The 54,145-nt window shown below is 43.0% G+C and overlaps 3 protein-coding genes and 1 pseudogene across 3 annotated transcripts; 2 read left to right on the top strand and 2 right to left on the bottom strand.

The window, feature by feature from the left end:
• Positions 1–253: 253 nt before the first annotated feature.
• Positions 254–1,400, bottom strand: LOC119281061 (chitinase 10-like). Its single transcript, XM_037561702.1, has 2 exons — positions 921–1,400; positions 254–824 (listed from the first exon to the last, which is right to left on the bottom strand). The coding sequence occupies exons 1-2, from the start codon at positions 1,388–1,390 to the stop codon at positions 458–460; spliced, it is 837 nt and encodes a 278-aa protein (XP_037417599.1). The 5' UTR covers positions 1,391–1,400; the 3' UTR covers positions 254–457.
• A 17,169-nt stretch (positions 1,401–18,569) lies between these two features.
• LOC119279438 (agamous-like MADS-box protein AGL80) lies at positions 18,570–19,325 on the top strand. The gene has a single exon (XM_037560671.1). It carries the CDS (start codon positions 18,570–18,572, stop codon positions 19,323–19,325), a length of 756 nt encoding a protein of 251 aa, XP_037416568.1.
• A 5,623-nt stretch (positions 19,326–24,948) lies between these two features.
• On the top strand, positions 24,949–25,708 carry LOC119279437 (annotated as a pseudogene).
• An 11,311-nt stretch (positions 25,709–37,019) lies between these two features.
• LOC119281060 lies at positions 37,020–40,936 on the bottom strand. Its single transcript, XM_037561701.1, has 10 exons — positions 39,474–40,936; positions 39,169–39,360; positions 38,393–38,497; positions 38,261–38,302; positions 38,071–38,166; positions 37,888–37,983; positions 37,650–37,760; positions 37,517–37,549; positions 37,384–37,434; positions 37,020–37,299 (listed from the first exon to the last, which is right to left on the bottom strand). The coding sequence occupies exons 1-10, from the start codon at positions 40,083–40,085 to the stop codon at positions 37,201–37,203; spliced, it is 1,437 nt and encodes a 478-aa protein (XP_037417598.1). The 5' UTR covers positions 40,086–40,936; the 3' UTR covers positions 37,020–37,200.
• Positions 40,937–54,145: the final 13,209 nt, after the last annotated feature.

Genomic DNA, 54,145 nt, shown 5'->3' with positions numbered 1-54,145 from the left:
CTGCTTCGCTTTCATCAGTCTTATTATGGGTTTGCCTGAGGGCAGCCTTATATTCGATATACTCCCACCAGGGAGGCTACAAATTATCGGCTTGCCCCTGTCTCTGAAAAATAAAGGTCAGCTCCAAGTGGGTATCGCTCAAATGAGGAACTAGAATATGAAAGTGCAAAATATCGGAACACCAATCCTAAACTTACTTCCGAAGACACGACGACTTCAGAGAATCTTGGTGTAGCTTTCAATTTGGTCAGGATATTTGTCATCCGTGCTCGCTTCAATTTCACTTGTTGACCGTACGATCAATGTTGTTTAAGAAAGAAACCTTAATTTATTAGATTTCTTACTAACAAAATACAAGTGTTTTTCTGTGTAGGCTTAGCTAAACTACAAATTCAAGCAACTAGCACGTGAGGCTATGTTTTCTCCCGATCGAGAAACGTGAGGCTACTCCCTTAGGCTAGTACGGGAGCTGGTGCGCGCAGTCGAGGTTGGGCCCGACGTCGACGCCGAGGACCTGGCAGTACCTCCGGTAGAAGCCGATCCGGTTGTTGACCCGCGCGTCGTCGGCGATGTTGCACTCGAGGCCACCGTTGACGATGTTGGTGACCAACCCGAAGCCGGCCGTGCGGTTCGCGGCGGCGTCGGCCCTGCTGGGGCAGTACTCGCCGACCATCACCTGGTGGCACGACGGCTTGGTCTCCCTGGGCGTCATCCAGAACCACAGCGCCGTCTGGAACGCCGTGTCCGAGCAGTTGGCCACCAGCTCCGGGTTCCGCAGCCCGTCGAACCCCAGGGCCTGCCCCGCCGGGCCGTAGTTGAAGTTCCTGTTCATCAGCCGGCCAGAGGTCAGCACGTGTGCGTTCTACCGAGCCGGCGCCATGAGTGAAATTTGCAGGTAAGCTCTGTGGATTTGTCAGTACCATGATATTTGGATGGGGCCTCGGCCGTGGTAGGACTTGCCGGGGTAGCACGGCCACTGCTTGTCGGTGGCGTCGCAGTAGTTGCTCTGCGGGCTGATCTCCTCCTTGTAGCACAGCCCCCAGGAGTAGGGGCCGTCCGGCGCGGTGGCCCAGCCGCCCGTCGTCTCGTGGGAGATCTGCGCGAGGAAGGCGGCGACCTCGCGCTTCCGCGTCACGAGGTCGCCGGTGGCGCCGAACTTGGGGAACTTCCTGGTGGCGCGGATGAAGGACGCGTAGGTGTAGAACCCCTTGGCGGGGCAGACGGCGTCGTCCTTGTGCAGGAACAGGGACGAGTAGAGTTCCTCCGTGACGATCGCCCCCACCGGGCCGCACTGCCCGGCGGCGCCATGCCGCGCGCTCACCACGGCCGCGGCGGCCGAGAACACGGCGACGGCGATGAGGAAACGGAGGTCGCGCGCCTGAGGTGCCATTGCTGGAGTGCTTATTGGCGGCTTGCTCGACATGAGGACACGCGTGTGCGTTTTATATCCGCTCCACCGGCTGCCTTACCGGTGGAGTGGCGTGAGGACATGGGGAATGCGACAATGGCGGCCGGCAGTGGTGTGGTGGGTGGGGGCGACGCATGCAGCTAGTGGCGCGGCCGTCGACGCAGTTTCTGACCGCGCCACCATTGGTTGACTTGATCATGTCAGCGCAAGGCAAACGATCGTGCGAGCCGGTCTGGGTCTCGCTCTCGATCACCACCGGGACGTGTACCAGAAGCGGAGCACCCATGCCGCAGCTCTTGCCTACACAGGCCATGCATGCAGGCGGGCTGAATAAGAAAGGGAGCCAGAGGAAGAGGAAGAGGTCGTAACGGCGACGGCAAAGTGGTCCGTCTGACCAAGAAACGGCCATGGATGGGCGTCCAAGCAACAAACCTTATTACATGGGGGACGGATAGCGTCCTGTTTGTTCCTAGTTGAATTGGCAAGTGGAGTCATACAAAACCAGAAGATTCAGCTATAGATTATGAATCGTAAGTGGAGCCGTGGTGCGTCCAAGCATTACATGCCGGAAATTGGGAAATCATTGCAGCAATGGGAAGACCATTCAGCATGCGGCCGGGTGCGCAGGGTATCTAATCGAAACCAGGTCAGCAGCTTACATGGTGAGTGGAGTTCGTTGGCGCAATACGACCGGTTAGTGCTGCAATATAAGAATGCGTCTCTTCTTTTTCCGAAGGAGGTAACTGGTAAGCATGCGTGTCTATTCGAGCTAGCGTTGACTGCTCTAGAGTGGAAGATATGTGCACAGCCTGCAAATCACGGCCGGCCTCTGCAGCAATACAATATCAAAATCTAATCTCGGGGCGGCTCTACCTTGGGGTGGTGTCCCTCAAGTATTAAGAGTTGACTTTGAACCACACATTCTTAGTTTGAGACGTCCAATACCAATAGTGATGTTGAATAGTGGCATATTAGGACAGAATGAATAAAAAACATTAGTAAACGGGAACTAGTATGATTACCTCAATTAAGAACAAAATTATAATGACTCCATCAACAATAATGCTTCAATGCTTTTTGAAAAGAAGCCTTTTGGGGCATTTCTTGATGCAAAGCCATTAAGAACAATGTTGTGATCAATGTTTTCCATGATATCCTTCTCAATTCTTCACATAGCCAAGCCATTCAATTTTTCTTGCAACATAGTTAGCCTCCGACAATTTTTCTAGTAGCTTCAATTTAGAGAAACTTCTTTTAGTTGAGGGTACAACATGTACCGTTAAGAGCATTCGATAGACAACGTCTACATTCAAATTAGAAAGAAGTCCATTTTACTATCCTGAAAAAAGTCAGTGGTTCACATAACCCCCTGATCTTTTTTTCGGTTCCTTTACCCCCCTAAACAATCCCAAACCGGCCAAAAACTGTCCCTGGCTGGTTTTGCCCATACCTGATGCTGACGTGGACACGGTCAAAGGCGGTATTTGGCCTACAATTGGGTCCCTCTTAGCTAGAGACTCTCATTGATTGTTGGGCCCGGTCAACGCTGACTGAGCCAAGTCAAATATGACACATGGGGCCCATGATGTCTGCTAGAACTACGTCGGTATTTTTCCAAAGAGGAAGAGATGATGCAGCATAGCGACGGTAGGTATTTCCCTTAGTGATGAGACCAAGGTTATCGAACCAGTAGGAGAACCTCCTCACACCACGTAAACAGCACATGCACACAAATAACAAATACTCGCAACCCGACGTGTTAAAGGGGTTGTCAATCCCTTCCGGGTATGGCGCCTCAAGATAGGCAAATAACGTGAGGTAAAAGTGGTAGATAGGATAAATAGATCGTGGAAAAAATAAATTGCAGCAAGGTATTTTTGTATTTTTGGTTTAATATATCTGAAAATAAATGCAAGAGAAAATAGTTCGCAAATGCAAATATGATGAAAAGAGACCCGGGGGCGTAGGTTTCATTAGTGGCTTCTCTCGAGAAAAATAGCAAACCGTGGGAAAATAATTACTGTTAGGCAATTGATAGAACTTCAAATAATCATGACGATATCCGGGCAATGATCATTATATAGGAATCACGTCCAAGATTAGTAGACCGACTTGCCTGCATTTACTACTATTGCTCCACACATCGACTGCTATCCAGCATGCATCTAGTGTATTAAGTTCATGAGAAAACGGAGTAATGCAATAAGAACGATGACATGATGTAGACGAGATCCGTTTATCTATTGCGGAGATATAGATCTCATCTTGTTATCCTTAGTAGCAACGATACATACGTGTCGGTTCCCCTTCTGTCACTGGGATCAAGCACCGTAAGATCAAACCCACTAAAGCACCTCTTCCCATTGCAAGATAAATAGATCAAGATGGCCAAACAAAACCCAAATATCGGAGAAGAAATACAAGGCTATAAGCAATCATGCATATAAGAGATCAAAGAAGACTCAAATAACTTTCATGGATAAAAACATACTTCTGATCATAAACTCAAAGTTCATCGGATCCCAACAAACACACCGCCAAAAGATTTACATCATATGGATCTTCAAGAGACCATTGTATTGATAATCAAGAGAGAGAGAGAGAGAGAGAGAGAAGAAGCCATCTAGCTACTAATTACGGACCCGTAGGTCTACAAAGAACTACTCACGCATCATAGGAGAGGCACCAATGGAAGTGGTGAACCCCTCCACGACGGTGTCTAGATTGGATCTGGTGGTTCTAGACTCTGCGGTGGCTGGATCAATATTTCGTCGAATCCCCTAGGTTTTCTGGAATATTTGGGTATTTATAGAGCAAAGAGGCGGTTCGGGGGGCACCCGAGGTGGGCACAACCCACCAGGGCGCGCCTGGGCCTCCTGGCGCGCCCTGGTGGGTGCTGCTCCCCTCGAGCAGCCCCCCAGGTGTTTCCTTGGCCCACTGGCTTTCTTTTGGCCCAAAAAACAATCCTCCAGGAGTTTCGTTGCGTTCGGACTCCGTTTGATATTGATTTCATGCGATGTAAAAAACATGCAGAAAGCAACTGGCATTGGGCACTATGTCAATAGGTTAGTACCAAAAAATAATATAAAATGACTATAAAATGATAGTAAAATATCTAAGAATGATAATATAACAGCATGGAACAATAAAAATTTATAGATACGTTGGAGACATATCAGCCCACATCCCGGTTGCACAGAGATTAAAAGGGGACTAATTTAGCCCTAACTGCAAAGAAGATCAATGCAAAGTTCAAAAATCTGAGAAGAGCTCTTAAATTGTGGGCTAAACACTTGTCATGCCTTAAAAACAGATTGAAGACTTAAATGTCTGCATCTTTCTATGGGACTTGATTGAGGAACAGGGATTTAGCAGTTTTTGAAGGCAATTGTAGAACTATGCTAAAGGAGCTTCTACTGACAGTACTCAACAATCAGAAAATCTATTGGAAGAAGAGAGGTAAAATAAAAGGAGTTAAATTTGATGATGAAAACACAAAAAAAATCATACAAAAGTTTCTATCAATCACAGAAACAATAAAGTTGCAATGCTTTTGAATAAGGACCAAGCAGAAGTTACTGACCATGAAGGAAAGGTTGCCATTCTTTGGGAGGCATTTAAGAATAGATTGGGCCAATCTAATGGACATTCAATGCATTTTGATTTAAATGAACTGTATGAAAACACATTGGACCCTCAAGTGTTCATTGATTTGGAGAAGCCTTTTACACAAGAGGAAATTGATGATGTGGTGAAAATCTCCCAGCAGATAAATCTCCTGGCCCTGATGGTTGTAATAATGAGTTCATCAAAAGTTGCTGGGATATTATCAAATCAGATGTTACTGAACTTCATGGAAGGCAATGTAAATCTTGAAAGCATCAACACATCATTAATTACTTTGATCCCCAAGAAAGAAGTGCCACTTTCACCAAATGACTTCAGGCCAATTTCTTTGCTCAATGGAGTGCTTAAAATCATTACAAAACTGTTGACAAATAGACTGCAAAGAGTTATCCTACAAATGGTACACATTAATCAATATGGCTTCCTAAAAGACGGAGTGATTCAATATTGTCTTGGATGGGCATATGAGTACATCCACCAATGTCACAAGTCCAGGGAGGACATGCTAGTAATTAAATTGTACTTTGAAAAAGCTTTTGACACAATTGAGCACAATGCAATCATTGATATTTTTTGAGCAAAAGGCTTTGGAGAAAATGGATTTCTTGGATGCAATTAATATTCTCTTCTGCATCATCAGTTGTGATGTTAAATGGAGTATCCGAGAAAAAAATTCTACATCATAAGATGAGTGAGACAGGGGGATCCTTACTCTCCTTTAGTTTTTGTGTTGGCTACTGATTTGCTTCAATCTATTCTCAACAAAGCCATGAGATTAAATCTTATCACTCCACCACTCCAAGTAAATTCATGCCCTGATTTCCCAATAGTCCAGTATGCAGATGACACTCTGGTAATTATGAAAGCAAATGCTAGACAACTCATATGCCTCAAAGCACTTCTAAATACTTTTGCTTCAGCAACTGGGCTCAAGGTAAACTATGGGAAATCAATCATGGTCCCACTGAACATTGATGAAGAAACAATAGACTTTTTACAAATAGTTCAGTGTGCCAGAGGCCATTTCCCTTTTACTTATCTGGGGCTACCATTGGGAATATATAAACCAACTGTGGAGTAATGTTTACCTCTTGTCAACAGGATTGCTAAGAGATTGGCAGGCATTTCTATTTTCATGACTCATGCAGGAAAGTTACTTTTGGTAAAATCAGTGCTTGCATCACTATCAGTCTTCTTCATGTACTGTCTGGACATACCTATCACCACTAAGAAGCAGATAATAAAGTATTTATGGCATTGTCTTTGGAGAAGCCCTGATATGGAGGATCGCAGACCAACTCTGGTGGCTTGGCACACAGTATGTAGACCCAAAAGTCAAGGATGATTGGGGGTCCTGGATATCTACACACATAACAAAACCCTTCTTATGAAAAATCTGCACAAGTTCTTCAATGGAAATGACATCCCTTGGGTCAATTTGATTTGGGAGACTTACTACAGTGATGAGAAACTGCCAGGAGACAACATGATAGTCTCATTTTGGTGGAAAGCAAACCTAGCTCTCATTGACCAGTACAAAGCTATTGCTAGATGCAATGTGGGAGATGGTAAAAGTGCATTTTTTGGGATGATTTGTGGGACCAAACTATTCTTAAGCACAAATTCCATCATTTGTACTCATTTGTCAAAAATCCACAATCCAATGTCTAGCAAGTGGTCAATATTAAATATCTTCAGGACCTATTCTATTTACCTCTCACAACACAAGCATATGAGGAATTTTTGCAAATGGAGGATATGTGCATCTCTCTGAGACAATCTGAATTCTTGGACTCTTTAGACACATGGGGCTACATTTGGGGGAATGAATTCTATTCCTCCATTAAAGCATATAAGGTTCTAATTGGACGCAAGCAAACACCTCCCCACTTCAACTGGATTTGGAAGAGCTCATGTCAGCCCAAACATAAAGTTTTCTTCTGGAAGTTGCTACATGATAGAGTTAACACAAGAAACCTGCTTAGAAGAAAGAGTTTTGTGCTAGAGGCATATAATTGTGCAGTAAGTGGCTGTCAACAGGAAAAAACTTTGCACCACCTATTTTGGGGATGCCCCTTTGTGCAGCAATGCTGGAATTTTATCTATCCAACAAGAACACATAATCTTTCAGTGCTAGAAGCATTTCAAGATCTGAAGGATAAGCTCAATTACCCATTCTATATGAAGATCATCATTCTAGGGTCTTGGGCCATTTGGATAACCAGAAATAACAAGATTTTTGAAAATATTACACCATCATTCCAAGGATGGAAATTCATTTTCCCGGGGGAACTAAAGCTATTCAGATACAGAATGAAGAAGAAGCATGAGAGACAATTTTCTATTTGGTTGGGAACTCTATTGTAATTTTTATTTCAGTAATAGTTTTCTCCTTTCTTTTTAGTTTCTTTTTTTTTAGTTTTTTAGCTGTTCCTTAGTCTTTTTTCTGTTTTTGAAGGGCTTACCTCAAGCCTTACAGACTACTCTTGTTACTTTGCTCTATTTATTTATAAAAGTTGCAGTGGGGTTTTTACCCTACTATTTATAGTAAAAAAAAATTGCATCATTAACAGAAGGGGACCTACATGTCAATGTCCCAGACTAACCCTAGTCAACCTAAATGCTACATCGGCGCGCTCATGCTCAGAGATCGCCGGCGTGGAGGGCTTCAGCGGCGGCGCATTAGCGGGATCGTGCTCAGGCGCAGCTGTGCGCAGAGGAGGCTGGGATGGCGGTCAAGGCGGCTGCGGAGGTCGGGGCCTCCCGTCGACCAGAGACGGCCGATCATGGGTGTGGATGCGGTAGCAAGGGCCGGCCATGGACATGGAGGCGGCGGCACTGCAACGATGCAGATGGTGCGGGGAGGCGAGGGACGTCCAGATCCGAGGTTGGCGTCCCCATCTCATCTGGTTTTGGCCAGATTCGAAGTCCAGCGGCGGTGTGAAGACGGTACGGCAGCGAGCTTCTGGCGGCGGCGTGATCTCTACTTGAGAGAGATTCTACGGAAAAGAGAGGAAGAGGAAGGAGAAGTAGGGCGGCGGCTTGGAACTCCGATGGTAACCGGCGTTGGCCGGAGGCGGTGGGGTCGGGCGCGAGGGGGTGATGCTCGGGAGGGCAGGCGAGGACAAAGCCCGATCCGCATGAGAGAGTTTCACCCACAGGTCAAAACCACCATTGACTATCGCCATGTCAGCGCCCAGACGAGTCAAACCATCCAGGGACTGGTTTTGTCCGGTATGGTATTATTTAGGGGGTGAAGGGAGTAGAAATAAAGATCAGGGGCTTATGTGAACCACCAACTTTTTTCAGAGTAGTAAAATGGTCTTTTTTCTTCAAAATATTATAATTTTCCTGCCCTTGCCATTCGTCTTTATTGACATCAACATTGCTTGAAGATGAAAAATAAGTCACTTAAAGCACACCTTTGTGATTCAATAAAACAATTGCTATCGTGGAATTGTCACGGCAGATGCCCTAGCATGAGGACTTAGGTGTGGAGTCATCGCAACGTAGTTAGCTTGAAGGGGTTAAACCAGACAAGGGACATAGAGAGTTTATACTGGTTCGACCCCTCGCGGTGGAGGTAAAGGCCTACTCCAGTTTAGGGTTGTATTGCTTGGGCTCCGATTACCAGGGAGCGAATACGCTTGACCTAATTCTCGATCTCTTCTTTCTTGACCTAAACCGCCACCGGGTCACCCCTTTATATACACAGGCTGATGCCCGGCGGCTTATAGAGTCCCGGCCGGCTCATACACATCGTGTCCGGCTCGGTGACAGAATTAAACTTTCCTTAACATACAAGTTAAACATATGACGGTTTACGTCTGTGGGCCTCAAGTCTCCTCCGGGTCTTGGGCCTTCAGTAAGCTTGTTTCGTGAACCGTCATCTTCAACATCTTCATGGGCCTTCTTGTTATGAACCGCCAGTGGTATGACCCGGCCCTTCCTGAGCGGGTCATACCTAATAGTTATATCCTCAACAATTGTGGTGTTTTATTTTTTTGCCTTTTTCAGGATCCGACAAATGCTCCTTAGACAATATTGTAAGCCATATGAACTAAAATTATGATAAAGGTGAATACATATAGATTTGAAATTTATAAATTAGAAACCTAACAATCCAATATCATGTAGACTAAGGATAGAATTGGGGATGGATGGATCATATACATACTTGTGAAAGATCAAGAGGACGACGAACTTGCATAGTTGCGGTCTTGCGGACGTGAGCCGTCTCCGACCAAGACGCATGCGGGAGTTACACAAGATCAAGCTACAGGTGGCAGTCGACAGCAGGACCCGAGTCGCGAGGAGCGATCAAGTAAAACCCATTCGGCGCTTGACGCACTTTAATGTGTTAATCGTACATGGTGCACACATTGTCTATTTGCTACTCCTCATGTTTTAAATTACAAGATGATATCTTTTGATGAATTAGATGTATATAGACATGAGTGTGTTTATTTACTCATTTCAGCATGTATGTGGTCTATTTTGAAATATCGAAAACATCTTAACGGAGGTAGTACATTCTAGGGCTCGCTCATTTAGTATATATTTAGCCTCTCTCCTTCGACCGATTTTGGAACCTTCTAGAAGGTTGCCTTTGGTTCTTTTGTGTCGGGCTTCTCTCTCTCTCTCTCACTTTTTTCTGTGAAATTTTTTCTAAATTATGACTTTCTTTAAATTCATGAACATTTTGAAACTTAGTGAATATTTATCAAATTTGTGAACTTTTCACAATTTCGTTAAGATTTTTAAAATTTTCAATTTTAAAAAAAGCACGAGAAACGTTTAAATCTGCAAACTTTTAAAAATTCATGATATTCTCAAATAGGCGACCCTATATTGCCGAGACGATACTCGTATTCCCTGGAAACCACTCTCCCGAGACTCGTATTGGCCGGCTTATCTCGCCTATTGCAAGACGATACTTCGTCTTGCAGTAGGCGAGATATAGCTCCTGCAGAGATACTCCGTCTTGCAGTAGGAGATCTTGCTTTTAAAGTTTGCAGAGATACTCCGTCTTGCAGTAGGAGATCTTGCTTTCAGATACTGCAAGACGATAAGCCGGCCAATACGAGCCTCAGGAGAGTGGTTTCCAGGGAAGCTTTTATGACCGGTTTTCGTGTGTCTTTCCTTTTTTTTTTCTCTGTGCTAGTTTTCATTGTTTGTTTGTGGTTCTTGGTTTTCTTGCTTCTTTTTACCGTGTTTGGTTATTCTTCCTTTTTTGTACTTTTTCGTTTCTTTCTTTGGTTTTTCTATACAGTGGTATTATGTGTTTATTTACCGTCTTTTTATTATTTTTTCTTGTCAACACATGTCATACATTTTTCGTATACCCACATAACCTTTTTTGGTACACGTTCAACATCTTTCAAATATATTATTAATATTATTTTCAAATACATGTTGGAACATTTTCTTTGAATAAATGTTAAATATTTCCAAATGTTTGTTGAATATTTTTTATGTTAAGCATAAATTATTTTACAATATATTAACAGTTTTAAAAAATGTGATGAACATATCTTTGGAAATGCACGAATATTTTTTTCGAATTTCATGAACATTTTTTGAATGGTAGAAAACATTTTTTTTACATTACACAAACATGTTTTTACGTCTTATCAACATTTTTTAAATGTCCCAAACATATTTTTGAAACTTGTGAACATTTTGTAAATGTCACGTGCATTATTTTCAATGGTCTGGAACATTATTTTAAACTTACGAAAATATTTACACTTCAATTTTTTAAAAACAAATGTCACAAACACATGATATGCCTCAACAAACATATTTCTTAATGGTACACACAGTTTTTTAAAGTTGACGAACATTTTTTCTACATTGTATACACTCCGTGAAGATTTTTCTGAATGCGCAATGAAGTTTCTAAGGTTAAGTATAATGTTATTTTTCATTTCATAAATTTTAATAAAAATAACAGATCAGAAAAAGGCAGCGCTCCTCGGCGATGGGACAGCCCATTAATCGCTTGAGACGGTGGCGGGGGTGATGTGGACATAGCTATCTAAAAATGTCTACACATATTACCCGACAAATTAATAACCAAGTACTTTCAGTTCTTCATACACATAATTTAGCTGACATAAATATGATGCTATGCTCATTATTCGTTTTACTGTTACTCATCAGGAAAAAAGGGATCAAAGGATCAATTAAAGATGAAGATTATCGTACGTTAAATCCACGCGAAGTAGCACGCCTTGCATCCATATTGCATGCTACGTGCACTGTTCCTAGTACAAGACAAGAGAAGGAGATTAGGCTTCATGGACCATAGACATAGCCACGTTACACACCAGCCCATTTCATCAATTAAAGACATAATTAAGTCCAAGGCCATGCAATAGTCGGTCAATATTTGGGCCGGCTCCTAATGAAAATTCTTCGAAGCCGTCATTTTGGTTAGGTCAGCCCAATGGTCTTCCTTTCGTCCCTATAAACATTGCGATGATTGAATAAAAAGCTTCAAAGTTTGCCCAAAAAAGTTAGGGCGGCCGCCGTCCTTAATAAATAGCTAGCCGAATTAGGTTTTAGACTCGGGTTTTGTTTAAAGAAGTTTAGCTATTGCTATTTTATTTGTTTTCGCTCGTAGCGGCTAGTGCGACCGTCAAGACATTCTATCGGAACCCCGTCTTGTGAGATTTATTTCATCTAGCATATTCGCACTTTCAGATTGCTTGGCCATTATTTTCTTGCATGTTCTTTGATTTGCTTGCAGGAAAAATCCTTTATGGATAGGTCGATCGCGTCGTCGACTAGGTCGATAACAACGTGGAGTTGGTTTAGCGATTGTCATGGATATAAGTCATGTACGGTTTTCCCTGTATGATTGGTAGTCAGGTCGTGAGGGTCAAGACCCCAAAAATCGTAGTTATCACCTCTCATCGAAAGATCGGGTCCACATCAGGGGGGAGGGGTGCTTCTGTATCGCACGAAGCGAGACAAATCGCTGCCCGAAAGTCTCGGGCGATCGTCGACTCGGTCGTGGCTGGACAAGATGGCGACGTTTCACCGAAATCCTAAGTTAAAAGCTATCCATTGTAAAGGTCACTCCCCACCTTCTCAGATGTTGATAAGTAGCACACTGCATGTGCCGATGTGCGTCACTTGTCGTGACCTGGGAGTTATTCTTTTTTTTTCCTGTAGATTTGCTTATTCAAAATGTATCTCCTGAAACGTGTGTGCAAATACCGGATTGCTTTCACCGCTGGATTTATTGTGTCAAGATCTTCGAAACTCGATTCCGTGTTAATAGGTTTCGACGGAAAAATTTCAAGGGAAAACAGATACCAGATAAACAAGAGAAATACAAAAACAAAAAAATGCCAACCGAAAAAATGAATTCCAAAAGAGGAAGAAAAAAGGGAGCCCAAAAGCATGATTGCGTTTTTTTACTCTCTTTTTTGGAAACCACAGGCTATGTTTTTTCTTCTCTTTTTTTGAGATGCACAAAAGTTGCTTCTTGCAGAAGCAAAGTTGTGCTTCAGGTAGAAGCACATGCTATGCTTCTCCTTTTCTTAGGGAAGCACATGTTGTGCTCCTCATGGAAGCAAGGCTATAATTCTCGGGGAAGCACATGGTGTACTTTTTTTCATTTTTCGAGGAAGCATACATGTGCTTTCTCTTTTCGAGAAGCACAAATATGCTTCTAGCAGAAGAACAGGTTGTGCTTCTCGCGAAAATAAAACTTTTTTAGAAGCGCAACTATGATTTGCAAAAACGAACCCCACCAAAACCTAGGGAAACCCATGCAAAAGCCGAAAAGCCAAAAAACATGAAACACATGCAGAAAACAAGAAAAAACTTGCTCCTGCGTTGTGCGCCCAGCTCCGCCACGTGGCATGCTGGGAGGACTTCTGCGTGCGGGAGCTGCCTGTTGCAGAGGGTGCCCGCTGATTAGTTGCTCATGTTTCACGTTTCCGATGCATCAGCTGAATGGGCTAAGCCCCATCTTGTGTGGTCCCTTAATATTTTCTCTCCAATTGTATTACTAGTCTGAACAATCTCTCTTCCACTAATTCCATGCATCGCCTTTTTTGGCGCGCTATCGAGCACTCGCCTACAGGCGACTCGAAGCGGTCTGCAGCTAGTAAGCACATTTTTCTGTCAAGTTACATGCAACTTGACATATAAGACGGGTTTCCCCATGATTTTGAAAGCTTTTAGAACCCTCCATTAGGTTTTGGCAAGTTTGAGAAGGTTTTCTTCCTTTTATTCTGCCTTTTCTCACCGGTAGTCGGTTTTCTTTCTTCTTTTTTCTTAATTCTTGAGAATTTTTAAATTCATGAATATTTTTAAATTTGTGAGAAGTTTTCTGAATTCATGAACAATTCATATTTTTTTTTAAAAATCCATGATTATTTTCAAATTCTCAATTTTGTTGAATTCATCAATTATTTGCAAATCCGTGAATGTTTTTGAATTCATGAACTTTTGCCAAATTTGTGAACATTAGTAAAATTTGTAAATAATTTTTGAATTCATGGACATTTTGGAAATTCATAGAGTTTTTAAATTTAGATGTTTTTTAGAACTTGTGCTTTTTATTAAAATTTAGAAATAAATTTAAATTCATGAATATTTTTTAGATTCATGGACATTTTTCAAATTCATGAACAATTTTTATAGTTTGTGAGCATTTTTTAATTCATGAATTTTGTTCAAGATTTGTGAACATTTTTAAATTCAAGAAGGTTTTCAAATTCTGAAATTTAAAATTCTCAAACATTTTATAAATTTTGTAAATATTTTTAAATTTTGATTAAATTTTAAATTCACAAACATTTTCAAATTTGCAAACATTTTCAAGTTCATGAATATTTCTTAAATTCGTGAACAGTACTAAAGTTCTCAAATATTTCCTCAAATGTGGTTGATCGAGAAACGAAAGGTGGATTAAACAAGAAAAACACACTATATAATGCAACATACTGTAGTGGAGGGGAAAACAATTTTATCGTTAGCTAGAGCGACTCAAAAGCACTACACCTGATGAGCAAAAAAATGGTCGTAGATAACCCACAAGTGTATGAGATTAAGTGTAGATCTTTTTTGATAAGTAGAGTGTCGAAATCAACGAGAAGTAGAAGGAACTGTTTGATGGATAATAGTAGGGAATCGCTGTAAAAGCCGCTTAAACTATTTGGTTGTTCGTTTGATCAAGAGAGCAATTGCAAAAAATGTAATTTGTACCGTGTCATTCAAATAGCCTCATTGTTTCTAAGAAATAGCTTAGATGATGCCAAAAACACAATAGAGTTCAACATGTGACAAAAGCTCTAATAGTAGAACTCGAACCTGCCACTGCGTCATTAAAATAGTCTCGTTGTTTCACAAGCGAACTTAACAATGAAAGACTAAAATTAAGAAACCCTGGCTTAGTTAAATGTAAGGTCAAGATCATGTGAACGCTAGAAAACCAAGATGAAGACATATACATGTAAATTTTATGAATAGCATGGCGAGCTGCGTACAAAGTTGTGACATTTACATCTAAAAAACTTCAGCTTGGTCACATGAAGAAAGACAACATTGGACATTCAAGATCATGCAAATACTACAGGAGCAAGTTGAGCTTCATCACAAATATAGATGGCAAACTTGTATAAAATTATGATATATATGTCTTAGAAACCAGAGTGATGGTGTCCTAGATTAGGGAGTACTCACCATGTCGTCTCCCGGCCAAGAGGGCCGGGCCAAGGACCCTCGTGGAGATTAATTACTGGGCCTCTTCGGGCAACCCATGATATATACAAGGAAGATTCCACAATACTTGGTGCAAAAGAAAAGGATTCCTCTAAATCCTAGGCCTCCAGTACATTATATAAACGATGCTAGGCTAGCCGATAGATAATATTCAAAAGATATTAAGATTCATTCACAGATATGATCTCGAGGTAGATCAACAAGTACTTTCTACCCCATCCACAATCAGTATAATATAAGCAGGACATGGAGTTTTACCTCTGCGAGAGGGCCTAAACCTGGATATACACCGTGTTCCTGGTTTGTCTTGTTACCATCTAGCCAAGACCGCAAGCTCGGGACCCCCTACCCGAGATCTACCAGATTTAGCTTCGTCACCGAGCTTGATATTGCAGCATCGCATGATACTCGACAATTAAAGATTGCATAAACGCTCTAATAACAACATGAGCCCCATCATCACTATAGATGAAAATTTATATATATAGCACTGTTACTAAAAATATAAATATATTTCGCTAACCTGAAATTAGTCTTGTAGTATCGCACAATAAAAAAATACATAAAGTTCAGTAATGAACAATCAATTTAAATGAGCTCCAACTTGCATATATAGCATGCATAAATGGACAATCCAATTCATGGGAAAACATCAAGCAACCTTAAAATGTTATGCCTTCCCCACATGCCTTCGTTGATGCAACAAAAGCATGTGATAAAGGAATAAAATCTAACACTACATGTTGCATATCATTGGACTGAACTATGAATTAACTTGATGTGAAAAATTAGTCATATGTTTACACTAATCAATACTAGAAGGTAGTGCTTACGATTACTCATCGTTGGCAATAAACACGTTTTTGCTACCTTTTTGATTTAGCTGGGTTGCATGTTTCACACGCATGGTTGCATGTTGTGGTGGATCATTTCCATGCATGTAGCATGTTGAGGTGGGCTTTTTTACATCCATGGGTGTATGTTGAGATGGCATAGCTGCATGTTGAGATAAATAGAGATAGTGGGGATCACTCTCTTATGTATATAGGATGTAGGATATCGGATTTGTTTCTTATCAGTTTTGATTTTTAGGAGTGAAGAGCAAGAGTAGTATCTGCCCAAATCAGATGAGAAGAAATTATAAGAAGGGAAAAAAATATCTGCTCAGATGATGTGAAAGGGAATACACAGATAGTATTTGTTCTAGCAATGTGGTTTTGTTTCTTCAAACAAGCCTATTACATGTTATAATAAATTCTAATTAACAAATACATATAAGATCCAAATTAAATAATAACATACAAGCATAGTATCTGTTCTATCATGTAACATGATACGAATATAATTTTTGTGCGAGTTTTAACAAAGAAGCATATACTAGTAGGTAGAGTCTAGGACACATGACCATATATCAATTCTAACATATTTGACATGAATAATCTAATAATATAGCAACTATAACATATCTGACATGTAGCAATTATAACAAGCATAGTACATGACAAAGTTTAGGAGACATGAACACATAACCATTCAAATAAGCATACTAACATTTAGGAAAAATAAACATATAAACTTCTTAACATATTCGATCCAACAAATTCTAATTAATAGCAACAATATAGGACACCACAACATGGTCAGACGACCATGGCACACAAATTGCAAGGTTGAGAAAGTGACCTCACCACCGTGGTCAGGACCGCTGTCAAAGATAAGGGCCCAACACTGTCTTGGTTGTGGCGTGGTGAGCATGTCATTGTTGCACGGCGATGGGAGCACATGTGGCACCGCTAAGGCCGAAATGCAGAGACTCAGCAACAACAACACCAAGTCGTCACATGGGCGAATCATTACTAGGTGTATAAGCACACATAGTGGCACGAGAGACCTGGCAACATAACCCTAAGATGGTGGCACCGATTGGGAGGCCACATGATTTGGCGTGTGGCACGAAGAGATCACTATCTGAGATGGTGTCAGGGGAAGGTGACACGGTACGAAAACAGATGTGGGACCGACAGGGAGGTAGTGGGCGTCGAGGTGACACTAATAGGGGTGGGCAGAGGGGAATGGGATGCTGCCGGAGGCGACAAGCTATAGTTGTTTGGAGAAGACGATGCAAGTGAAGGCGGAGGGGGCGCTGGGAGTACACAACATGGGGAGGCGAAGGAAATTGGATGGACTTGGCAAGGATGTTATTAGAGTGCTACGTTTTAACACTTAATATTGGTAATCTTATTTTCATAAATCAAATCGCTCATGATTAAGGGCATGTTCGGATTAAAGCCACGTCTAGCCACACTACATTTTAGGCATAACCACACTCTCTTAGTCCAGTGCAAGATTCTTTGCCTCACTTGTGGTATGCCACAATTTCTTACCACCCTACCATCTTATACAGAAGATCTCGCTTGAGGCAAAGGATCTTCATTCACGATCGAGCGGGACTACACATGTCTTGTGGCGAGTGAACTCGGCCGGGGATGTGGTGGCATGGTTGGTTTGGGGGTCCGTGAGATGGCAGAAATTACAGAAAAAAATGTGTATCACACTGGCAAGTGGGCGCCACGCGTCAAGAACAATATGAAGGTTGTAGTTTTAGGGAGTTTGACTTTGCAAACTTGTTCTACATCCTTTAAGTTTTTAAGGTGCCACTTCAACCATTATAAAGGATCAACTTTTAGTTAAAGGGAGTGTGTAGCATTTTAGAATGGGCCCACTTGAATGTTTTTCTTGAACCAGTGAGTACAAGTACCGATTTATGGGATCATCGAGCAACTGTTGCCAACCCTAGATATATGGATCCACATTTAATTCACATATTGGAAAATTTGGTAGAAGTTTAGTCATGCAACACATGCATGATCAATTAGGTCAATGGAGTATGCATTTTTGTAAATTAGTAATTTTACTTTATCCCTGCATTTATGGGATAATTTACATACAACATTATTGATACTTTCTTAACATGGTTACAAATGAATGGATGGACAATGGAGCAACGTGCACGTTTGAATAAGCAGCCAAGTTTAGATCAAATTAAACTACAAAATTAATTTAGCAATAGCAACTAAAACAAGCATATCATGTTAATAAATATGCATTGCCTCTTGACTCTTGAGAGAATACTCCTATAGCTTATCCAGTTTATTACGACAACACAAAGTTACATGCCTTTTTGAACTTCTATGTATGGTTCTTATAATGGATCTTGAATCTTGTTGATCATGAGGTCAACATTTATATTGAAGTTCTTATAATGGAAAATGGGGTAGTCTTTTGTATCGAACATTTTCATGTTGATTTGTTCTGAGCATTTCTATGAAAAGAGGATTTGTAGTGTGATCATGCATCAACTTATGGACGTATATACTTAAAGTTGTAAATGTACGTAGGGAAGTCCCTCCCGAGCATTCTGTGGTAATCAAAGAAAATCTGTATGTATTCATCAAGCTATTAGCTAGCACCTCCTATGTTATGAATGTGTAAAGTTAAACGTTTTTAAGTCGACACCAAAGAACAGATGGGCACAATTAATGTCGGGGTTGAAGATGTGCTAGCTATTCGATCACGTTAACAAGCACTAAATCATGCAATCTCATCCATATCTGTAACAATAATCTCTTACCATATCACCATTTCACGGCATCTTGTAGCCTGCTCATCCTGGCCAATCCTCCACTATAAAACCACTCCTCTTCCATGTTTTCAACTCACCAACGCCAGCAATTTCCCTTTGCCGGTTTTATCCTTTGTTACCTGCTTGCTTGCTCGAGGCCGGCCGGCAATGGCTCGCAAGAAGGTAACCCTCCAGTACATCCCCAATGTCTCGACCCGACGTGGTACCTTCAAGAAGCGTCGTAGGGGCCTTATGAAGAAGGCCAGCGAGCTAGCCATCCTGTGTGACGTCAGGGCCTGCGTGCTGGTGTATGGCGAAGGCGAGACGACACCGGAGGTGTTCCCATCCCATGATGGGGCCGTGAAAATCTTGAACATCTTCAAGAAAATGCCAGAGCTGGAGCAGTGCAAGAAGATGATGAACCAGGAGGGCTTTCTCCGTCAGCGCATCGACAAGCTCCGGGACCAGGTACACAAGTTCGGTCATGAGTTTCGGGAGCAGGAGATCAGAACCCTCCTGCTCAAGGCCATGTGCGGCAACCTCCCCGACCTCGTCAGCCTCAACATTGAGGAGCTCACCAGCGTTGGCTGGAAGGTGGAAATGCTCCTCAACGGCATCGGCGATCGCATCACGAAACTCCACGGACAGCCTCCGGCTCCACACATGATCGACAGCATGGACATGGGGTCTCCGGCGATAAATCAGGCGCCGCCTACGCAGGAGGGCTGGCTTGACATGGTGAGGTCTGGAGGGGACCTCAGTGCTCTTGTCTGTAGTGGCTACTTTGGTAGCCATGAGGCTACAAGCACCAGCTCCAGCGTCGGCTACTCCGACGGTGATATGATGCAACCCTTTGATCTGGGGTTCGGTTGGCAGTGGGGCACCGATCTTGGAGCGTCTTCGAGTCTGTTCCTTCCCATGTAGGAGGGAGATGATCCACATAGTGCACGACCAGCTACGTGAGTCTCATCTCGTGTCGGTTGCTTATCGACACATGCATCTCTTATATGTTCGTTTACTTTGTCGCAAGGGGCCAATCCTGCCTTGGCCCTCTCTTGTTATGTCATGTCGTGTTCTGTTCACGCCTTCATCTGTTCCATGGGCAGAATCTTTTTTATGTATATGTAATATGAGGCTCTTTTTAATCAAATAATATGTTATCCACGTCATTAGAATTATCCTAACCATCCAATTTACATAACAACTCTATTTCAACCATCAACTTGTATGTACGACCATCCCCATCTTATAATGAGTCCAGCGACAACCCGTAAAAAAGAGTCCAGTGTTCTGCAAAACAAAAAAAGAATCCAATGACAAATAATAATAATAGTAATAACGATGATGATGATGATGATGATGATGATGATGATGATGATGATGATAAGCTCATATCATCTTCCCAAATGTTTGTTGGTTGCTTCCTTAAAAACCAAAAAAATCATAAAATCCCATCAAACTAAAACTTATGGTTTCCTATGGAAAATAAAAAACAAAAAACAATGCTCCATTAAATTCTTATTATCCGGTGTAGACTTAACGGCTTCGCCATAGGACAGAGACATCTTCGGTATGCAATAACGACAACCTCTCTGGAGCTAGGACAACACGACAATATGTGTTGGAGATGCAAAATGTGATGTCAGCGATGGTGGGCTCGACGGTAACATAGGCAGTAAGTACCATTGAAATGTAGCCGAAATCGACATGCATGACCACAACATGAAGCAAGCATTCTCCAACAACAAATAGTTTACCCACAAAGTATGATAGAAAAGCCAATATGGAATTTCAGTTCTCAAATAGGAGATTTGAAGTATGGCACGAGCCTATATGTTCTCTCTCCTGATTTCTTTTGTATTTTGATTTCTTCGTATGGGGCAATCACGCAAGTCTCTTCTTTCTTTATATAGGGCTAATGGGCTTTAGATTTATTTTTTAGAGCTCACACCCGATGATAGTTATATAAGGTTTACATTGTTACAAACGTCCAGAGACGGCTTTCCAAGTCACACATGGCGCCCAGGTGTGTCGTAGATCGTGGAGCGAGCAAAATATAGTGTGCATCCTTATTTCTCTCCCTTCTTTCAATGATTAAAGGTTTGTGGGCCCGAATCTAAGAAAAGGTATGTGAGCCCATCTTTGGGACGTTATGGATAGATAACCATGAAGGTGAAACAACGTGCTACACGCTACGAACTTCGCTCAGGTTGAATTCTGCTAAGGGACTTGTCCATAACAGAGCATCTAAGTCCCAGGTGTCCTAGCAATAGGATGCATCTTGAGATAGTGAATTCTATGAGAGCTCCTATCTGGCGCTTCAGGCACCGCGATCGAGCTGGTGCTCGCAATGCTTGCTCATAGGCCACAGCCCAAATAGTAGTCTCTCGGTCGCTGCTTGTTAGTTTTTTCATATATATTTTTCTCGGACGGTACTCTCCTCGCTCGTTCAGGAAAACCAGTTATCGTTTGTCAAAAATGTTCATCAATTTAAAAGAAGTCAAAAAACTTGAAAAATGTTTTTAACTTTGAAAAGTGTTCAAAAATTGGAAAAAAAATCAACAATTTCTAAAAGTTCACGAATTGAGAAAATGTTCCGGTGTTTGAAAAAGTTCGCAAATTTTACCTTTTTGGCGAATTAATAAAGTGCGGTGTGTTTGCCTAAACAAAAGAGCTCCTATCTGGCATACATGTTTTTCTTTAAAACTAGTTTTAGTTGGTCCTTTCTTTTACTTTATTTTCTTCTCTTTTCTTTTGTTTTTCATGTAATGCTTATTCGTTATTTTTCTTTATCCATTTTTCTGTTTCATTTTTTTACTTCTTTTTCTTGATTTATGTGTTTTTGACTTTTGTAGACAGGAACATTTTCCTTATGGTATATGAACGTATGTTTACACTTTATGAACAACTTCTTGAAGTCTATGAACTTTTAAAAAACACATAAAAATATAATACAGAAATACATTTTTTGTGAAATACATAAATACATTTTCTTGTACATATGAATATCGTTCAAATACACGATGAACATTTCTATATACATACCTGAACATATTTTTTTATCTTCTGATGTATACCTCCTATTTTTTGAACTTATTTTTCACAACATTTTATTAAACAATAATACTAGTATTGATTTGGAGGTTAAGGTGAGTAGGGCGTTTTGGAGCTCGGCCTCCATGGAGGCCGAAATGTCTGAAAAAAATCAAAAATTGAACTGTTTAGTATTAAAAGAAATCTGACAAAATTGTACAAGTAGACTAGGATGTGATGTGTATGTGTGCAAAAGTACATAATGAAATACGTTGAAATGCGGCATGTACAAAAAAGACAAATTCATGGACTTTGAGAATGAATAGTATCATGTGCTAAAAAGCCACGGATTTTTTTTCACAGCCCTCATTCCAACGTATTTCATCCTGAAAATTTGCATAGACGTGTGCTACGCCTCACTATATATCTGTATTTTTTCAGAGTTTTTTGAAACTTAAAAATATGAATCTTGATGAATTTTGAAAATTGCAAATGGAGGCCTCCAAAAGCATTTTTTTGGCTTAAGGTCCCCTAACAAAAAAAATGCAAAGCGGTAACAATTACTCCCCCTGTCCCAAAATAAGTGTCTCAGTTTTGTACTAACTTTAGTACAAAGTTGTACTAAGATTGAGACACTTATTTTGGGACGGAGAGACACACAATCTACTGAATGGATGGACGCACAAACCAGCACCGGTACGCATGATATCCGGTTCCCCGTGCTTGCTTGATGGTAGAAAAGCTCGATCAGAGGCCTCTAATGGCGATAATCAGGAAGGGAGTAAACGTGTGGTCGGTTCACACCTATGTGTCGGCTCTCTCTCACTGCGGTGCGCGCGCGGGTGCGATCGCACAATTGGAGAGTGGTGAATATGGCCAGGCAGGGTATTGACGCGGAATAAAGATGCGGTATTTATCATCTCCCTTGCCATGTGCCCCTGCCCCGCACCATTGCCTTCATCCCACTTCTGATGCCACCCTTCTATAAGTCCGCGTCTCATCCATCTTCAAGCGGTTGCAGCGTGCTTGAAACGCAGCTCGACCTCCAACTTTTAAGCGGGAGAAAGAGGAAGAGAGATGTTAGGGGTATTTAGAAGAATTTTTTGCGTCGGTCTCACGCCGGAGGGGGTGCCCAAAGGGCCAACAAGCTCGGGGGGCCTAGGCTTATGGATCCCTCAGCCACTTCCTGGCCTAGCTCCAGTGCTTCAGCGGTCTCTTTGATCCATAAAAAACACCGTAAATTTTCAGCCCATTCTGAGAACTTCTATTTCTGCACAAAAAACGACATCATGTTAAATCTGCTAAAAACAGCGTCAATCCGGGTTAGTTCTAATCAAATCATACCAAAAACATATAAAATTGTTTTAAACATGGCATGAATAATTCATAAATTATAGATATGTTAGAGACGTATCAGGAGACCCAACAGTATAACCCCGGGATGGCAGCACTAGTCGGGGAGGCCACATGAGTTGGCGTGTGCCACAAGGAGATCACCATCGGGGATGGTGTTAGAGGAAGGTGATGCGGTGCAGAAGAAGAGATGGGATCAACAGGGAGACGACGGGGGTTGGGGGGTTTGGGGCGGAGGGGAATGGGGATCTTGTTGGAGAGGATATAAACCGTAGATGTTTGGAGAACATGACACGAGGTGAAGACGGAGGGGGCGCTGGGAGTACACGCCATGGGGAGGTGAAGGAGATTGGATGGACTTAGCGAGGGTATTATTATGTACGTTGGAGCCCAATGTTTTAATAATTAATATTTATAATAATATTTTCATAAGTCAAACCATCCATGATTAAGGGCATATTCCGATGAAAATCACACCTTTCGACACCACTTGTTAGGCATAACCACACTCTCTTGGTCTAGTGTAGGCTTCTTTTCCTTACTTGTGGCCTGCCACAATTTTTTAGCACCCTACCGTCTTACAAAAGATCGCACTTGAGGCATAGGAGCTTCATACACGGTCTATTCGGGCGCGACGGGTCTTGTGGCAAGCTCGCTCAGCCGGAGGGATGAGAGAGTGTGGTGGCGTGATTGGGAGGGGGGCGCCAAGAAAAATATGAAAGTTGTAGTTTTACAGAGTCTGACTTTGCAAACTTGTTCTAGATTTTTTAAGTTTTTGAAATGTGCCTTTTTTGCAAGAAATTACGTATATTACTTACGTAGCCTCGCTACCATCACAAATACAAAGTTTGATGACCTCATCAGGGCCTGACCCTAACCGCACCACGGCACGGTCAATTCCTGCTAAGGAATTGCTCGCAAGTTTTAAGAAATTTGCTAGAGTTCCTCTTAGGAGCTTTGGCACTAATAAATTAATTTCCCTGTGGCATGCATGTATACCAGGGAGGGAGTGTGTAGCTACTGGCCATGGACTATGCAAGTCTAAGCATTTTAGTATGAACCTGCTTGCATATTTTGTTTGAACGTGTTGGTGAGTACAAGTACCGTTCTATGAGATCATCGAGCAACTGTTGCCAACCCTGGGTATATGGAACCACATTTAATTCACATATTGGAAAGTTTGGCAGAACTTTAGTCACACAACACATGCATGATCAATCGGTTTAATAGAGTGTATATTTTTGCAAATTAGTAATTTTACTTTATCCCTGCATTTATGGGATAATTCACATGCAATATTGTCAATATTTTCTTAACATGGTTACAAATAAATGGATTGACAATGGGGCGACATACACAGTTGAATAAGCAACCAACTTTGGATCAAATTAAACTACAAAATTAATTTGGTAATATCAGCTAAAACAAGCACATCTTATTAATAAAGATGCATCACCTTGACACTTGAGAGAGAATACTTCTATAGCTTATCTAGTTTATTACGATAACACAAGGTTACATGCCTTCTGAACTTCTATACATACTGACTATATATGGTTCTGATAATGGATCTTGAATCTTGATGATCATGGGGTCAACATTTATATTGAATTTCTTATAACGGAAAATGGTGTAGTATTTCCTTGTCGAACATTTTGATTAGCTCTGAGCAATTCTGTGAAAAAGAAGATTTGTAATGTGATCATGCATCAACTTATCGGCATATATACTTGAAGTTGTAAATGTACGTAGGGAAGTCCCTTACAAGCATCTCTGTGTTAATCAGAACAAAAATCCATGGTGTGATGATGTGTTCATCAAGCTATTAGCTAGCACCTCCTATGTTATGCGCGTGTAATTACAGTTAAAAGTTTTAAGTGGATGCGAAAGAACAGATTGGCACAATTAAGACCGGGGTTGAAGATGTGCTAGCTATTCGATCACGTTAACAAGCACTAAATCATGCGATCCCATCCATATCTGTAACAGTAATCTCTTACCATATCAACATTTCTTGGCACCCTGCAACCTCCTCATCCTGGCCGGTCCTCCACTATAAAACCACCTCTCCTCCCATGTTTTCAACTCACCAAAGCCAGCAACTTCCCTTTGCTGGTTTTATCTTTGTGTTGCATGCTTGCTTGCTGGAGGTCGGTCGGCAATGGCTCGCAAGAAGGTGACCCTCCAGTACATCCCCAATGACTCAACCCTGCGTGGTACCTTCAAGAAGCGCCGCAGAGGCATGATGAAGAAGGCCAGCGAGTTGGCCATCCCGTGTGACGGTAGGGCCTGCGTGCTGGTGTACGGCAAGGGCGAGATGGTGCCGGAGGGGTTCCCATCCCACGTCGGGGCGGTGAAAATCCTGAAAATTTTCAAGAACATGCCGGAGCTAGAGCAGTATAAGAAGATGATGAACCAGGATGGCTTTCTCCACCAGAGCATCGATAAGCTCCGGGACCAGCTCCGCAATTTCGGGCGCGAGTGCCGGGACCGTGAGATCAAGACCCTCCTACACATGGCCATGTGTGGCAACCTCCCTGGCCTCATCGGCCTTAACATTGAGGAGCTCGATCACCAGCGTGGGCTGGAAGGTGGAAATGCTCCTCAAGGGCATCGGCGATCGCATCGCCAAACTTCACGGACAGCTACCGGCTCCATACATGACTGGCAACATGGACATGGGATCTCCGGCGGTATATCAGTCACCGCCTACACAGGAGAGCTAGATTGACATGGTGAGGTCCGGAGGGGACCTCGTTGCTCTTGTTTGTAGTGGCTACTCTGGTAGCCACGATGCAGCAAGCATCATCTCCAGTGCTGGCTACTCCGGCGGTGACGCGATGCAACCCTTTGATCTTGGGTTCGGTTGGCATTGGGGCGCTGATCTTGGAGCGTCATCGAGTCCTTTCCCTCCCATGTAAGAAGGGAGATAATCCGCGGAGGGCACGACCAACTACGTGAGTCTCGTCCCGTGTCGATCCCTTATCAACATACTTCGTCGCAGGGGGGCCAATCCCATCTTGGCTCTCTCTTGTCGTGTCATGTCATGTCGTGTTACGCGTAATCTGTTTCATGGGAAGAATCTTTATTATATACTGTACTATATAATTTATACGTTTCATTTAATTTTCCGCCATATGCTTAATTCTTAGAATCAATTTTTGAAAACATTTTATAAAACCTTGAAAAATAATCTCTACCTTTTTTTAGCGAAACAGAAAAAAAAACAAATCATAGTCTTAATGGGCCAAGTCATGGCCGGTCCATGTAAGCAGCTCAAGCTTTTTCTCCGCAGCGGGCAGGGAGGAAGGGGATATACGCCGCGCTTTGCGGCAAATTGGCGGCGTGCAGAGGGACCCGACTGGACCGGCCCATGGAGTTCTACCGCAGGATGCAAAAATACAGGAGAATAATGAAGCACGCGTGACCCAGGAATCGAACCTGAGACCAGCTGCGTACTAGCACGCACTAGTAGCCACTCCGACTAACCACTACTGCTGTCAAATAACGCAGTGCACAACTTAAAGAACTAGTCATAAATGTAAAACAGAAACGGCATCCTGCAGCGACCTGGAACCAATACTGTAGAAAATTAGCTATTGTAGCGAATCTGAATTAGTTACTGGGGTGAACGTTTTTTAATGCATATTTTGAAAAAGTATCAACATTTCTTGAATTCCTGAAGAAGAAAAACGGAGACAGAAACATTTTCTGAATATGTGAACAAAAAAAATTGAAAAAGCTATGCATTGCTTAATTCAGTTTCCATGCGTGCTAATGATTCCAAGTTTCCAATTGTCCGATTTACAACGCTAATATCTAAGAATAACAACAGTGACAAAACACAACACTTTTTGATTTAACAAATCTTGAAAATTATGAACAATTTTAAGGTAAGTAATGTTTCAAAGTTTGAACATTTGTGAAACAACGCGAACAAATTTTGAAACTCCAAACAAATTTTTTGAATACATGAACAATTTTAAGAACAGGAACATTTTTTGAAATTTTTGAACAAAAAGTTGAAAAGCTGACCATTTATTGAATCTGCGAACAATTTTTTGAAAACACAAACAAATTTTAAAAAACACGAACAATTTTTGAAAAATGGGAACAAATGTGAAATCCCAATTTTTTTAAAATATGAACAAATTTGGAAATGTGAACATTTTATAAATATCACGAACAAAATTTGAAACTCCGAACAAATTTTGGAAACACAAACAAAATTTTGTACATTTTTTGAAAAGAACGAAATGTTTTTTGAAACCTGAACAGAAAAATTCGAACACCTTTTTTAGAACCGAACAAAGTATTGAATATACCGAACTTTTTTTAAAATTGCGAACAATTTTTGAAACTGAAACATTTTTTGAAATCCCGAACATTTTTTTAAAAGTTGTCCAAAGTTTGAACAAAAACATTCGTAACAATTTTGTCAAAACACAATTTTTTTTGAAAATTCCGAACAATTTTTGAAAAATGCATACAGTTTTTGAATTTGTGAACAAAATTTGAAAACACGAATTGTTTTCAAGTTTTGAACATTTTTGTAAAAGTGCGAACATTTTCCAAAAAATGCCAACATTTTTTTGAAAAAGAAAACATAAACTTGAAAAAAAAAGAAAAAAAGAAAGTAAAAACGAAAAATAAATAGAAAAAGAAAGGAAAATAAAAAACCGATTCAGGAACCTTCTAGAAGGTTCCCAAAACCCGAAAAAATCAGCCGGAAACCTCTAGAAGGTTCCCAAAACCGGGAACCCTGGAACCGTTAAGCGGGCCGGCCCGTTGCGTCGCTGCTGGTGGCTCGCCTGTGCGAAGCGCCGGCAGTTTGATGCAACGAGCAGCAAATAGGAAATTTCGGGAGGAAGAGCCAGCGCCTATTTGGTGGGCCTGCCCATGTATGGGGCCCCAGTTTTTATTCATTCATTTTTATTGTTATTGTTTCTTTTCTGTTTTCTCCTTTTTTTGCGTGGGGTTTAAAAAAAGAATCTGAAATTTAGAAAATTTTAAAACTTTTAAAAAAGATCAAGAAATCATAAAATATTTGAGTATTCTAAAAAAGTTTCCTGGTTTAAGAAAATGTTAACATATTAAAAACTGTTCATGATTTTGGAAACATGTTCAGGAAATAAAAAATATTTATCATTTGACGAAAATTTTGAAAAAATATTCGTATTTTCCAAAAAATGTTTGTGAAATTGAACAAATGTTCGCAAATTTAAAAAGGTTCATGAGTTTTTTTAAATGTTCAAAAAATTTAAAAATATGCTCCGGGATTACATAAAAAGTTCATTGATTCAAAAAAGTTCCCTGATTTAAAATACGTTCATGTAAAACAGTTCATGCATTTCATAAATGTTTGTCAAAAATAAAAATATTGGTGAGTTCAAATTTTTTTCCCAATTTCAGAAAATGTTCCTAGATTTAAAAATATATATTTTCAGAGGTTTAAAAAATACACAGTGTCAAACAATGTTCGTGAATTTGAAAAAACTGTTCACAAATTTAGATTTTAATTATTTAATCGGGAACTGAAAAATATTCATGGTTTCAAAAAAATACTCGAACTCAAGAAGAAGGGAAAAAGGAAATTTATATAAAAATAAAAATAAACGAAGACGCAAAAATGAAAGAGGCAATGAAAAGAACAAAAAATATAAAAAAGCTGAAAAATAAATCGCAGTAGTAATAATAAAAGCCAGTTCCAAAACCGGAAAGAGCTAATGGGCAGGATTAAAACGCCGAGGCCGGTGCAAAGCGCACGTGTCGGTTCTGGATCTCCCACCGCGGTGTGCCGTTGGAGAGGGGAGCTCCTATGTGACGCTCTGCGTCAAGCAGTCGAGCGATCGCATAGGGGATCGATAGACTGGGCCAGCCCATCTCTCTAGCGAACAGTAGCTCATGCTGGACCGCGGTGTGGCGTTGGAGAGGGGAGCTCCTATGTGACGCTCTGCGTCAAGCAGTCGAGCGATCGCATAGGGGATCGATAGACTGGGCCAGCCCATCTCTCTAGCGAACAGTAGCTCATGCTGGAAATAAAAAAGGTGCGTTGCCAGGAATCGAACACCAGACCTGTTGTTTAAGAGCGTGCGCCTCGAACCAGTTGAGCTAGCTAGCTTTGTTTACCACAGACCATTGCAAAATCTTAAGAAAACTAAAACGCCGATCCGAACATCTTTAAAAAATTCGAACACAAAACGGTTTTCTTGAAAAGAAAACGTGAATATTTTATCAAACGCGAACATTATTTTTTTCACAAATTCTGAGAAAACTCAAACATTTTTCAACACACAAATGAATTTTGGAGATGCGAACATATTTTTTAGAATGGAAATATTTTTTAAACTCCCAAAAAAATTGAACAGGAACAATTTTTCAAATTTCCAAACAAAATTTGGAAACACGAACAACTTTTTCACACGAACATTTTCTGAAACTGCAGAACAAAATTTGAAAAACGAACATTTTTTAAAATTACAAAAAAATTCGGAAACGGAACATTTTTCAAAACTCCGAACAAAACTTGTAAATATGAATTTTTTTAAAATTTTCGAACAAATTTTGGAGCAGGAACACTTTTTCAAACTCCCAAACAAATTTATGGAATTTACGAACATTTTTCAATTTGTGAACAAAATTTGAAAACATGAACATTTTATAAATTTGTGAACAAATTTGGAAAGATGGAACACTTTTTGAAATTCCAAAACATTTTGTGAATGCTTTTTTATTCAAAAAATAGGAACATTTATTGAAACTCACGAACAAAAATTGAAAACGAAAATTTTTCTTAAATTTGTGAACAAATTTTGCAAAGTTTTGAAATTAAAAAAAAACATCAAGAAAAGAAACAGAAACTAAAAAAAGAAAAGAAACATTTGTGAACAGATTTTTTTAAACATGCATACAGTTTTTGAATTTGTGAACAAAATTTGAAAACACGAATTGTTTTCAAATTCTAAACATTTTTGTAAAAGCGCGAACATTTTCAAAAAAATGCGAACATTTTTTTTGAAAAAGAAAACATTATCTTGAAAAACAAAAAAGAAAAAAAGAAAAGAAAAACGAAACAGAAATAGAAAAAGAAAGAAAAATAAAAAACCGGTTCAGGAACCTTCTAGAAGGTTCCCAAAACCCGAAAAAACCAGCTGGAAACCTCTAGAAGGTTCCCAAAACCGGGAGCGCAGGAACGGTTAAACGGGCCGGCCGGTTGCGTCGCTGCTCCGTGGCAGTTTGACGCAACGAGCGGCATATAGGATTTTCCGTTGGAGAGCATGCTGAAAATGGGGCAGACATTGGTCTAACGCGGAGTAAAGCCGCCGGCCCTCCACGCCAGACGCCATGTTCGCCTGCCCCCATCCATCGTGCGCCTGACTGATGCATTGCCACCGTTGCCTTCATCGCTCGCCCTTCTATAAGTGCAGCCATGCTTCAGCTGGTCTGTTTCGTCTCATCCATCCATCCCGTACGTACGTCGCCCCGAGCTAGCCAACAACCAGTGCGTGCTATTCTTGAAGACTCGAAGCGCAGCTCCAACTTCAGGCGGGGGAGAAGAGCGATGGGCTCGGTGCGCGCCGCCGCGATGTTGCTGCTCGTCTGCACGGCCGGCGCGCTCGTCACCCACGGTGAGACAAGACGCGGCTGCGTCCCTTGTGCTCGTCTCTTGATTCTTGAATCACGGCCGGTTCGCTTCGCTGCATATCACTCTCGGTCAATTTATTCTGCCTGATGAATCTTCTTTCCGTCGACGACGACCTGCAGCTGCAGGGGTCTCGGTCAAGGGACCGTCGTCGGGCAGCAGGGCGCGGCCGGATTTTTGTTCAACGACCTACATTGAGCTCGACAAGCCCTGCACAGACGAGCTGTGCAATGCTGAATGCATGAAGCTCTTCCCAGGCCCCGGCGGCTGCGAGAAAGGCAAGTGCCTATGCGGTTTCTGCTGAAGAAGAAAGGCAAGTGTCGATGCTGTACGTACGTGGAAAGCTTCATTCCAATAATGTGCCTTCCGCTCCATTTGGTCATCTTTTGGCCTTGTATCATCCAAGTTATTTCCTGTTCCTTGTTGATTGAGTAGCAACAAGGCCGGACGAGAGCCTTCTGTCTAGAAAAATAATAATGTATTTCGTTTGATTCTGTCCGTTTGTATGCACTGGCTGGCCGATGAATGAATGTTAGTCACCACCGTGTGAGCGTTAATTACTATCCGGCCACTGGAGTGCCTAATCATCAGTCGTCTGTTTTTCTATTTGTTTTAGGCCATTTTTTTCCTTCCAATCGTGGTTTGACACGTGTCCTGCTGATCACTTAGTCCAGACTCAGCCCCAAAAAGCATCTATTTTCACGATGGTTTCAGGTCGAATTCCGCTTCCCTTCCCCCTGCTCACTCATCCTGGATCTTCGTGCGCCAGCCTAAACTTAGGGTGTGTTTGGTTCTTGTCACGAAGTGGAACGGCATGGGTCGGACCTGCACCAGAGCCTCGTTCCTCCGTTTGGTTCATAGTGGGCTGACTAACATTAATTAACGCTCACACGCTGCACAAGTTAGCCTTTCCTGGCCTTTCTTCCTACCCCTTTCCAATCTACAGTAGTTCTTTATTTTGTGTCAAAACAAGGAGCAAACTGAAAAGTGAAACTGAAGACTGTACATAGCAGAAAAGTGACAACTGAAGACTGAAGGGCTAAACAAACTGAAATACAAAACAGAAAGACAGTAGAAAAATAAAACTGAAAGACAACTTATCAACTAGTTGGACATCGTTCTCTGATAATTTTCCAAAACAGTAAGTAGACTAAGAATAACACAGAACATATAAGAAAGAACTCTCACAGGAGTACATACATTTTGACAATGGCATACACAAATACCATTAACCACCATTAGCATCCACCATAATGTGATCCCAGACAAAAAAGGTTAACTAGAGCAGGTCGAAATGGATTAAATTCGGTTGCACCAGCCGACAAGGTAGAATCATGATGAGTACATCCCTCTATATCTTGATGTTAATTTGAGCACGAACTTGTTCTATCCAGACTTAAGCAAGTTCAACCATCGACATAAGCATGGTGTTCTGCTTTTGTGTAGCCTAGTCCACCCACTATCAAATAGTAGTCCATTCCTAGGGATGTTGATCTAAGAAACAATTTTCTTGGGGGGTTTTCTGCATACATAGAAGAGATGTTGCAAGAAAATAGGAGAAAAATCATAAGAGAGATAAGAGGCAAGAAAAATGGAGTACAAATTAACATGGAACACACGTATAGGTGGCTTAGCATCGAAGACATATTTGTAAGAGTCAAGCAAAAGCGCAAAAGGGTGGCACAATGCCCTTTGCATCACCTCTAAAAGATCATACAAAATAGCCTCCCTGGTGGCTAGAACCACAATACATAATGTGTACGTAGCCGAGGAGAACAAATCCTCCAATCCCTTAGAAATCCATGAATACATGTGGGCCTCCCAAGAAAAGGGGATTGGTTATTTCTTTCTCAGCGTGAACTTCAAAACGCATTGATCCCGTTGAATTCATGGGTCAGTACACTAAATATAAAATCGTTATTTTCCAAACAAGATCCTGGAGAAAAAATGATTTGCTAAATGAAAACAACACTTGACTGAACAAGGAAAAGATGTGTGAAGCGGCATGTGTTTCTTAATGTTCCATTGAGAACAGAATGAGCAAATGCCCACTGATCTCCCCTCTGGTCTATGGAAAATGAACACATGTGCTCCAGTGAGAACAAAATGACCAAATATCCATTGAAAAAGTGCCATTTCGCACATGGGAAACTAATAAATAGATAGATAGACACTATTTCCCAAAACTGAGATTGGCACAGAAAATATGAGGTGCCTAAGAAGAGCCACTTGCTGCTGCACATGACACATAAATATGAGATGCCTAAGAAGAACCAAGAAGTAGAGAGTGAAAAACAACAAAAACTAAGCGAATGAGGAGGGACTTACTGAACAAAATTGTGCCTTTAGGTACTGACTGCAAGATCAAAATAAGAGAATAGGAAGAGAATCTGAAGACAGACTAAACAAGACTGGAAAACTAAAGAGAGACTACATAAGAAGAAATGAAGATTGAAACTAGAAACCAAGACTAAGAAAGAGAGAATGAACAAAAGGAAGGGAAAATAAAGAAGAGAAAACTGATGAAAATGAGAACCAGAGAAAACATAAAAAATAATGAGATCCTTAGGGAATTGGAAAAACTGAAAAACTGAAAGAATGAGGAACTACAAACTGATAAAACACTAATCAAATACTAATGACAAAGACCTATGAGGAATGGGACTGAAGAAGTATGCAAATCATGCCACTCCCTGTTTAAAAAAACCTTACTGAAAATTGATACAAAACTGAAAACATGGAGACTGATACTAAGAACGAAACCCACATGTTCATAGACTGACTGAAAACTGAATGAAATAAATTAAACAGAAAATGAACTATATAAGAAACTGAATTAGAGACTAAAAACTGAGTAATGATTTTTTCAATAATGACAAACTGAGTAATGATGGAATGAATGGTCAGAGACCGAGGGACTAAACTCTAGACTCACACTTGGACTGACTAAAATTTAGTTATCTAACATAAAAAGAATGATCAATATCAAGATAATGATAACAAATACTGAAGTAAAAAACTGAGTACTGATTTTTCTCAATGATTAAAAACTGAAAGTTACCTAACATCATTAATAAAAGAAAGCTATTGAAAAACAGTAAGCAAACGAAGAATGATGCAAGCTTAAGAACCGAGAACAAACGACCAGTGACTAAATGAAAGACATGTGAAAAACTGATGAGAAAATAACTTAATGAGAAGACATGAAAAAGGGTGAAATATTAATAGAAACTGAAGACTAGCAGACCAACAGACTAAAGAACGGGATACTGAACCGACTAACTGAAGAAAATTAAGTTAAATGATAGAAAAAACTAAATGAGAAAAATGAAAGTGATTGAATAATTGAAAATAAGAAAAATATAACTAAAGAAATAAAACTAACTTGAAATTGACTAAAGGAAAATATAGTGAATGCCAAATTCTAAATGAAATTAAACTGAAAACTAAGCAAAAAGCAGATCAAAAGTAAAAAAAAAAAAAAAACTGAATACTGGATTTCAACGGTGCCATCCCTCTCCACAGCCCCAAAATCAGCTTGTGCTTGCGAAAAGGCATTTCACAGTTAATATGCCCAGCCCCTATTTCACAATTGAGGTCGGCGCTATTTTGCTGTAGCACGCTATTTTCTTCATTTTCCCCGCTCTTTTCCTCGCCGCCGCCTCCGCCGCTGCATTGCAGCCGTGCAATTTGGACGCGCGCTCGCCCAACCCCTTCCTCTTGGCGCCGCCGAGCTACCCAACCACGACCACCTGGTTTGCGCACCCGCCGGCCGAATTTGGGGCGGATCCGGTCGGTCTTGAGCTCGCCCGGCTGTGGGAGGCCGGGTCGCGCCATGGACTGGCCGGGCACCTCGCCGGAAGGCCCTGGCAGGGCCGCAAGGCCACATGCAGGCAGTGGCTCGTCCTCTAGCCGCTCGGATCTGCACCGTCGGTGCCCGCCGGCAGATGCGCGAATGGCGGCCGACCGGGCTCGGTGCTTGCCCAAAAGCTCGTCGGCGCACCGTTGCCCCTCATTAAATGCGACCACTGCCCAAGGATGGTCGTGCGCCATGTGTCTACAACGCCGGAACATCCCGGATGGGTGTTCATCAAGTGCTTAAATGATGGGGTATGTGCTCTTTTTAGCTTCGGTTTGTGCTCTCGGATTAGACTAGTTGTGCTAACTTCAATTTTTATTGTGTAGAATGGAGGCAAGTTTTGGTATTGGGAAGAAGAGTACATCGATATATTGATAGAGCGAAATTTAATACATGTTCGTGCACTTTTAGCTAGCCTAGAGGTTGTAGATGAGACAAGTGCACTTGTTGCTAGATTAAAGGCTAGGCACGATACTACGTGCGAGGAAGCAACATCGACTTCTGGCTTGAAGAAGAAAGGAGGGTGCAACGTCGAGCCTCCTCCACAGATCAACAATGAGTGCATCGAGAAGGCCCTAACCTAATTCAAGGGAGCAGTTATGGAAGTTGGGTATCTTCTTAAATGTATTCTTGTGGTTCTTGTTTTCTTTGGCCTTGCTTTACTAGTCAAAATGTGATGATGTATTGTCATGTACCAAAAATGAATGATGAAAAAAAGTTAAGGACTTGCAAAGAAATGTGCACGCGGACAAGATGCGGCCGGGATGCGTCCGCGCGCTGGGCGCACGGCCACCGCATCCCGGAAACTGCCCGGACACGACCCCATTGCCCTACCCAAACAGACAGAGTCCGGACAAAACAGACGTCCGTTTGGGGTCGCGCGGTGGAGTTGGCCTTAGATGTATTCATTTATGCGACAAGTAACTCGAGATAGACAAAGTACGAAACAAACCACAATAATCTGAGTTCCCCCGCCTATGGATTACATGTGCTCGCATTTATTCCTGGATTTATTTCACAATATAAACAGAATACATGCGATATGTTAACTCCTCTCACAACAACCCCCGGATGAGGATCCCTTGATGTGGATTGTTCTACCGTTGAGTTACTGACACATGAGTCTCATATAGCATGGGGCCCACCTGTTAGTGAACCCACTCCCTCTTGGTAGTCCCATCAGCGATGATGCCAAGGCTGTACCTCTTTGAAAGCTTGCGGTAGGTAGATCCTCGGTCATGATGTCCGAGAAGCTACGATGCTCGCGGCGGCATAACCGTCGCAGTCCCACACATGCACACGATACCCAGCCTTGCCGCATGTACAATAGTAAGTTCTAAATATGTACTAGTTTATCAATAGTTGGCCCATCTTACATCCTCACAAAGCATCTTGCGTCTCGTGTTGCAGCCGACTACTAACTAAGAGGCCGCTTCTCTTCTCTCTCCTCTTCTCCCTCTTCCAACTAAGTAAAGATATATTATTCTATTTCTTATAGCCTGCTTATGTCACTCTATTGTACTTGCTCTTACATGCTATGTCTACAAAAAATTACCACTTCTCTTAATCTTCTAAAAAGCTACCACAAATTTGGTTGGCTGTTTTAAAAAAAAACTAGTTGCTGAAGTGTTAAATACTAATCGTGTTTATGACAGGTCACCATTATATTGGACTGTTAGTTGACCGTTATGACACCAGGAGCCACATGTCGGTCCCTAAAATAAGGCAATCGGTCCCTGCAAGTTCTGCAAAAAAGCAATCGGGCCGCTGTTAATTTGAAAAAAAACAATCGAGTCCCTCTGCGCCGGCCGTGTTTAGCGGCGGCCATAGCACGCATCCGAGCTCGTTTATGGCGCTCTCCGTGGTGGACATGGCCGCCGTCGTCGAGCAACGCCTCGAGACATGCGCTCTAGCGCTGGCCGCCGCTAGTGCTGCATGCCGCCCCCAGCAGCCAGCCGACTGATGTGCGGAGGTGAGATGGGGAATTTCTGAATTTCCTTTTTTATCATTGGTAATTTTAATGACATGTTGACATGTGGGCCCCATGTGTAAATGAACAGTCAAACTAGCAGTCAAACAAACGATTCACTTATGGATGGGACCCAGCTGCCATAAGCATGATTAAAATTTAATCAAATTGCAATTAGGGTTTTCTAGAACAGCCAACCAAATTTGTGGTAGCTTTTTGAAAGATTAAGAAAAGTGATATTTTTTTAGACATAGCCTATAATGCGGTAGTCTTTTGCTATTTACTCCTCGCTTGCCACGTCGAACAGCCGCCATGAAGGGCCTCAGCAGCATGCCTGCCTCGACCACTGGCTTATCCGCGTCCACCGCGAGATCTCCCCACCACCTTCAAAGGCCGGGCCGGCGTCACTGCGGCATGGCCGGGGGCAACGGCAAGCAAGGGTGGGCAACAGCGACGCGGTAGGGTTTCCCATTTTGCTCAAACAGAAACGACACATTCTATATATAGTTTTGATTTTTTTTTCTCATTTTAAAATCATTTGGATTCGGTCCTACAGAGAAATGGGGGATAAGCGATTGGTTTGTTTGTTAAGGATGCTTTCTTCTGCGGCAAGATGAACCGGAGTTCCTAAATTAAACCATGTCGCGAGCGTTCCTGAATTTCGCAGTCTCAATGAGGATTTTCCATCAATTGGATTTTTTCATTTCATGATGGCATTTGAACAATTTGCTCTAGGTACGCACGTAGTAAATGCAAGACACAACTATTCAATTCAAGATGAATTTCTTCCATACAATAGCTAGTCAATTCAAGATCTGATTTTTTTTCCATACATAAGGTACCTAACAGGCGTTGCTAGGAATAATGCAGCCTGGGGTCTTTATGGAACCAGCGCCAAGACATTACCAACACAACTACACATCTGCTATCTTAACAAACGCAACTACGCAGTTGCTATCTTGTCCTTGGGAATTAATCCTATCAGTTCTGCAATCTTGAGCTTCTTCCTGGCGTACCGCTCATACGTTCCTGACGACTCACGCTGAAAATGGAAAGAGTAAGCTATATATTACATACAAAACTGCAAGTGGATACAATGTTGTTTGACAATATCTACCCAACATACCGTCCAGCGAATTTCCTGTTTAATCAGCTCACGGGCTCTATCTTCTGGAACCTAGGGACATGAAAGAAAGAAATCACACACGAGAATATAACAGGGACCAATGGATGCTAAGACAACACCATACTATACTTACACCGTCACTAAGGCCCGTCGTGCACTTAACAAACTACAAAGAAAGAAGACCAAATCAATTTGAATTGTAAAAGATGTGCTGATTTATAACAAAAGAAAGCACATATAAAATGTCTGTTGAACAAAGAACCTACTACTAGGTCCATTTTGGAATCGCCATACTCCAGCTCATACTTCATACTGCGGTCGTGTGCTGGAAACAAGTTAGCCTCATAAACTTGCTTGAGAGCATCTCTGAAACGCAGCTGAACATTGTCCAGGGGAAAATAAACAACATCGCCAAGCATAAGTAGAGAGCAAGTATTCACAAAACACAATCATCAGTGAAAATAACAATGTTGAGTTTTGAAAAGGCTGACGTGTAGCGCTGACCTGATGATCCGCATTGAGCCGCCTCCAAATATTATACAAGATACCATCAAGATCTTTCACAAACATGAGATGTATGCGCGCATTCCATATATACTCCTGAATTGAATCGAAAGGATGCAATTGTTAGACACAACTATAACTAGGGCCGAACATCTGACTGAGCAAAGGACAGAGGAATCATACATGTAAACCAACAGCTGCAAGTTTCAGGGTCATGCAGGGAAACTTAGAAGCGATCCTAATTGCTTGGAACGTAGCCTTTGAATGTTTATGCGCCCACTAAATAATAGAACAGAAAAGTTATTGTGGTGCTGCAATATTTATATAGAGATTTTTTGCGATTCCATGGTTTTGAGAGGTCAAATATGCATACCTCGATAGAAGACTCGTTTGTCAGCAGATACTGCTCAAGCCACTGTCAAGAACAAACGTTGTTAGTCCAAGAAAACAAAAATACTGATCAAAGTTCTAATCTTGAACTAGCTGATTATTGCAGAAGGCATACTTTAAGTTCCTTCGCAATTGTTTCCCAGTAGCTGAGATAATCTCTATCAGCTTCAGGGGTGCTATAAAATGTTTGGTATCTTCTCCAACTCGAATACTCATCACCCTGCACCCAAATAAAACAACATGGTACAGCTGCCCTGAGAATAACAAGCACTGGACATAAGTGAACGGGATGCTCCTATGAGTATTGATTATAGAGTACTTATGCAGTTCAAGAAGACCTAAATAACACATAGTACTCGAACATGTCAAAAATATATGGGGACTTGCAAAAACGGGCAAACTTTGTATATGCATACAAAAACAGGATAGTAGTTGTATTCTTGGAGCAGCCTATAGCATGAATACCCAATTGAGGTTTTAGGACTTGTTCCATCCAAATAACAATTAAAAATTAATCTCTGTTTGTTTTTTAATTGAAAACCCCGCTAAAAAAAGGTCTCGCTTTTCTTTTGTTGTAGATTGCATGTATTATCATATTTTACCACAACTTATTGCAAGCACCCATATTCTAATATTTGCTTAATCTCCAAATGCTGCTCTTTTCTTAATTTAGGTGTTGAGTTTCTCCAAGAAACTAATGCCACTTACACTGAGTGGTTACTCACTTAACAGTCGGCATGCCACAAGAAGTCACATTCTTATTAAGTATTTTTTTTTTGCTATTGTCCATTCAAAGGGAAAATCAATAAGAAACTGGTTACTGAGTGCATGGGTACAGATTAAATGTAGATGCATTACAGAAATAAATGCAGCGAATACGACAACACTTACGTCATTTAAAAGGACTAGCCGCTGGTAGTCGCTCAAGGACGCTTTGTAACAGAGTTCGGCATCAAAATACCAACCAAAGAGGTCATCCTCATAGTGAAAAAAGTACTTGTTCTTCACGATAAGCTCTGGAGGGTACTTGCGTTCCAATGCAACATCATCATCCAGCTCGTCAACCGGCTTTCCTTTCAACAGCTACACAGATGGATGGAGTAGGCACATAAGAGAGTGGGCATAATTTTCCATGTAATGTATGATAGATTAATGAACAGATAGGAGCATCGATATATGGGACTAATATAACTAACCAGGCAAGCTTTGATGCGATAGAGTGCATACTTGAGATGGAGCTTGTTGGCCTGCTCTTGGTCCAGTTTGGTCCAAGTGTCAATTTCATCCATGGCAGCCCCTAGTAGTTCACAGTCTCTCATGTGTTCCACCTCCGTGATAACATCGCCGGGTTCAGTGTAAGTGGAACCCGTATCAACAATGGCCGAATCAGATTCTCCAGAATCTGTATTTCGTCCCTGGGTCTCGTTCAAGAACTTCTGGCATTGGCATTCTAGCAGAGCAGCTCGCGAATAGTCATCGTGGAAAGATTTACGAGCAAGGACTTCGAGGATTTCAATGGGAGGGAGATTTGAGAAACCGGCCATATCCGAGCCGTCGTCGCCGACTGGTAATTGCAACTGGGCGAGGCGCGAGGCGATGATTTCATGGTACCTTGACTCTGTTGAGGATGTAACAGGCTCGTCGGGGAGTCCGGGCGGCGGAGAGCCTCCGTCCAAACGGCTGCTGCTGCTATCCGAATCGACAAGGGATCCAGACAACGATGCGCCATCTTCACCAGGGCGCCGGCGGGACACTCCTTCCTGAAGAGGACTCCTCCGGCGGCGGCGCCTCTTCTGCGGCATCGCCATCTGATCGACGATGAGTTTTTTGATTTACCGGTGGAGTTTTTTTTTTGTTGCTCAAGCCAAAATGCATTGCGGAAGGGAGATGGGCCTGCTAGGCCCAGGATATGATGGCTTCGCCTCTCCTAAATCGCGCAAAACCTATATAATGCTCATAGCCAGTGCACCGTCCGTCTTGCCTGATGCTTTTTCCCCGCCGTGTAGCTACTAGGCCGGATACGAGCTGTTGCCCTAAACGTTGTTCGAGCAGCAACACAAAAGGCAGTTAACACAAGGACTAATATTTGGAAGAGACCTTTGTTTGGCCAGCTAGTTCCGAATACAGATGCTTTTTTCATAGAAGACAGTTACTCTGGATCATGTGGTGCAGTTATCCGTGACGGCGCTGGTTTCTTTATTACGGCCTCCACGGTGAAATTGGAGCATGTCGGTGACGTTGAATCAGCGGAGGCGGCAGCTCTTCTTAAGGGTTTGAAGCTAGCTCGGTCGGTGGGAGCAAACTCCATCGTCGCCCAGGCGGATAACATCACAATTGTGGATGCAATGGCGAACAATACTGGTCATTCTATGGTGGCTGACCCTATACTGGATGAATGTCGGCAAATATGCACAAATTTCAGGAAGGTTCTTTTTGAATTTTGTAACAGAGAATCAAACACGGTAGCTCATACACTAGCTCAGCATGGTCGGGATGATCCACCGTCTTTGTGGTTGGACGCCCCACCTGGCTTTATTTTAGATTTACTTGCGGATGATGTAAGCATTATTTAAAAAGTTAATAAAGCTAGCCGTAAAGCCTTCCCCCAAAAAAAGCTACTAGGCTGGATTGTCTAAAAAGAAGCGTTGGTGGACCGGTGGACCGGATCATTTTCTTCTTCACGTCAAGCAAGGCGACTTCTTCTCCTTTTCAAGAGAGCAACTAATAACTAAGAGCATCTCCAACAGCCGCGCTATAAACGCGCCGCGCGGAAAAAGTAGTGGTTTTAGCGCGCTCTACCGTTCTCGGCGCTCCAGCGGACGGGCAAAAACCGCACACGCGGCATATGTAATTCAGCGCGCGAGCGGAAACGCCATCGCGCGACGTTTATTTGTTGCGCCCGCTCCCGCGCGCTTGACTCTCGAGCGCTCGCGCGCAACTCCACCTACCCATCCAACCGCGCCGCCGCCGCCGCCGCCCGCGCCACCCCATTTTTCCGGCGCCCGTTCCGGCACTTCCCCGGTCTTTCCCGCGCGGCCGCGACTTCCTCCCTCTCTCTCTAGTCAATGCCTCCCGTCGCGCGGGGCAGTCTCCGACGAACAGCGTCCGTCCGCCCACCGCCGCTTGGCGCCCGCAAGGTGTTCGACAAAAGGCCCGCAAGGTATGTATTGCTTCCAACTTTCACATTTTTGCATGAAATTTGGTGCATGTTGTTTATAGCCTAGTTTTGAACATTTTATATGAGTTCGTCATATGATTCTTCCGAAGAAGAATTTTATATGGAAAAGGAGGAGGATCTTGTAATGATCCTAGCTATGCACATCAATAAAAAACCGAAGCATGGTGGTTCGGTTATGGGTCGGCAAAAAATTTGGAGGGATATGATTGATGCCCACAACAGATTGATGAGGCACTATTTTGTGGAGAATCCCACATACCCAGAGTCGTACTTTCATCGCCGGTTTAGGATGAGCACCGAGTTATTCAGCGCATTGCAAAGAAATTAGCGAGCCATGACCGGGTTTTTCAGCAGAGGAGGAATGCAGCCGGAGAGCTCAGGCATAGCACCTTTTAGAAGGTGACAACCGCTTTGCGTATGTTGGCATGCGGTATCCCCGCTGATCTAGTTGATAATCGCTTGGCCATGGGTGAGAGCCAAGCCATCATGTGTGTCAAGCGCTTCGCAGTTGGAATTGTGCAAGTGTTTGGTCCGGAGTACTTGAGAACTCCCAATGAAGAAGACGTCGCAAGGCTATTGAAGATGAACAAAGCTTGCGGGTTTCCAGGTATGCTTGGCTCAATAGATTGCATGCATTGGAGTTGGAAGAATTCCAAAGGCATGGCATGGCCAATTCCACGGACAAAAAAGGGTTCCACTATAATCCTTGAAGCGGTGGGCGGTCAAGAGACTTGGATTTGACATGCTTTTTTGGAATACCTGGATCTTTGAATTACATCAACGTTGTCAACCGGTCACCACCGATGAGTAAGATTGCAAATGATGAACTGCCACCGGTGCAGTTTGTAGCTAATGGTCGTACATACAACCATGGCTACTATCTTGCGGATGACATCTACCCAAAATGGCAAACATTTGTGAAGCCGGTGAAAAAACCGGAAGGTAAGAAATATCTTGATTTCCACAATGCTCAAGCGGCGGCTAGAAAAGATGTGGAGAGAGCTTTTGGGATTTTGCAAGCCCAATTTGCTATTGTGAGAGGACCGACTAGATTTTGGGATCCGAAAATGCTTTGGTACATAATGCATGCTTGTGTGATCATGCAGAACATGATCATCGAGAATGAGCGTGACTAAGATGTAGACTACTCTCACTATGAGCTCTTGGGACATCCCGTGCGAGTGCGGCGGAGGGCTGAAAGGGTGGCCCATTTTGTTGCCTCCTATCATGCCATTCAATGTCCGGCAGCGCATAATGAACTCAAGAAGGATCTCATTGAGGAGTGGCGGGCTTGGAATGGCCGCCAAAGAGCATCATGATTTGTGCGTTTATGTTGTATTGTTGAACTATTTATTGTATTTCTCATGAAAATACTATTTGTTTGATGAGTTGTAATAAATCGAACTATTCATTTTAAACTTGGTTGAATTATGTTTGTGATTTAAAAATTCTATGCCATGCCTTTGTTTTGTGGATGTGTTGTGAGATAAAATGCAATAAATGTGGATGCGCGGCTGATCGCGCGCGCTGCATTTTAGCGCACTGCTGGAGCTGCGTGCGCGCTGCATTTTAGCGCGGCTGCTGGAGCCAGCGCTGTGCGCCGTGTCAAACCTGGCGATGGGCGCGCCGCAAACCAAATTTTAGCGCGCCGTGCGTTAGGCGCCTGTTGAAGATGCTCTAAGAGCATCTCTAACAGACGCCCTACGAAGCCGCGCGCTTAAAACAATTTACAGCGCCAAAATATCATTTTAGCACGCTAGATAACTGAACATCTCTAGCAGATGACCAAAAATATACTGCCAAGCTACATCTCCAGTAGACGCCCAAATTAATTACACGCGACCGTACCCAGCTCGCCGCCATGGTCATGGCCACGGGCGGCGAAGACGCCCAAATTAATTACACGCGCCCGTACCCAGCTCGCCTCCTGTGGCATGCTCGCCGCCATGGTCATGACCACGCGCCGCCGCCCGTGGCCTGCTCGCTACCGTGGCCGTGGCCGCGCTCCTCTCCTGCTCGCCCCACCGTGGCCATGGCCTGCTCACCTCGACGCCTCCGTGGCCGCGGCCTGCTCGTCCCGCCGCCCGTGGTCGTGGCCGCGGTCGCGCCCCGCCGCCCGTGGCCGTGGCCGTGACCTGCTTACCCAGCCGCCGCCATGGCCGCGCCCGCGCCACACCTCCCGTGGCCGGCCACCCTGCCGTGACCGTGCCCGCGCCCTGCCACTCGTGGCCGGCTGGCGTGCTGGCGCGCGCACGCGAGGAGGCTGGCGGCAGGCGCACGCGAGGAGGCCAACATCGGGCGTACGCGAGGAGGCTGGCGACAGGCGCACGCGAGGAGGCCGACGGCCAAGGGCGCACGGGACACTTTTCCAACGTGCGTGGGAAGTTCAGCGCGCTCGAGCTCACGCCCCAAATATACAGCTTCGAGTCCAGTTTCATCCGGCACGCTGAACACTTTTTAGAGCGTGATCTATTATGCAGCGTCCGCTAGAGTGTTATTTTTAACTCCGCGCGCGCTAAACTTGCGATTTTTTGAGCGCGGCGCTGATATTGGGCGTCTGTTGGAGATGCACTAAGATCTTCTAAAAAATAACTAAGGTTGCTTTTGTGGCCTGGAAGCGCGTCAAGTGATGCATCCAGCGGCCGCCACATGCCACATGTTGAAGAAGTTCGAGATGGACAAGGCAAAAAGCCTACACACTCCACTGTAGTACAATTGTCATCTCGACCTAAATGAGGATGCTAAACTTGTAGACCAAACACTTTATGGCTCTGGTTCCATGATTGCCTCTTTGTTGTATTTTGTGCATCTAGACTAGATTATCATGTTAAGTGTCTGCATGTGCGCAAGGTTCAAGTGTCTCCAAAATAGTTTCATCTAGTGGAAGTGGTCCTTCGATATTTAGTGAAGACGCCGCATGGAGGATCATGAATGCTCGACGTCGTTATTGGGTATTGGGTCTGGAATCTGCATCTGATACTTTAAGGGCGGCCCGGTAAGATGGCTGCCACCTGTCGGTTACCCTTGACGCCACATTTTGATGACACACAATTTTCTGTCAGGGAAGTGCACACTTTCATCATGAAAAAGTGATTATTGTCATGAAACACATTTATGACATCACATGTATAACTATCTTGTATTTGTCATAAAACCATCATGGATGTATATGAATGAAAGAAAACGTGACCTACTATGATAAATGCATATCATCAAATATGTGTCTTAATTTTATAGTGCTAGGAAAATGCAGTGGCGCTTTGTGATTTCCATCTCGAAAATGACTTGCTTCTGTGGCATGAAATGGTCACTTCACACTTATGGACGAGGGGCGGGTCCGTTCCTCTGTTCCTGCTCTGTTCCCCTCCCCTAGGACATCCAGGTGCCCCCGCTACTAATTTCCTTGGAGGATTCTTCGTCTGGAACTGCGATTCCGGTCGCTCTCTCCCTGCTTTCTTCCCCCTCTCCGTCTTCCTTGCCGAGGTATCTTGTGGTGGGTTGACCTAGGTCTGTGTTGTTCGGGGCGACTTAGGGGCGATCTGTGCATCGCTGCCCGCCCTTGGCAATGGCAGATCGAGGCTCGAACTCCATCCTTGATGCGGCGGCTACTGGAGAGGTTGGGACTCTGGACTCCCTGGATCGACGCGCCCACGCGCCTGCTACAAGGGATCCGGTGCCGATCCCCGCCCCGGTGCAAGGGGGATTGGGTTCTGATTCCGCCCCTCGTGTGGTGGAGATGATGGAGCGCCTCCGTCTGACGGTGATTGAGGCGCAACCGGTCTTGGTGGACGATGAAGATGAGGCAGATCAGGTGGATCCAGGTCGCGCGCTGGTGGGGAAGGTGTTCTCCCCCAACGTCCTCCACATCAACACCATCTCGTCGGCGATGAGGCCGGCGTGGGGAAATCCCCAAGGCTTGCTGTTCCATCCGGCAGGAGATAACCTGTTTGTGGCAGAGTTCGCCACCCCTGCGGACCGTGCTCGTGTTCTGGAAGGCTCACCATGGATGGTTGGTCGCCATGCTGTCCTTTTCAAGGATTTTGATGCTGAAATTCAACCAACTCAGATGGTCTTTGATCGACTGACCATATGGGCGCGAATTATGGCCCTGCCTCCAAGACTGATGAAATCCAAGCTTGGTATGGAGTTTGCAAAGCCCATTGGCAAGATTGTGCGTGTGGAGTCGGATGCCGATGGTCGTTGTTGGGGCCCCTACATGAGGGTTCGGGCTGAGGTTTTGGTTCAGGAACCAGTGGTAAGGTATGTTACTGTAACATCTGCCAAAACGAAGAGCACCAAAACATATTCAGTCATGTACGAGCGACTACCTTTCTACTGCTTTTCATGTGGCCTGTTGGGTCACTCGTCGATGTTGTGCCCAACCTCGGGCGTCCGTGATGAAAATGGAGAGCTCCCCTATGTTGCCATGAAAGTGTGTGTTCCTGATGATCAACCAAAGCGGTCGGGGGGCTCAAAGTCCAGTTTTGCTTCTTCCTCGTCGGGCTTTTTTCAGAGAACCTTGGGACAGAAGACTTTTACTGTTGGTACTAGAGTTTCCGGTCCTGGTAGTCAAGCCAATAATCTTGCCAAGAATGATGTGGTTGATGAGGCAGAGGTTTCCTCCCCTGCTAAGGATGGTCCTGGCTGTGGTAGCTCATCCCGTGGAAGGGGGTGTGCCAGTTCTGCCCGTGGTCGTGGCCGGGGGAAGACCGGGGGCTCCGGCAAGGAATTGTTCCCAGTCTCTAAATCAAAGAAAGGTATGTCTGGACAGAAATGCAAAACTGCTAAAGACACACCTGGTCAGCTCACTGAAGGAACTACTTGCTCTGAAATCAATCAACTTGCTATTGTTCTATCTGGCAATTCTGTTGGAGCTGCTCCTTTGCTTGAAATGACTGGAGATGTTGAGTCAGTTAAGAAACAGAGGACTTCTCCTACCCGATCGGCGGATCCGCCGGCGGCTGCAGAGCAGCGCCGCCAGACGCAATGAGTCTGTTATGCTGGAACTGTCGAAGCTTGGGGTCGGACTCGACGGTTGGCGAGCTTCGCTGGTTAGTGAAGCTTCACCGCCCCACCCTCCTCTTTCTCTCTGAGACGAAGATGAGGGATTCACGTGTCAGAAACTTTATGTGGTCTCTAGGATTTACCGGGTGTTTGCCTGTCAATTCCGACGGTCTGAGTGGTGGGTTAGCTCTATTTTGGATGGCGTTTGTTGATGTTTCTCTCAAGGGGAGCAATGCTCGATGTATTGATGTTCTTGTTACTTCGGAGGCGGGCTCAACTTGGCGTGCTACCTTTGTGTACGGCGAACCGAGGAGGGAGGATAGGCCACAATTCTGGGAGTTGCTGAAACGTTTGAAAGCTCAATGGCAGGGTCCTTGGATTGTATGTGAGGATTTCAATGAGGTTCTATCCCAGGACGAGCATTGTGGTCCCCGGGACAGATCTGAAGCTCAGATTTCAGCCTTTCGTGATTGTCTCATGGACTGTGAGTTGATGGATTTGGGTTTCTCTGGGCCTAAGTTTACGTGGAGTAATCGCCAAGACCCGAAGTGCCATGTGAAAGTCTGTCTTGATAGAGCAGTGGCCAATTCAGATTTTATAAGGTTGCATGATGTATGCGTCGTTGAACATGTGATCACCACCTCCTCTGATCATTATGCTATCTTGATCGAGCTTGCCGGGCAGCCCACCCAGAGGGCGCAACGACCAGTGCAGCAAGGTTTTAAGTTCTAGGCTATGTGGTTGCGGGCAGCCGACTATAGGGAGCAGTTGGAACGTGCCTGGACTGAGGGGCGGAGTGGTGATTCTTCTCTGCTGGCGACATGGGACAATCTTCACCGTGTCACGGGGGCCCTTAAGTCCTGGAGTCGTGACTCTTTTGGTTCTATCCGGCGTCAGATCAATAGACTGGAGCGAGAACTTAAGTCCATCCGGTCTATGCTAGTCACGGACTCATCTTTGGCAGAGGAAAGATCTATTGAGACTCAACTTTGTGAGTTATTTGAAAGAGAAGAAATCATGGCTCGTCAGCGTTCAAGAGTTGATTGGTTGCGTGAGGGGATCGCAACACCGAGTTTTTTCATGCTCGAGCTGCTGCCCGCAAGAGGACCAACAAAATCCAGCGTTTGGTCTGTGATGATGGGTACACCTTCTATCACAGATCCGAAGGAAAAACATTCGTTGCTAATAATGGATCCTTTCTAGAGAAGGAGTTTCTCTCGAAAGAAGTGAGTGGGAGGAAAGTAGAACTTGATGAGGTAATTGTACCTTCTCCCTTATTGGAAAGTAGTTCATCACAGAAATCTGTTCCTGTGACTACTACACCAATTAGTGAGGAAGCTAATGATGATGATCATGTAACTTCAGATCAAGTTACTACCGAATATCGTAGCTAAACCAGAGTGAGATCCGCACCAGAGTGGTACGGTAATCCTGTTCTGGAAGTCATGTTACTAGACCATGATAAACCTACGAACTATGAGGAAGCGATAATGAGCCCAGATTCCGCGAAATGGCTTGAGGCCGTGAAATCTGAGATTGGATCCATGTATGAAAACAAAGTGTGGACTTTGGTGGAGTTGCCCGTTGATCGGCAAGCCATATTGTATAAATGGATCTTTAAGAGGAAGACGGACGTTGATAGTAGTGTTACTATCTACAAAGCTCGACTTGTCGCAGAAGAGTTTTCGACAAGTTCAAGGTGTTGACTACAATGAGATTTTCTCAACTGTAGCGATGCTTAAGTCTGTCCGAATCATATTAGCAATTGCCACATTTTATGAAATCTGGCAAATGGATGTCAAAACTGCATTCCTTAATGGTTTTCTTAAAGAAGAGTTGTATATGATGCAACCAGAAGGTTTTGTCAATCCTAAAGGTGTTAACAAAATGTGCAAGCTCCAGCGATCCATCTATGGACTGGTGTAAGCATCTCAGAGTTGGAATATACGTTTTGATATGTTGATCAAAGCATATAGTTTTGTACAGACTTATGATGAAGCCTGTATTTACAAGAAAGTGAGTGGGAGCACTACAGCATTTCTGATAAGTATATGTGAATAACATATTTTTGATCGGAAATAATGTAGAATTATTCTGCAAAGCATGAAAGGATACTTGAATAAGAGTTTTTCAAAGAAAGACCTCGGTGAAGCTACTTACACATTGAGCATCAAGATCTATATAGATAGATCAAGACGCTTGATAAGATTTTTCAATGAATACATACCTTGATAAATTTTTGAAATAGTTCAAAATGGAACAGTCAAAGAAGGAGTTCTTGCCTGTGTTGCAAGGTGTGAAATTGAGTAAGACTCAAGACCCGACCATGGCAGAAAATAGAAAGAGAATGAAAAGTCATTCCCTATGCCTCAGTCATAGGTTCTATAAAGTATGCTATGCTGTGAACCAGACCTATTGTATACCTTGCTCTGAATTTGGCAAGGGAGTACAATAGTGATCTAGGAGTAGATCACTGGACATTGGTCAAGAATATCCTTAGTAAGGACTAAGGAGATGTTTCTCAATTATGAAGGTGATAAAAGAGTTTGTTGTAAAAGTTACATCAGTGCAAACTTTTACACTGATCCAGATGACTCTAAGTCTCAACCTGGATACATATTGAAAGTGGGAGCAATTAGCTAGAGAAGCTCCGTGCAGAGCATTGTGGACATAAAATATTTGCAAAATACATACGGCTCTGAATGTGACAGACCCATTGACTAAGCTTCTCTCACGAGCAAAACATGATCACACCTTAGCACTCTTTGGGTGTTAATCACATAGCGATGTGAACTAGATTATTGACTCTAGTAAACCCTTTGGATGTTGGTCACATGATAATGTGAACTATGGGTGTTAATCATATACAGATATGAATATTGGTGTTAAATCACATGGCGATGTGAACTAGATTATTGACTCTAGTGCAAGTGGGAGACTGAAGGAAATATGCCCTAGAGGCAATAATAAAGTTATTATTTATTTCCTTATAATCATGATAAATGTTTATTATTCATGCTAGAATTGTATTTACCGGAAACATAACACATGTGTGAATACATAGACAAACAGAGTGTCACTAGTATGCCTCTACTTGACTAGCTCGTTAATCAAAGATGGTTATGTTTCCTAACCATGAACAATGAGTTGTTATTTGATTAACGAGGTCACATCATTAGTAGAATGATCTGATTGACATGACCCATTCCATTAGCTTAGCACCCGATCGTTTAGTATGTTGCTATTGCTTTCTTCATGACTTATACATGTTCCTATGACTATGAGATTATGCAACTCCCGTTCACCGGAGGAACACTTTGGGTACTACCAAACGTCACAACGTAACTGGGTGATTATAAAGGAGTACTACAGGTGTCTCCAATGGTCGATGTTGGGTTGGCGTATTTCGAGATTAGGATTTGTCACTCCGATTTTCGGAGAGGTATCTCTGGGCCCTCTCGATAATACACATCACATAAGCCTTGCAAGCATTACAACTAATATGTTAGTTGTGAGATGATGTATTACGGAACGACTAAAGAGACTTGCCGGTAACGAGATTGAACTAGGTATTGGATACCGACGATCGAATCTCGGGCAAGTAACATACCGATGACAAAGGGAACAACATATGTTGTTATGCGGTCTGACCGATAAAGATCTTCGTAGAATATGTAGGAGCCAATATGGGCATCCAGGTCCCGCTATTGGTTATTGACCGGAGACGTGTCTCGGTCATGTCTACATTGTTCTCGAACCCGTAGGGTCCGCACGCTTAAGGTTACGATGACAGTTATATTATGAGTTTATACATTTTGATGTACCGAAGGTTGTTCGGAGTCCCGGATGTGATCACGGACATGACGAGGAGTCTCGAAATGGTCGAGACGTAAATATTGATATATTGGAAGCCTATGTTTGGACATCGGAAGTGTTCCGGGTGAAATCGGGATTTTACCGGGTTACCTGGAGGGTTACCGGAACCCCCCGGGAGCCATATGGGCCTTCATGGGCCTTAGTGGAAAGGTGAAAGGGCTGCCCACCAGGGCTGCGCGCCTCCCCCCTTCCCCTAGTCCTATTAGGACTAGGAGAGGTGGCCGACCACCCTTCTCCTCTTTCCCCCTTTGGGGATTCCTAGTTGGAATAGGATTGGAGGGGAGTCCTACTCCCGGTAGGAGTAGGACTCCTCCTGCGCCACCTCCTCCTGGCCGGCGCCTCCTCCCCCCCTTGGCTCCTTTATATACTGAGGCAGGGGCACCCCAAAGACACACAAGTTAACACAAGTTGATCCACGTGATCGATTCCTTAGCCGTGTGCGGTGCCCCCTGCCACCATATTCCTCGATAATACTGTAGCGGAGTTTAGGCGAAGCCTTGCTGCTGTAGTTCATCAAGATCGTCACCACGCCGTCGTGCTGACGAAACTCTTCCCCGACACTTTGCTGGATCGGAGTCCGGGGATCGTCATCAAGCTGAACGTGTGCTCGAACTCGGAGGTGCCGTAGTTTCGGTGCTTGATCGGTTGGATCGAGAAGACGTACGACTACTTCCTCTACGTCGTGTCATCGCTTCCGCAGTCGGTCTGCGTTGGGTACGTAGACAATACTCTCCCCTCGTTGCTATGCATCACATGATCTTGCGTGTGTGTAGGAAAAGTTTTGAAATTACTACGAAACCCAACAGTGGTATCAGAGCCTAGGTTATTGATGTTGATGTTATATGCACGAGTAGAACACAAGTGAGTTGTGGACGATACAAGTCATACTGCCTACCAGCATGTCATACTTTGGTTCGGCGGTATTGTTGGACGAGACGACCCGGACCAACCTTACGCGTACGCTTACGCGAGACCGGTTCCCTCGACGTGCTTTGCACAGAGATGGCTTGCGGGCGTCTGTCTCTCCAACTTTAGTTGAACCAAGTATGGCTACGCCCGGTCCTTGCGAAGGTTAAAACGGAGTCTATTTGACAAACTATCGTTGTGGTTTTGATGCGTAGGTGAGATTGGTTCTTACTTAAGCCCGTAGCAGCCACGTAAAACATGCAACAACAAAGTAGAGACGTCTAACTTGTTTTTGCAGGGCATGTTGTGATGTGATATGGTCAAGGCATGATGCTGAATTTTATTGTATGAGATGATCATGTTTTGTAACCAAGTTATCGGCAACTGGCAGGAGCCATATGGTTGTCGCTTTATTGTATGCAATGCAATCGCGATGTAATGCTTTACTTTATTACTAAACGGTAGTGATAGTCGTGGAAGCATAAGATTGGCGAGACGACAACGATGCTACGATGGAGATCAAGGTGTCGCGCCGGTGACGATGGTGATCATGACGGTGCTTCGGAGATGGAGATCACAAGCACAAGATGATGATGGCCATATCATATCACTTATATTGATTGCATGTGATGTTTATCCTTTTATGCATCTTATCTTGCTTTGATTGACGGTAGCATTATAAGATGATCTCTCACTAAATTATCAAGAAGTGTTCTCCCTGAGTATGCACCGTTGCCAAAGTTCGTCGTGCCCAGACACCACGTGATGATCGGGTGTGATAAGCTCTACGTCCATCTACAACGGGTACAAGCCAGTTTTGCACACGCAGAATACTCAGGTTAAACTTGACGAGCCTAGCATATGCAGATATGGCCTCGGAACACGGAGACCGAAAGGTCGAGCGTGAATCATATAGTAGATATGATTAACATAATGATGTTCACCGATGAAACTACTCCATCTCACGTGATGATCGGACATGGTTTAGTTGATTTGGATCACGTGGTCACTTAGAGGATTAGAGGGATGTCTATCTAAGTGGGAGTTCTTAAGTAATATGATTAAATTGAACTTTAATTTATCATGAACTTAGTCCTGGTAGTATTTTGCAAATTATGTTGTAAGATCAATAAGCTTGCGTTGTTGCTTTCATATGTTTATTTTGATGTGTTCCTAGAGAAAATTGTGTTGAAAAATATTAGTAGCAATGATGCGGATTTGATCCGTGATCTGAGGTTTATCCTCATTGCTGCACAGAAGAATTATGTCCTTGATGCACCGCTAGGTGACAGACCTATTGCAGGAGCAGATGCAGACATTATGAACGTTTGGCTAGCTCAATATGATGACTACTTGATAGTTTAGTGCACCATGCTTAACGGCTTAGAATCGGGACTTCAAAGACATTTTGAACGTCATGGACCATATAAGATGTTCCAGGAGTTGAAGTTAATATTTCAAGCAAATACCCGAGTTGAGAGATATGAAGTCTCCAACAAGTTCTATAGCTAAAAGATGGAGGAGAATCGCTCAACTAGTGAGCATGTGCTCAGATTGTCTGGGTACTACAATCGCTTGAATCAAGTGGGAGTTAATCTTCCAGATAAGATAGTGATTGACAGAATTCTCTAGTCACCATCACCAAGTTAGTAGAACTTCGTGATGAACTATAGTATGCAAGGGATGATGAAAATGATTCCCGAGCTCTTCGTGATGTTGAAATCGACGAAGGTAGAAATCAAGAAAGAGCATCAAGTGTTGATGATTGACAAGATCACTAGTTTCAAGAAAAGGGCAAAGGGAAAGAAAGGGGAACTTCAAGTAGATTGACAAGCAAGTTGTCACTCCCACGAAGAAGCCCAAAGCTGAACCAAAGCCTGAAACTGAGTGCTTACACTGCAAAGGAAATGGTCACTGGAAGCGGAACTGCCCTAAATATTTGGTGGATAAGAAGGATGGCAAAGTGAAAAAGGGTATATTTGATATACAGATGTTTGATGTGTGCTTTACTAGTGTTTATAGCAACCCCTCGGTATTTGGTACTGGTTCAGTTGCTAATATAGTAACTCGAAACGGGAGTTGCAGAATAAACAGAAACTAGTTAAGGGTGAAGTGATGATGTGTGTTGAAAGTAGTTTCAAGATTGAAATGATCATCATCGCACACTCCCTATACTTTCAGGATTAGTGTTGAACCTAAATAAGTGTTATTTGGTGTTTGCGTTGAGCATGAATATGATTTGATCATGTTTATTGCAATACGGTTATTCATTTAAGTAAGAGAATAAACTGTTATTCTGTTTACATGAATAAAACCTTATATGGTTACACACCCAATGAAAATGGTTCATTGGATCTCGATCGTAGTGATACACATATTCATTATATTGAAACCAAAAGATGCAAAGTTAATAATGATAGTGCAACTTATTTGTGGCACTGCCGTTTAGGTCATATCGGTATAAAGCGCATGAAGAAACTCCATGCTAATGGGATTTTGGAATCACTTGATTATGAATCACTTGATGCTTGCGAACCATGCCTCATGGGCAAGATGACTAAGACTCCGTTCTCCGGAACAATGGAGCGAGCAACAGATTTGTTGGAAATCATACATACTGATGTATGTCGTCCGATGAATATTAAGGCTCGCGACAAGTATCATTATTTTCTGACCTTCACAGTTGATTTGAAGCAGATATGAGTATATCTACTTGATGAAACACAAGTCTGAAACATTTAAAAAGTTCAAAGAATTTCAGAGTGAAGTAGAGAATCATCGTAACAAGAAAATAAAAGTTTCTACGATATGATCGCAGAAGTAAAATATTTGATACGAGTTTGGTCTTCAATTAAAACAATGTGGAATAGTTTCACAAATTCATGCCACCTGGAACACCACATC

This window comes from Triticum dicoccoides, chromosome 3B (assembly GCF_002162155.2).
Source record: "Triticum dicoccoides isolate Atlit2015 ecotype Zavitan chromosome 3B, WEW_v2.0, whole genome shotgun sequence".
NCBI classification, from domain to species: Eukaryota; Viridiplantae; Streptophyta; class Magnoliopsida; order Poales; family Poaceae; genus Triticum; species Triticum dicoccoides.
This window is presented reverse-complemented; position numbering and strand designations above follow the sequence as displayed.

Coding starts and splice junctions, on each gene's coding strand:
- LOC119281060 (XM_037561701.1), bottom strand. CDS start 40,085: ATGGCGATGCCGCAGAAGAGGCGCCGCCGCCGGAGGAGTCCTCTTCAG. Junction 38,167..38,260: donor CAAACGAGTCTTCTATCGAG/GTATGCATATTT, acceptor TCTATTATTTAG/TGGGCGCATAAACATTCAAA. Junction 37,435..37,516: donor CGACGGGCCTTAGTGACGGT/GTAAGTATAGTA, acceptor TCATGTCCCTAG/GTTCCAGAAGATAGAGCCCG.
- LOC119281061 (XM_037561702.1), bottom strand. CDS start 1,390: ATGGCACCTCAGGCGCGCGACCTCCGTTTCCTCATCGCCGTCGCCGTG. Junction 825..920: donor GGCCCCATCCAAATATCATG/GTACTGACAAAT, acceptor GCTGATGAACAG/GAACTTCAACTACGGCCCGG.
- LOC119279438 (XM_037560671.1), top strand. CDS start 18,570: ATGGCTCGCAAGAAGGTAACCCTCCAGTACATCCCCAATGTCTCGACC.